Here is a 72089-nt window from a genome sequence, read left to right on the forward strand (position 1 = left end):
TTGCAGTGAGCCAAGATCGTGCCATCGCACTAAAAAGAAGAAGAAGAAGAAGAAACAGTTATTATGAAAAGATGCTTTAGTCTGCAGCACTCTGCTGCCATTCAGGCACTGAGACATAGGAGTCGCACTCTACAATGGACCCTTGGACAGTGCAGGGATTAGAAGCCCTGACCTTCCTCCCCCAAAATACAAAATTGGCATATAAGTTGTGACTTCCAAAAACTTAACTACTGATTGCCTCCTGCTGACCAGAAACTTTATCAATAACATAACAGGTGATTAACACAAATTTTGTATGTTATATGTATTATATGCTGTATTCTTACAATCAAGTAAGCTAGAGAAAAGGAAATGTTATTAAGAAAATTGTAAATAAAAGAAAATATATTTACTATTTATTAAGTGCAAGTAGACTGTCACAAAGTTCTTCATCCTCATCATCTTCTTGTTGGGTAGGTAGAGGAGGAGAAGGAAGAAAAGGAGTTGGTCTTGCTGTCTTGGGGTAGCAGAGGCAGAAGAAAATCCAAGATTAAGTGGATCCACAAAGTTCAAACCCATGCTGTTGAAGGGTCAAATGTATAACCATTTCACAGTTCTTAGTAATGTCACTGATTAAGGGTTGGCCAACACTTTTATAGTAATAGGAATTTATTTGTTTGCATTTATGGCCTGTGAGGAAAACAACAACAACATTATACTTGGCCATCTATCTCTCCTCTTCCCTCTCTGCATCCCTTCCTCCCTTCATCCAGCCCTCTTTTCTTCCTGCCCTCTCTTCCTCCCTTCCTTTCACCTTTCCTTCCTTCCTTTGCTTTCTTTCAAACAATTGTGAAGCCTTTCATTATTTTCCAGTAAGAATCTTAAAATATTTTCACTTAATGATAACCAATCATATTTATTTAAGCAATCAAATGATTATTTTTCCCCATACCATTGCAAAGAAGAGCATAATAAATTCTTATTTGTTCAAGGCTGCCGTCGTATATGTAACCTCACTCACCAGGAGCTATGTTCAAAGATAAGGCCCCTTGCTTCACTTTCTATATATCCTCTAATTTTTCACAGAAAGTTCCCTCAACCCTCCTGCCTTGAGTAATAGGTCACTCTACCCCCTAAATACAGCTTGTGATGGGTTCCAAATACCACTTTTATACTGTCACTTTTTTTCTTAAGAGATGGAGTCTTTCTGTTTTGCCTAGACTGAAGTGCAGTGGCACAATCATAGCTCATTGCAGACTCAATCTCCTGGGCTCAAAGGATCCTCCTGCCTTAGCCTCCCAAGTAGCTGGAACTAGAGGTGCGTGCTACCACACCTGGCTAATCCATCAATAGTCCTGAAAAAAAAATCCTCCTTCTTTGAAATATATGACACCTGCTATCTCTCCTTGTCATTGGAAACCACACATTTCTGCTCACTCCTACTGAGAGGCTTTAAAATCCTTAGTTCCCTTGTTCTCCACCAAGATCATCCTTAAAAAGCCTAACATTGAATCAATACAACTATCCACCTCCACTCCTACACCAACATTGCTAGGCTACTGGAGAAAATCTCATAAATGTAGAGATTATTTCTATCATATTGTCTCCACCTCATTTGGGCTTTCAATACTACTTGTCAATCCTTTATATGTTCTTAGTGAATGTTCTCTCCAATTCTACGCACAATCTACTGAAAATGCTCTTCCTTATACCATCTATACCGACACTAATTTCTTTTCTCTTAGTAATTAACTTTCCCCCACCCCTGAAAAATATTGCTTTTGGGTATTGACTTTTTCCATTTCTTGCCCCTATATTTACAAACAAGTCTATAAATACATCCACTGAGTTACACTGATTGCATTCATCGCCCCAGTTAATGACCTCCCTTTTCCACACCCTTTGCCCTACAATATTGTAGTCCCTTCTCATTCTGATCCTGCGCTTGCCCATGTAACTTCCTTTTGTGGAGGCTTGAAGAAGTGCTTGCGTATTTCTGCGTTCTGTTTGGAGCTCAGTTAGGACCTTGAACAGAAGCCCAAGCTAACCTGCTGGAGGATGAGAGCAAATGGAGCACAGCTGAATTGTCCTAGCCAAGACCTTCCTAGCCCAGCCAGTCTCAGCCAATCTATCAGCTGACACAGAGCATGAACAAGCCTGAAGACAAGATTTGCCAAATCTGGTCCAGTAGAACTGCCTACTTAATCTGCAGACTCATGAGAAATAATAAGCAGTGGTTGTTTTCAACCACTACATTTTGGGATGGATAGTTATGTAACAATGGCTGACTAATACAAACTCTCACCTCCAACTCTCCACTCTCAGAGGAAGAATCCTTTCTCCTTTTTAAGACAAATTTATTTATCTACTTGCCCTTTATCCCATTCCTACGTTTCAGATCTCATCCTTTTGATTATCTCTCTACATATTGCATTTTCAACCTCTTGCTCCCTTTTGACCTCTTTCCCTTATATATTAATATAAGCATGTTCAAATTTTTCCCATTAAAATAAAACACACAAAAATAAACCTGTGTCTTCCACAAGTTATTGACCTGTTCTGTCATTCTTTTCATTTATATTCCTTGAAAGGATAATAATTTATACTAGTGCATTATTTAGGGTTCTCCAGAGAAACAGCACCAACAGGATGTATATATTTATAGAGAGAGATTTATTTTAAGCAATCGGTTTATGCAATTGTGGAGGCTCAGTGAATTTAAAATCTGATGATGAAGGCTAGCAGGCTAGAGACTTAGGGTTGTGCTTCCCAGACTATCTGGGCCTTCTCATGTAACAGTAGCTCCAGCTACCAAATCTTTATCTTCCACTTAGCTCGCTCTTCTGAACTTCATTTCATTCATTCTTTCACTGAGGGTGTTAATAGGGTATCTGTCTTAATGAATGCAAAGCACTATGGGACCTTGTGGCAACTTTTAAAATGTCCCCCCAAAACCCTGCCTCCTGTTATTCACACCCTTGTTTTACTCCTCCCTTTGAGTGTGGGCTTCCAACGAATAGAATACAGCAAAAGTGATGAGATGTTACTTATGAGATTAGGTTACAAAAACACTCTGGCTTCTTTTCTTATTAATTCCATCTTACCCTCTCTTAGAACTGTCTCCTTGTGTCTTTCTCAAAAGTCTTTGCTCTGGGAGCAGCAAGCAGACATGTTGTGTGGGAAGCCTTACGAAGAGGCTTACATGGCAAGGAACTCAAGTTTCAGGCCAATAGCCAGAAATAACGTGAGGCCTGCCACCAGCTATGCTAGTGAGTTTGGAAGCAGGTCCTCTCCAGTTGAGTCTTGCGATGACTGCCTACCTGGTCAATACCTTGATTGCAGCCTTCTAAGAGACCCTGAGGCAGGGGCACCCAGCTAAGTTGTGTAACTAATGAGCTGGTCAAAGGGATGTGGACAAAAGTGGTGTGTGCAACGTCTGGCATGTGCCCTTAAAAGGAAGGTAACATCATTGTTTCCCTTTGACTCCTTTTCTGCTGGCTGGTATGCAGTGTAATTGTTGTGGTGAGTTGACTTGAACCGTGAGGATTCTTGATCCACAAAAACCATGAGAAAATAAATATTTATGGTTACAAGCTGCTATGTGTTTATGTAGTTTGTTTTATAGCAATAAATAACTTATACAGGGCTGGCTACTCAGGATCCATCCTCAAATAATGAATGCTCCCTGACATAAATGATCCCTCATCCATTAGGGGTGATAGAACAGTGTCTGTAACCACAGCACAACATGGTAGGTGTTACAATATACACAACAACTGGTGGGAGCACAAAGAGAAGAGAATTTCAATCGTAATTGAAGGTGAAGTGATTCACACAGTGGATTTTATTTTGTCATTGAATGAGGAGGCTAAATCATTTGATGAATATGAAGAGAAAAAGATGGTGGGATACTTGAGGAGAAAATGACTTTTTAGCACCTATGCTGGGAAGAATAGTTGAAGGAATTGGAAACGAAACAACTAATGGTATTTAGGCAGTGTAGAAGTAGGGACTGGAAATAATGGACTTATATGATCTTCAATCTGAGGTTGGGATTTATTATGCTAAATACTTTAGCAATCTGGATATAAGATTAGAGAAATTGATGGCTGAATTTGGGATTTCAGAGAAGGTGAAACAGAAAAGCAAGGAACCAAGGAAGATGAGCTGAGAAAAACAGCAAGACAATTATTGCAGTTCTGGCTCATAGAGTTTAGACTGACTAGAGAAAAAAAGATAATCAAAGCTTCTGAGAGTTTAGGGAAAAGGCACCTGATTCTGATCCCCCACAAATAACTGAGACTAAAGAGCCAATGCTGTGTTTAAGCCTAGGTGATGTATTCCCTCCCTGAGGTGGAGAAAACTCACAGCTGAGAAGAAAGTTCAGGTATGCTACCATGAAAACCATGAATGCACTAGCAGAGATCACTAATTCCCTACTTTCTTCTAGGGTAAGTGAACCCCTAATTTTTGGGGGGAGAAATAACAACTGCACTTCCTAATGTTTCCTGTAGCTAGAGATGGCCATGTAGCTAACGAGCTGGTCAAAGGAATGTGGACAAAAGTGGTGTGTGCAACTTCTGAACTGTGCCCTTAAAAGGAAGGTGACATTATTGTTTTCCTTTCACTCTTTTTCTGCTGGCTGGAATGTGGTGTAACTGTGGTGGTGAGCTGACTTGAACCATGAGGAAGAGACTACATCCTAGGGAGGGCAGAACAACGGAAGGGGCCCATATCCCTGAATGCTCTCATAGAACCTTCACACCAGCCCTAGTCCTACATGAGGGACAATTAAACTTGTTCATTTTTCAAACCACTTTTAATGTGGGTCTCTGTAACAAGCATCAGGACCTATATTTCACCTATTTCAGATGTCCACTAAAAAAGATAAGCTGGGAATATATATGACCATAGCATAAGACAGAAAGCAGTAAGCAATAAATAGAGGCACACGTAAAACTTAAGGATGTGTATAATAATCACCTCAAGTCAGGCTGGGAGCTTTCATAAGAGGTTGAGGTTTCTGACCCATGACAGACTCCAGACTTTCCATAAGGTGGTGGAGTGCAGGACAGGGAATGTAACTATGTGCTCTTAAGAATCATCCATTGATTTTCCTATCATTTTTCTAGACCTTTTGACTTATTGTGAAAAAAATTATGTGGCTCATGATAAAATTGGAGTGAATAGCAGACGATAAATTATTCAGGGCCCTTTCATTATCTAGAGCTGCAATCACTAAATAGGTAACCACTGGCCACATGTGGCTAATTATATTTAAATTAATTAAAATTAAATAAAATTTTAAAACTCAGTTCCACACACCGGCCACATTTCAAGTGTTCAGGGGTCACAGGTGGCCAGTAGCTACTGTATTGGACAGCACAGATAGGGAACATTTCCATCATGTCAGAAAGTTCTATTGGACAGTTCTAGAGAGATCTGAGAGACAGTATGTGTCTCTCGCCCACCAATACTCCATCTCGCCCTCAGCCTGTGTGCAATCCAAGCCTAGAGACTGGTCCCCAAGCTCTACCACTTTCTACAGAAGATTTAAAAACTGGTAGTGCCAACAGAAGTCATTTAGCCTAGTCCCGCCAAGAAAGTGCTGTGGTAATAAAGTCCAAGATTCTGTCACATAAGTCGGGTCAGCAAGTCGGCGGCGAAAAGAGGGTTACGTCCCAGACTTGCTGGGAGGAGGCGGGACAAAGGGGCGGGGCGAGAGCCTGGCTCTCCGGGTGGGCGCTGTCAAGAGGCCGGGGGCGGGGCAGAGCGCGGCTGGGCGGGGCCTTGAGGGGCCGGCCGGGGGCGGGGCAGCTGGCGGGTCGGCGCGGGCCCAGCCGTGCGTGCTCACGTGACGGGTCCGCGAGGCCCAGCTCGCGCAGTAGTCCGGGCGAGCGAAGATGGCGGCCGAGAGGGAACCTCCTCCGCTGGGGGACGGGAAGCCCACCGACTTTGAGGATCTGGAGGACGGAGAGGACCTGTTCACCAGCACTGTCTCCACCCTAGAGGTGAGAGCGCGTCGCTGTGGGTGCTGCGCTGCGTCGCTGTCGCTCGTCTCACCTTTCCCCTGCCCTGACTTTTCCCTCCCCACCCCCCGGGTTTGCAAGGACCGTCTAGGGGTGACACCTGTGACGCGAGCCCCACCTCCGGTGCCCGTCAGAGGTCTGTGTCGGGCTGAGCGCAAGGCCTCCTCAGGAGAGCAGCCTGCGACCCGGGGGTGCCGACCTAATCCTCTGAGGGGCCGGGACCGAACTGAGAATGGCAGCGGCCCTTTCCCAGCTCAGCTGGCCTTCCTCGGTGTCACTTGCACCTCCTCCTCTTCAAGCCAGGAAAGGGCTTGCTCTGCATCCCAGTAAACCTCCACCGAGCTCTCCGGGGGCTTCAGTAGCCCTTTTGGAGAGGTGCTCGCTTTTCCTTTCCCGAGGAAGGGTGTGCCGCTGCCAGGGGAGTGCAGTGAAGTGAGCGCTGAGGGGCTGAGGGTCTGTGGGAAATGAATGGGTGCCCTTTCCCAGGAATGGCTCTTCACGGACTGAGGTTCCTCTTGAGGGAGCTGCTTTCGATTTGGACTAATTAGGTAAATGCGTTTGCCTGTTTTTGTTTGTCTTTAGTTCCTAGACTTTTAAAAGGTCATAGTGTTTATAAAATGTAAAACTGAAGGCAGGATTAGTCCAGGAAACTGCTGTTTTGTGTGTGTGTGTGTGTGGTTTTTTTTTTCTAAGTTACCTAGGGAGAAATAGAAACAGATGTCCACTCCTTTTTCCTCTTTTCTCGCTTGATCAGCGATCTCTGAAGCTGTGTGTTCCTGTTTTTGTCAAAGGAAACACCCTCTGTAAACTTAACTGTATTGGGCCCTACTATATCCAGTTCACATTTGAATTGCTTTGCGTTTGATGAGAGCACCCACACTTCACAGCCTAATTTTAAGTGTGTGTATGTGAATTAAAATGTACGAAATTTCCCAGAGGATTGTTTACCGTGGGCTGTACTTGCTTATGAAGTACTTTTAATAAGCTTTCTTGGCTTGTTCAACTCTGCACCCAATCAATTGGAAATTACTGTAAAATATCCATTATCTGAAATTCAGTTACCTGAAATTGGAAACCCGGAAACCGTTTTCAGCACTGATCACATTCTGCTAATTGCATGTGCAATGTCCCAGCCAAACCCCACGTCCCCTCAGGTTATAGGCTTCCTGTAGCTAGTGTTAGTTTCCTGATCATCTTTGTGTCTCTCACAAAATTTTGAACATGTGTATTAGGTTGGAACAAAGTAATTGCGTTTTTTGCCATCCCTTTTAATAGCCAAAAGCCGCAATTACTTTTGCACAAGCCTAATAGTAAATGTTTACCTGAGTTAAAACCAGCACCTCCTAAAATTAATAAAAATTACTTTGCAGAATATATTTTTGGGGATTAGTATCCTTTTAGCCCTTTATACTTACTATACAGCTACTTTAACATGTACATGTGTTTTGAAAGTGTCTGCAGGATCCTAAGACCTGTATTCCTTTTGGAGGATACAGTTTTTCTACCAGCGAGAATCAGAACAAACTTGATTGACCCTAGTGTGAACTAGAATACTGTGAAGGCTAAGCATTCTGTTGGGGGTCTTTTAGAGTTGAGTAAAAAGAACTATAATCTGTATTTCCCATGTGAATGGAACTTTTTTTTTTTTTTTTTTTGAGACTGAGTCTGGCTCTGTCGCCCAGGCTGGAGTGCGGTGGCCGGATCTCAGCTCACTGCAAGCTCCGCCTCCCGGGTTCACGCCATTCTCCTGCCTCAGCCTCCCGAGTAGCTGGGACCACAGGCGCCTGCCACTTCGCCCGGCTAGTTTTTTGTATTTTTTAGTAGAGACGGGGTTTCACCGTGTTAGCCAGGATGGTCTCGATCTCCTGACCTCGTGATCCGCCCGTCTCGGCCTCCCAAAGTGCTGGGATTACAGGCTTGAGCCACCGCGCCCGGCCAGTGAATGGAACTTTTTAAAAACCAGAGCGTTATATCCTTTCTTCCGTAAGTCTGCAAAGTTTGTTTATGAATAATTTATCTTGGTTAACGCACGTGAAAGTTGTAAACACATTTGTTTTTGATTGTTCATCTCAGCCCCTTATTTAATATACTCATTTAGGTTACTGATTTTCAGAAGGTGGTGTGGCTATGAGATTTGTAAAGTCAGATTTTTTTTTTCTTTTCAAATTTGGAAAGAATATATAGCAGTATTTCCTAGTATACCAAAACTGCTTTAAAGGAACGTTCTTTCAGTGCTTCACTTTTCTTTTAAACAGTGCTTCTCAAACTGTGGTGTGGCTGAGTATCCACAGTATTCATCTTTAAAATGCAGATGGCTGTGCCTCACTGGAAACAGCATGTTTAATAAAGTGTTCTAGATCCGTGTTTTGCAATCTTTATAAATAGGGATCTTGTTGAAGTGCAAATTCTGATTCTGTAGGACTGAGTAGAGCCCGATATTCGGCATTTTTAATAAGCTTTCCTGATATCAGTGCCTCTGGTGCATAGACAACATTGAATTGCAAGGCCCTGGGTAATTCTGATATAGATCATCAGTTCTAGAACACTATAATTTATTCCTCCTATTTGGCTGTAATTTTGTATGTTAACCCATTTTTGACTATTGGCCCCTTCCCAGACTCTACTAATCACTTACTTTCTACTTCTATAAGATCAACTTTTTAAACTTTTAAATAAGTTTAATCATTTGAAGAGTTGCCAGACTGGTTTCCCAAAATGGGATGAGTTGGAGGCACTTTTTTAAAAAAATTATTTTATTTTTTCAAGTTCTGGGGTACTTGTGTAGGATTTGCAGGTTTCTTAATAGGTAAATGTGTGCCATGGTGGTTTGCTGCTCCTATCAACCCATCACCTAGGTATTAAGCCCAGCATGCATTAGGTCTTTTCCCTAATGCTCTCCCACCCTCCCCTGACAGGCCCCAGTTTGTGTTGTTCTGAGTTGGAGGCACTTTAAACAGTCTGAGGTTAAAGGCCTAAAGAACGAAAGTGCAAATAATAAAGGAGAAAAGAGAACTGATGTAATAACAGATTAAAAGATAATATTCAGAATACTTATAATGCCTCCCTTCAGATGATTCTTAGGGGAGGGAATAATAAGTTTATTTCACTTAAGGATATGTTATATCAGTGAAGATAGCATTAGGCAGCTAGGGATGCTGGATGGGCTAGAGATGTAGCTTTGGGAGTCTATCTTAAATTTATTGAAAACACTAAACCGGGATCTTTGTGGAAATCTAGCCCTCCTCTAGTGGAGTGTATGAACCAACAGAAGTCAGTATAATAAATACAACCATGTGAATAAATACCTGCCATACCAGGTGATATATGTGTAATTAAATATCTGCACAAGGTACAGAAACAGGTGATATATGTGTAATTAAAATATGCATAAGGTACAGAAACAGTATAGAAGACTGGAGTGACTTGATTGCGTGGAGATGATCTTTGAGGCCCTAAAAGTGGTTGAGAATTATCAAGAGAAAGTAGATTAAGACAAGAGACACTTTTGATAAAGAGGAACTGAGAACAAGTTTAATATCTGCTGTTCTAACACAACAGGTAGTAAAAGTGTATATAACTTGTTTTCTTTTCTTTTCTTTTTTTTTTTTTTTTGAGACGGAGTCTTGCTGTGTCCCAGGCTGGAGTGCAGTGGCGCAATCTTGGCTCACTGCATCCTCTGCTTCAGCCTTCCAAGTAGCTGGGATTACAGGTGCACACCACCACACCTGGCTAAATTTTGTATTTTTAGTAGAGACGAGGTTTCACCATGTTGACCAAGCAGGTCTTGAACTCCTGACCTTGTGATGTGTCCAGCTCGGCCTCCCAAAGTGCTGGGATTACAGGCCTGAGCCACCGTCCCCGGCCTTGTTTTCTTAATTCTGTTTTCTAATCCTTGGGCCTCCAACTTTAAATGTATGAATTTTTTGAAAATTTCAGTATGAATTATCTATGTTTCAGAGGGAAAAATTTGTGAACAGGTATTTAAATGCATTAAGCATGGAAAATTACTAGAAAGAGATTTGTGAAGAAGCATGATTCTAGTTGACCACTTTGTCTTGAAACCTTTAAATATAAGAAGTTTTGAATGAATTATTTTTAGATCCTATAAAAATATGTTATTCTATGAAGTTGCTTGAGAGAGGGATGCTCAACTTTTCTTGAAGAGATTTTCTTAGCCTCTTTCCAGCCTCTGGCAACCACTGATCTGTTTTCTGCCTTAAGTTTTGTCTTTTCTAGAATGTCATATAGGTGGAATCATACATTATGAAACTTTTAGAGTTTGACTTTCTTTAACTTAACATAAAGCATTTGAGAGTCATTAAGTTTGTTCTGTGTATCAGTTGTTAATGACAGTTTGTCTGTTGATTAGCCGAAGGACATTTCAGTTGTTTCCAGTTTGGGGTATTTATGAATAAAGCAATATAAACGTGTACTTACAGGCTTTTGTGTGAGCATGAGTTTTCAGTTTTGCAGCGTACATACAAAGTAAGGTGGCTGGGTTGTGTGGTAAATATAAGCTTAACTTTAAATAAACTGCCAAACTATTTTCCAAAGTGGCTGTACCATTTTTCATTGCATCAATAATGACTAAGAATGACAGCTTTTCCACATCCTTGTCAGCACTTGTTATTAGCAGTTTTAGTTTTAGGCAGTGGTGAGCTTAAGGCTGGTCTTGCTAACAAGAACTGCATGTTACATTTTTAGGAATTTTATGAACTAGTTAATACACCGCCATTATTACGAGTTAAATACAATGAATTTAAAATTAAATATATACATATGTAAAGTTTATAAATGTATAAAATTTTTATTAATGTTATAAATATGTAAAAATAATAAATATACAAAACTCCTCACTAATTCCTTTACTATATTTCCCTATTACCTATGCTCTTGAGATTAATTATGTCTGTATGGTGGAAAGTACGTCTTCCCAACTCTACCACAGAAATCAGCAAAAGCTAAAAATCTGGATCTTCTCCTCTGCAGATCTGATTGCTAAACATTTGCCAACACACCACTGACTTTTAGCCATTCTAAGAGGTGTTTAGTGTTACCTCATGCCTTTAATATATATTCCCTAATGACTAATGTTGCTGAGTATCTTTTTATGTACATAACATCTGAATATTATCTTTTTTGGTTATGTGTTCTTTTACAACTTTTGCTTATTATTTTATTTTAATTTTATTTGAGACAGAGTCTTGCTCTGTCGCCCAGGCTTGGAGTGCCGTGGTGTGATCTTGGTTCACTGCAACCTCTACCTCCTGGGTTCAAGAGATTCTACTGCCTCAGCCCCCTGAATAGCTGGGATTACAGGCCCCACGCCCAGCTAATTTTTGTATTTTTAGTAGAAACAGGGTTACACCATGTTATCCAGGTGGGTCTCGAACTCCTAACCTCAGGCAGTCTGCCCGCCTCAGCCTCCAAAAGTGCTGGGATTACAGGTGTGAGCCACCGCGCCCGGCCTATTCCATACCTGGCCTATTTTATTTTATTTTATTTTATTTTATTTTATTTGAGATGAAATCTCACTCTGTTGCCCAGGCTAGAGTGCAGTTGGTACAATCTGTGCTCACTGCAACCTCTGCCTCCTGGGTTCAAGAGATTTGCCTTCCTCAGCCTCCCTAGTAGCTGGGATTACAGGCGCCCACCACCACGCCCAGCTAATTTTTGTATTTTTAGTAGAGGTGGAATTTTGCCATGTTGGCTAGGCTGGTCTTGAACTCCTGACCTCAAGTGATCTACCTGCCTCGGCCTCCCAAAGTGTTGGGATTACGGGCATGAGCCACTGCACCTGACCTGTTTTGCTCGTTTAAAATACTGAATTTTGAGAATTATTTATGTTCTGAATTTTTTTTTTCCCGCAGTCGGTGACTTGTGTTTTTTGTTTTTTTGTTTTTGTTTTTTGTTTTTGTTGAGATGGAGTCTCGCTCTGTTGCCAGGTTGGAGTGCAGTGGTGTGATCTCAGCTCACTGCAACCTCCGCCTCCCCTGTTCAAGCGATTCTCCTGCCTCAACCTCCCGAGTAGCTGAGACTACAAGCACGCGCTACCGTGTCCAGCTAATTTTTTGTGTGTTTTTAGGAGAGACAAGGTTTCACCGTGTTAGCCAGGATTGTCTCGATCTCTTGACCTCGTGATCCACCCATCTTGGCCTCCCAAACTGCTGGGATTACAGACGTGAGCCACCATGCCTGCCTGGTGACATGTGTTTTTGTTCGATTAACAGTATCTTTGTCAGAGCAGATGTTTAACATTTTGGTAAAGGAAAGCTGTCTTTTCTTTTTTTATTGATAGTATTTTAGATGTCACATATATGAAATCCTTTGCTAACTTTAACCCACGGTCACAAAGGTTTTGCTTTTAGTTACTTCCAAACGTTTTATAATTTTACATTGTACATTTAGGATTCATGTTGAGTTAATTTTTGTATAAGATATGGGTTGACATTCTTTTTTTAAAATACAAATATTTAATTATTCCAGCACCATTTGTTGAAAGTCTAGCCTTTCTTTATTGGGCTGTCTTTTTCAGAAATGAACAGACCATGTATGTGTGGGTTGACCTATTTCTGTATTGTTTCATTCATCTATTGAGAATCCTTTCCCAGTCTACACTGTCATGATTACTTAATCTGAATCTTGAAATCAAGTCGAATGACTCCTCTGACTTTGTTATTTTAAAACTTGCCTTGGCTATTTTAGTTCTTTTGCTTTTTCTTATAATTTTAGAATCAACTTGTCGATTTCTACTGAAAAATCCTGCTGAGATTTTATTTTATTTTATTTTTTTTTTTTTTGAGACGGAGTCTCGCTGTGTCGCCCAGGCTGGAGTGCAGTGGCGCGATCTCGGCTCACTGCAAGCTCCGCCTCCCGGGTTCACGCCATTCTCCCGCCTCAGCCTCCGAGTAGCTGGGACTACAGGCGCCCGCCACCACGCCCGGCTAGTTTTTTTGTATTTTTAGTAGAGACGGGGTTTCACCGTGTTAGCCAGGATGGTCTCGATCTCCTGACCTCGTGATCCACCCGCCTCGGCCTCCCAAAGTGCTGGGATTACAGGCTTGAGCCACCGCGCCCGGCCTCCTGCTGAGATTTTAATTGGGATTGTGTTGAATTAATAAATTAGTTTCAGGAGAATTAACCCATTAACAATATTGAGCCTTCAAGCTAAAAGCATAATCTCTCTATTTATTTAGTTAGATCTTACTTGATTTTCTTTCACTGATGTTTGTAGCTTTTAGCACACGGATCTAGCATATATTGTGTTATGTGCTAGATCTGTACGCTGAGTATTTCATAGTTTTTGGTGCTTTTGTTTCTTTACTTTCTGTATTTCCCTTTGGTTGCATGTTGACCCTGTATGATAGCAACTGTTCTAAACACTTACTAGGTTTAGTATGTTTTTGTAGAGTCCGATGATTTTCTATGTAGATAATCATATTGTTTGTGATTGGAGTTTTATTTCCTTCTCTCAGTCTTTATACCATTTTTTTTTTCTCTTGTCCTAATGGCTGGGTAGGACCACCAGTGTAATATTGAATAAAAGTGGTGATAGTGAATATTCTTTCCTTTTTCATGATCTCGGGATATAAGATGTTATCTGTAAGGTTTTTTTTTTTTTAATGAGCTTAATCAAATGAAAGGTTCTCTTCTGTTTCTAGTTTTCTGAGAGTTTTTATCCATGAATGGATGTTAATTTTGACAAATGCTTTTTCTGCATTATGATAATCATATAGTTTTCTTCTTTAATTTATTCATAAGGTAGATTATATTGATTTTTTCTTTTTTTTTTTTTAAGCCCTACCCTTAGAATGATTTTCAAACTGATTCAAAAAGTTTGAATCAGCATTGCATTCCTGGGATAAACCCCACACAATCATAATGTATTTATCCTTTTTATATATTGCTGGATGCAATTTGCTAGATTTTGTTTAGGCTTTTATGTCTATGTTCATGACAGATATTTGTGTTTTCTTTTTCATATGTCTTTGGTTTTCATATCAGAAATGCTATCTTCATTAAGTGATTGGGCGAGTGTTTCTTCTTATTCCATATTCTTGAAGAGGTTGTATGGAATTAGTCTTACATCTTCCCTCAATGTTGATAGAATTTACTAATGAAGTCATCTGAATTGTAGTTTTGTGTGTTGGAAGCCTTTTTTTTTTGTTTTTTGAGACAGAGTCTTGCTCTGTCTCCCAGGCTGGAGTGCAGTGGCGCCATCTCGGCTCACTGCAAGCTCCGCCTACCGGGTTCACACCATTCTCCTGCCTCAGCCTCCTGAGTAGCTGGGACCACAGGTGCCCGCCACCACGCCCGGCTAATTTTTTGTATTTTTAGTAGAGACAGGGTATCACCATGTTAGCCAGGATGGTCTCGATCTCCTGACCTCGTGATCCACCTGCCTTGGCCTGTGCTGGGATTACAGGCGTGAACCACTGTGCCTGTGGGAAGGGATTACAGGTGTGAGCTACTGCGCCCGGCCTGTGGGAAGGCTTTTAATGACAAATTCAATTTTTAAAATACAGGACTACTTCATGGTAAACTTTGGAAGTATGTATCTTTTAGGGAATTTATCCATTCAGTCTCAGTTGTGAAATTTATGGGCATACTGTTTGTCATAGTACTTATCCTATTACCATGTTTGTGGAGTTTGTGGAGGGTAAACTTTTCTTTTTATTGATGATACTGGTAATTTACATCTTCTGTCTGTTTATTTATGTATTTTGATTTGGTAGAGGTTTGATATCCTCTTAGGATCTTTTCAAACAATTAACTGTTGCTTTCATTGATTTTTTTCCCCCTATTGTTTCTGTTGTGAATTTCATTGATTTCTGTTCTTTGTTTTCTTTCTTCTGCTTGCTTTGTGTTTTAATTTGCTGTTCTAATTTTTTTTATTAATTTTTTTTTTTTATTTGTAGAGACGGAGCGTCATGCTATGTTGCCTAGGCTGCTCTCAAACTTCTGGCCCCAAGTGAGCCACTTATCTTGGCCTCCTAAAATGCTGGAATTATAAGTGTGAGCCACTGCACCGAGCCTGGTTTTTTAGTTTCTTATTAAAGTAGAAGTTTGGATCATTGTCTTGAGACTTTTTTCCCTACTCTTGCTGTTTAGCTATGTATTTCCCTCTAAGCACAACTTTGGCTACATTCCACAAATTTTGATACTGTGTTTTTGCTTTCATTCAGTTTAAAAATAATTTCTAGTTTCCCTTGTGACCTCTTATTTGACCTGTGAGTTATTTAGAAGTATATTGTTTAATTTCCAAAATTTGAGGATTTTCCATATAGCTATTACTGATTTCTGGTTTCATTTGGTGATGGTAAGAGAATGTTTTATGCTTTTCATTTTTTTAAGTTGTTAAAGTTTGCTTTATGGCCCCAGAACATGTTCTATTATGATAAATGTTCTGTCTGTACTTTTGAAAATAGTATGTAGTCTGTTTTGTTGGGTGGAGTGTCCTATAAATGTTAGGTCAAGTTGGTTGATACTTTTCTGTCTTTCCCTGTTACCTATTTACTTGTTTTATCGATTACTGAGAGAAGAGTGTCGAAGTCTCCAAGTATAATTGTATATTTTTAATTTTTATTTCTTGTTTTAGTTCACTTAGTTTTTCCTTTATGTATTTTGAAGCTCTTTTGCTACATAGATGCTTAGGATTGTTTTGTCTTCTTGGTAAATTGACCCTTTTATCATATAATGTCCCTTTTTATTGATGATAATATTTCTTATTCTGAAGTTTACACACTCTGATGTTTAGCACAACAGCTTTCTTGTAGATCGTCTGCATGATATATCTTTTTTATTGTTTTACTTTTAACTTATTTAATATGTCTTTAAAGCAGGTTTTTTTTAGGCAACATATGTGTAGTTATTTTTATATCCAGTCTAGCCATCTGTGTTTCCTAATGGGTATGTTTAGGCTATTTATTTAATTATTGATGTGGCTAGATTAGATCTACTGTTTTATTTGCTTACTGTTTTTCTCCTCAGTTTTTTCCTTTTCTCCTTTCTTGTGTATTACTTTATGTTTATTAGTATTTCATTTTATCTACTGGATATTTGTTTAATATCATTATATTTAAATATATATTTTGGTGGTCGCCCTGCAGCTTAAAATATACACACCTGAGTTAGTAGTATACTTCACGTAAAATGCTAAGCTTTACAACCACATAGATTCATTTACCTTCCCTCCTTTATGCTTGTAAGTCATTGCTGCCCACACCAATAGCATAGTTTTGCAGTTGGCGCCATCCTCAGGAAAAGTCAAGACAGAATACAGGAAAATATGGCAAAACGGATCCTTGTAAGGATGGGCTATTTTTTACATTTTGGCTCCCTCCTTAGTCTGCCTGCTATTTTTTTACTTTTATATTGTTGCTTTTTGTATTCTATCCAGAATTTTTAGTGTCAGTCTGTGGGGGAGGGAGGCTTTAGTGGTCCTTGTTGATCTTGTTTGGAATCCAAAGTGCCACTTTTTAATTGAAGAGATACTAGCAAAAAAATCTTAAATTTTTTTATCCTGCTACTACCAGGTGATGGTGTGGGAGAATAAAGGAATATTCATTTATTAAGAATACAGATGTCTACTCAGTTGTATATCTTGGACAACTGTAGTTCTGATCATGCAGAACCTGTGCCACAGGCAGAGAAGCCATCAGTATTCTTTCCCACCATCACTTTCTCATTTGGCAGTCACTCTCCATATTCCTTTCCATCCACTAGAAAGCAGCTCTTTTCCTATTCAGTAGGAACCTGGAAGAGGCATGGAGAGGCAGAACAAAGATAAGTAGGTTTTTACAACCTTTAAAGAGTGACAGCTCTCTTGGCTGGGTGTGGTGGCTCACGCTTGTAATCCTAGCACTTTGGGAGGTCAAAGCAGGTGGATCACTTGAGGTCAGGAGTTTGAGATCATTCTAGCCAACATGGTGAAACCCCGTCTCTACAAAAAATACAAAAATTAACTAGGCATGGTGGTGCGTGCCTGTAGTTCCAGCTATTTGGGAGGCTGAGGTAGGAGAATTGCTTGAACCTGAGAGGCAGAGGTTGCAGTGAGCCAAGATTGCATGACTGCACACCAGCCTGGGGGACGGAGCAAGACTGTCTCAAAAAAAAAAAGAAAGAAAAAGAGTGACAGCTTCCTGGCAGTTGAGCAGGGCACTCCAAGCTACTGATTGTTGGACACTCGAAGGAAGTAGATTCCTCATAGTCTCTCCATAGTGATAGGACTGCTCCCCAGTAGCCTCTACTTGAGTTGCCCACTGCCCACATCATTCCCATTGTGCAGTCTGCTCTTGGGCTCTGGACTATGAGGTGAAAAGGTTGTTCTTGTTATATAAACATGTTTGTTTTTCTTTCTTTGTTTCTGGTGTCAGAACTATGAGTCCCCAAGGTATTAGCAATATGAGCATTCAGTTATGATAAGAATACATCATACATTGCGAATAGTTTACGTGTATTGTAGCTGTATTATATAATACATGTATTATAATCTTTACTTCAACGGTCATGTCTATTTTAAAGAACTTAAGAGGAAAAATAATCTGCTTTATTTATTCAGATATTTGCCATTTTTGTTGCTTTTCCTTTACCCAAGGTTTGCTCTTGTAATTTTTCTTTTTAGCATAAAGAATTTCCTTCAGCATTTGTTTTTGAGCAGATCTGTTGGTGATGAATATTCTTAATTTGTACTTCATCTGAAAACTTTATTTCACCTTCAGTCCTGAAGGATGTTTTCACTGCTTATAGGTTTCTGGGTCAATAAGTCTTTCAACACTTTGGAAGTATTCTTCCACTGCGTTGCAGCCTTTGTGATTTCTGATGAGAAATCCACAGTTGTTTGAATTGGTATTCCCCTGTGAAAATATGTTGTTTTTCTCCAGCTGCTTATATTTTTCCCCTATAGCTTCTGTTTTCAGCAGTTTGAATCTAACGTGTGTAGGCATAGTATTCTTTGATTTTAGCCTCATTGAGGCTTGCTGAGCTTCTTGAATCTGTACATTTATATCTTTCACCAAATTCGGGAAATTTCAGCTGCTGTTTCTTTAAGTACTTCTGCAACAATCTTTCATCCTTCCTTCTGGAACATTTTGATATTGTCCCATAGGTCTTTGAGGCTTTGTTCATTTTTTCAACTTCTTTTCTCAGGAGAAGTTATCTTTGTTATTCAGATTGGATATTTTCTATAGATTTATTTTCAATTGCACTAACTTTGCTCTGTCAATAACAATAACAACCCATTATTCTCTTCAGTAACAGCTCATTCTGTTATTGCACTTATGTGAACTTTTTGTTTTAGGTAATTTTTTTTTTTTCCAGTTCTAACATTTTCTTTTCTTTTTTCTTTTTTTTTGTAGCAGCTTTCTTTTTTTGCAGCAGCTTCTGTTTCTTTGCTGATAGCTGTCATTTCATTCACTTCAGATATGTTTACCTTTACTTCATACAACATAGTTAGAAATGCTTTTAAAAGTTTTAAAAATAATACATTCAACATCTGGGTTATTTCGAGGTTGACGTCTGTTGATTGTCTTTTCTCTTAAGATTTGGTCACATTTTTTGGACTCTTTATGACAAATAATTTTGGACTATATGTGAAACATCCAAAATGTTATATTGTGTAGACTCTGCATCCTGTTATAATCCTTTGGAGACTATTGGGATTTTTTGTTTATTTTTTTGTTTTATCAGGCAATCAACTTGCTTAGGTTCAGATTACAAATTCTGTTTTGCCTTCTGTGGGCAGTGGTTCTAATCTCAGTTCAGTTTTCAAAGCTTTTGCTTCTTCGGGTCTGTCTCATGCAGGCACCACTCAGGTCTTAATCTGGGACTTTGACAGAGACCCAAGTATCAATTGAGTTTTCCAGTCTGTGAGAATTGCTGTGCTGTTTGGCTACACGTGTGCTACTCAGGGTTGACCCTGAGATTTGCACACATTCAGTCTCAGAATTAGGGGATCCCCTTCTCTAGGTTTTTCTCTGGGATTTTCCCCACATTCTTCAGTTTACAAGACTGCCCCCCACCCTTGCCCCCTCCCCCCCACACACATACAAAAATTAGCTGGATGTGGTGGCGCATGCCTGTAATCCCAGCTACTCAGGAGGCTGAGGCAGGAGAATCGCTTGAACCTGAGAGGTGGAGTTGGAGGTGGAGGTGGAGGTTGCAGTGAGCCAAGATTGCATCATTGCACTCTAGCCTGGGCAATAGAGTGAGACTCTGTCTCAAAAAAAAAAAAAAAAAAGCACAAGAATAGTCATTAGCTTATATGAAATATAAATGTCTTGAGAAGTCACATTTTCAGTTTGATGCGATAGAAATTTTAGAATAATTGGTCTTAATTCAACTAGTAGTAAATTTTCCTCTTATAGTAAAGCAGTGCTTTGAACTTCTTGGACATGCAGCATGTTTTCAGGATCTGTTGAGTCACGTGGAATTTTGGTGTTTGGGTATATCTGCCTCCACCAGGATAAAAAACAAACATATCAATAACAAAAACAAAATTAGGGATTTTTGAAAATCAAGGGACATGATATGGTTTTGGTTCTGCTGTATATGACTGTGTAAAATATTAAATTTGGTTTTTGTTAATTATAACTTAGTATGACAAACTAGTACCTCTAAAAAGGATGACTAGAAAAGGTTTTCTGGCCAGGGGCGTTGGCACACACCTGCAATCCCAGGACTTTGAGAGGCTGAGGTGGGAGGATCACTTGAGCTCAGGAGTTCAAGCTGGGCAACATGGTGAAACCCCATCTCTACAAACAAACAAAAAACAAAAATGAACCAGGTTTGGTGACGTACACTTTTAGTCCCAGCTCCCCTGGAGGCTGAGGTGGAAGGATCGTTTGAGCCTGGGAGGTCAAGGCTGCAGTGAACCAAGCTCACATCACTACACTCCAGCCTGGGCCATAGGTGAGACCCTTTCTCAAAAATAGAAAGAAAAAAAGGTTTTCTTTTTTACATCTTAAGTGACTTTTTGTTAAGAAAGATGATGAGTTAAAAGTGTGTTATTAGTTCATTCTTACTCTCAGAGGAGGAAATATAAATAGCTGTTCTTGTTCTTTCCTCCATTCTTACCAAGAGAATGTTCTATTTCTGTAGTACATGGTGACAGAGTTATAACAGGTAAACATGCCAATCCTTTACCTATTATTGTTCTTTTGTAACAGTCAAGTCCATCATCTCCAGAACCAGCTAGTCTTCCTGCAGAAGAAATTAGTGCAAACTCCAATGGCCCAAAACCCACAGAAGTTGGATTAGATGATGACAGAGAAGATCTTTTTGCAGGTAATTGTCATGTCTTTATTTTTTAATAATGGTCAATTGCGGTATATTTTTCTATTAGATAGAAAATATCTAAAACAAAACTGAAATTCTGTGTAAAGTGTTAGTGGCAGCTCTTGTAACAACTTAGAAGGATGGGGAATTTCCAGTCACATCACTGTATGAAAAATGTGCACTGTCCAGAGAAGCAAAAATGTGGTTCTTTCTGGCTGTAAGCATTTGAGAATAAATTATATATTATAATTTGATTGGGGGCAGTACTTAGATGCAAAAGACTAATGATTGTGATACTCATACTTTGGGAAATAGCAATGATTGTACTTTTTTGTTGCTTACAAGTTGTCACAAAGTAAAATCAAACTATGGATTTAAAAATTATTCTATATTTATGTTTGAAAGCTGTTTTAATAAATTGCTGTACCATTTACCATCTGTTCTATTTGACCCACTTTTAGGTGAATATATTGATGCTTAAGGAATTTGTTTTTGATACAGGGGCAGGATTTGGTGTAGTTCATCCTAACTTAAGAAAAAAAGGACTCTTTTTAACAATTATCTGCTTTAAAATTAAAATTAATGTTTTAATATTAAAAAGCAACATCTTCCTTAAAATTAATGACACAAAAATGAAAATGGTAAATTTTATTTTGTGTGTTTAATAGCCTAATTTACCTGAACTGGCTTTCATTGAGTCAAAACTTAATATGAATGGTTTCTTTTGTGGCTCATAAGCTTGGGATTTTCACACTAAACATTTTAACTCAAGATTGGGACTTCACACTAATCTGTGAGATGTGCCTCCCTCAAACCTTGCTAGTATTGGCACATTACCCATCTCACATGAAAAAGGAAAAAGAAAAAAAGATAAAAAATGAATAATTATGTTCTCAACTTTCATGGTGGTTCAATATTCAAACCATTCTGTGTTTTTGTACAAACATGCTTGAAGATATAATCCTCCATCACAAAAATCCATATAATTTACACCTTGATTCAGTCCATGAGAAGTGTCACTGCAGATGAATTCACATATTTTATTGTGTCACAAAATTAAAAGTATGATACCACATACCATCATGTTCTCTCTTTAAAATTTTAAGCCACCTAACAACTTAGAGTTAAAATCACAGTTAACCAAAGTTGTAATATTACAGTATTTGTTATTATGTCCTTTCATGGACTTTTTTCCAGGCAATCTTTCAAAGTTGTTTCATGGTATTTGTATCTTATGCTAAAATATGACACAAGTTCTTTCTCTACTTATCAAGTACTAATCTAAAATTCTGTGTATTCCTTTAATAGTATAGGGTCATACAAAGAGGTTTTAAATTATCCATTTTCTTAAAGACTCCTTCACCCTATAATCTCAGATTTCTATGTAGATGAGTATGTTTAAACCTTACTGTAACAACAGAACTGTGTCTGTGTGTGTTTGTGTACATGCGAGGTTTTTTTTTTTTTTTGACAGTATGCACAGCTGATCAAAGAGTTAGCCAAGTGAGGACTATACAATGATATTTGCCCACTTAGCTTGGTTAGAATAAAAATTAAAAACAATTTTTAGGTAGGTTCTCACTCTGTCACCTAAGCTGGAGTGTGTAGTGGTGCCATCATAGCTCACAGCAGCTTCGAACTCCTGGGCACAAACAATTCTCCCACCCTTGCTTCTCAAGTAGCTAAGTCTACAGACATGTGCCACCATACCTGGATAATTTATTCATGTTTTGTAGAGATAGGATCTTGCTGTGTTGCCCAGGCTGGTCTTGAACTCCTGGCCTCAAACAGTCCTCCCACCTGGGCCTCCCAAATTATTGTGATTACAGGGGTGAGCCACTGAGCCCAGCCAGAAAAATCTTTATAGTGTTTTATTCTACCTAGCAGTCTATACTAAATTCTGTGAATCAAATATGGTGAATATCAGTGTTTGTTTTAAAAAAAAGAGAGAGATGGTAACTAAAGAACAATAAACATAGTCATCTGTCTCCTTTGTTAACCTAAAAATAGAAACCTTTTCTATGCTTTAGCTTTCATCTTAAACTCAGCTGTATTTCATAATGACATCATTAAGTGACTGAAGACCTAATCTGATGATTTTTGTATGAACGAATGAATAGTACACTTGGTTCTTATTTATAGTACATTTTAACAGGTGTAGCATTCCTCCTTCTATGGAGGAGTATGGTTCTAGGAAACTGTAATAGGAAGCAGCATATGTTACTGGGATGGTGAAAACTATTGTTCAGTAATGAGAAAACTATACTTGATTTGTTCCTCCTATACCAGAGGAAAGAATATAGATATTGCTGTAGTGACATTGACATAATCAGTTTATACATGTCTCGAAGCATGTCTCCAAGGAACATTTAATCTTTATAGTTAGCACCTATGAAGCATCTTCCTGAATCTTTAGGTCTGCTTTAAATTAAACCTTGTGAATTTGTAATATATTGGTTTAATTAAGCTAAAAGGTGTCATGAAGAAAATTTAAGACAGATTATATTAGTATGTTGAATCTAAATCCTACAGTTTTTGAATGAAGCAGCCTGTTAGTGTAAATAACACAAAACTCAGTATCAGTAAAGTAAAATGTTATTAAAAAGTTTAAATGACTTCATCTATACTGATTTCTCAATAAAGTTACTATCTCTCACAGTATTTTGTCTGTGAGTCTGTTGCCAAATAGCAGTGTCTCTTTCAGATTCTGGGGTTTTTGTTTTCTTTGGTGCTTGCTGTTTTGCTTATTGTTGTAAAGATCTCACACTTGTAGCTTTGATATACTGCTTTTTTACTTTATCGTATTACTCATTGGTTTCATTTCTTTACAAAAAGAGTAATAAATACCATTAATCATCACAGCCTAAAGTTGCATATAAACTTTTATTTTGTTTTGGTAGGCTTATCTATATCCTGTTTCAACATCTATAGTCCATTTTCCTTCTTCTGGTTACGGTAGTTTGAAAGATTTTCAGTTATTGATCATTTTCGCTTTTAATATGAAAAAGTAAAGAGATCATTTTTACTAAGTAAGGATCTCATCAATATGAGATAACCAGTAAGCATAGCTTGATAAAATGTTGACATGTATAACCTTATTTCAGGTAAATATGCTATTACTGCTATACCTTGAGGTATTAAGATTAAAATGGTTCACTGACTATCATTACCACCATCTTGAACCTCTAAGAATCTAAGAACCCCAGGTTAGAAACCACTGGCCTGGTCCTGTGTTTTCCTTGAGGTCCTGCCTTCCTTTCCTAGTATCAATTCTACAAACCAGCAAAGTTGTGGTTTACATTATGGCCATCAATTGTAATTTTCCCTTTCCTGGCTCTGCTTTTTGCATATGCTATTATTCCATTTTCATTGAATTCTTCCTTCATTTTTTCTCTACCCATTTCAGTCTTCTCAGATCCATTTTGTAAACTTTTCCTGATTTTTGTCTCCTGTCTCAACTCAAATTGTAGTGTTTGTTCTGTAGCTTATGTAGCAATTACATGTCTTATAACATTCTTTTCATTGTTTGCCTGGCTATTATTTAAGTCTTTTATTATTATTTAACATCCCACATGCTTATGTCTTGTTTTCCCCAACTAGATTATAAACTCTCTGAGGGCAGGTATGATATTTTACATTTTTGTGTGTTTTTCCGTTGCACTTAGCACAACGTTATGTAGCCTGTAGACATTCAGTATTGATTTGGTTTGATTTTTTAAAATTATTAGTATTAGATTTTTCAAGTGAGTGGGCATTTTAATTTAAAACGTAAACACCTATTTGTTTTGTGTCATATTTGTGTATCCAATTAATATCCAGTAATCTTTAGCAATTAATTGCTTGAGATTACTAACTTTGTAGCTTTTCCTAACCAGTTTTTAATCCAAGTTAAAATAGTTGTGGGCAGACTTCCACCATAAAATTTGTGTTTATATGTATAAAATAATCATAATATTAGTGTAAATAAATATTTGAAAGGTAAGTTACCACAAGATGTTACAAATCCAAACACAAATGTGGAATCATCTACATCATTGCTTTTCTTTCAGCCTTATCCCTACCACTAGTATAATTAAGCTAACTTAATAGGATTCTTTCTAAAACCAACAAAGTTACAGTTGATTTTAAAGTTGTGGTAAATAACTAATGAAGGATGCATAAAATTCCTTTGTCACAATTATTTTTAAATGATATTATTTTTTATTTGTGGGTAATATAAAAATATTTTTTATAATCCATTAACTGCTATGTAGAATATTGGGGCTTTGCTTGCCAGTGTTCTTAACTAACTTGTTTAATCTATGTCTAGAAGCCACAGAAGAAGTTTCTTTGGACAGCCCTGAAAGGGAACCTATCCTATCCTCGGAACCTTCTCCTGCAGTCACACCTGTCACTCCTACGACACTAATTGCTCCTAGAATTGAATCAAAGAGTATGTCTGCTCCCGTGATCTTTGATAGATCCAGGGAAGAGGTACAGGAAAATGTATTCTAAATTAATATGTAAATATATACCTTTTTTCCCCCACCCAACATCACTCTGCTGTTAGTCATTTCTAATCAAAGCCTTTCAGACATTTTGGGAAAAGAATTTTGGACTAAATAAGTTATGGGATCTGGCTTCCATCTCCCCCACTCTACCCAGTGACCTGGGTATATCATTTACCTTGTTAAGTGAAGGAGTTTGTCATTTCTGATTTTATGATAATAGCGTGTGTTTCCCTGGGTTTCTCTGTTGGTCAGATGATATATAAAAGTGCTTTGAAAACTGTTAATCACAATAAAGTGATATTTTGTGTAAATTTATTTGATAAAATTTGTAATAAATACTATTAATACTTAAAGGTTGCTATTGAAAAAGAAGGGAGGATGTATATCAGTTAAAGGTACATTCTCATGATTTGGCAGTAATTTCTGACAAGGTGAATTTGGAAAAGAAAAATGAGGTTATTTTAATGGCAAAATTATATATTTAAAAGTCATTCATGGAAATAATGTCATTAAAATGACCATGATCAAATAACCACATACAAAAATATGAATAATCTCGCAAACATAATATTAAGGGAAATACGACATAAAAGAACACTGATGTAATTCTAATATATGAACTTTAAAAACAGGTAAAACTAAGGTACAGTGTTAGATGTCAGGGTAGTGGTTATTTTGGCAGGTAAAGAATGGGTTGTAACTGGAAGGGAAGCATTAGAGGGCCTCCTGAGCTGTAGTGATGATGCTTATTTATGATCTAGGTTCTAGTTACAAAGATGTGTTCACTTTGTGAAGACTTATTGAACTGTACACTTAAAATTTATATACTCTTATGTAATGATTTTTTAAAGTTTTACTTTAAAAATATCTGTACAAGAAGACAACCTTGAAATAAAACAATTATGGTTCAAAACACTTTTCATTTAGATACTGTTAGACTATTAATAATTGCCTCGAAAAATTTGCAAAGTTGAATAATCTCTGAACTTTGTGCTTGAGAATAACAAAGCTTTCCTGCAGAGCTAATGTTTGAATTGCTTATTTTTAATGGCATTTACAAGGGCTTCTCTGAAGTCTCGACATAGGGTTATCATTTTTCCCACTTACTGCTTTTTCATTGAGGTTTATAATGCTTTCCTTGGCCTCCAGAAGAACATGTGTTTATTAGATAATTTGAGAAATCTTGATACTAAAGTTGCTTTTCAGTATAATCACTTCTGCTGGTTTGTAAGGTTCTACTGATAAAAGTAATGAGTACCTACCTCCTTGGTATTAAGGGGTAGAGACAGAACTTTGAAAAATGCTAGTATTAAAATTAATTAAACAGGTAATTTTTTAATAATCTGAATCTCAAGATTCAGTATATAGAACAAAAAATCCCACAATATTTGTACAAAAAGACTAAAACATTTTTTTCTGCATCTGAGGAATTAACACGAGATTTTGGGCTGGGCGCAGTGGTTCACACCTGTAATCCCAGCACTTTGGGAGGCCGAGGTGGGCAGATCACCTGAGGTCAGCAGTTTGAAACCAGCCTGGCCAACATGGTGAAACCCTGTCTCTACTAAAAATACAAAAATCACCTGGGTGTGGTGGCAGACACCTGTAATCCCAGCTACTTGAGAGGCCGAGGCATGAGAATTGCTTGAACCCAGCAGGCAGAGGTTGCAGTGAGCTGAGATTGAGCCACTGCACTCCCACCTGGGCAACAGAGTGAGACTATGTCTTTAAAAAAAAAAAGAAAAACTTGTTACTTCTCCAGATGGTCTTTTTCGTGTGTGTGTGTGTGTGTGTATTTTGTTTGTGAAGTCAGGAAATGTGAAAGTTTTTATTGTTTTTCAAAAGTGAAGTGCTGGGTGGCTAAATTATTTGTTTTGACAGTGACTCTTACAGAAAATAGATGATAAAAATTAGTGTCATGACAATAATTTAAATTATAATTTTTAATGCCAAAAAATAAATTATACTTTCTAGATTGAAGAAGAAGCAAATGGGGATATTTTTGACATAGAAATTGGTGTATCAGATCCAGAGAAAGTTGGTGAGTCAATATTTATGATATTTTGTATTTGCTTTTTATTAGTTTGTTGGTTTAGTATTGTTTTTCTTCATACATCAGTATAGTATTAAATGAGTTTTATTTTTATGCATGTGATTTTAATAGTAGTGTTTGACTTTTTTTGTAGGTGATGGCATGAATGCCTATATGGCATATAGAGTAACAACAAAGGTGAGCTTTTTGTGCTTTTAAAAAAACTGTTGAGCCCTCATTATGTGTAGTATGAGGATATGGCTATGATTGAGGTAGAAGTGATCCCTGTCTTTATAAAGGGTACCACCTAATAAAGATTGCCAAGAAATAGGTACAATGAGTTGTGAGTGGTTTGATATGTAGTGTTCAGTGAGAGTATGCAGGATGGGACCTAATTCAGACCTCAAGATGCCTAAGCCAAGACATAGATGTGGGAAATGATGGGGAGGAGTAGGGGAAGAAGAAGAATGCTTGTTCCAGGTGAGGAATTTGCTTGTGCAAAAGCCAAAAGTCAGGAAAGCATTGTGCTTTCTAGACTCTCTTAGAAGTGATGCATGATTGAATTGTTTAGCAGTAAGACTTCGTGTATTATGAGCAGCCACATTTTAATGAGTTTAGCTTCATCCTAAGTATAATGGAGAGCCATTAAAGAAGTTCAGAGAAGAGTGGCACAATTAAGTTTTTGTTTTAGAAATATTTCTTTGGCCTCAGTATGAATTGGGAGGGTCAAAGTAGAGGTCAGGATTTCCAGTTAAAGGGACACTGCAATGATTAAAGGGTTGTATCCCTTCAAATCTTAAAAGAGAATGTCTGTCACAGCACTTCTAGCTGTGAGCAGTAATACTTTATACTAAGAAAATGGTTCTGGAGATGAGTGAAGTAAGTGTCTTTTTGAGTTACCTAGGAGGTAGAATTGACAGGACTTGGATGTAAGTGATGAGGAAGGAGAGGGATGCCTAGGTTATTGACTAGAGGGACTTTGCAGCTGTGAGAGTGATCCATGGAGAAAGGCAACAAGGGCAGGAACACGGTGAGGATGGGGATGACAGTTGTTAATTAATTGGGTAAATATTCATTAAACACCTACCATGGTGTCAAACTTTGTTGCAAGCACTGGGGTAGAGTAGTAAACAGTACAGACAAGGGCAGCCTCTTATAGAACTTATGTTCCAGCAGGGGGAAATAGGGTAAGTTTGAAGTGCCAGTGAGATTTAAGTGGAGGGGTATTTGGATATATTGGACTGAAGCTTTGAAAGATACCTGGTCCAGATGTAAAGATTTAAGAATTGTTAGCATACATAGAGTGAATAAGATCAGTTAAGATAGAATAATGCAAATACTTTTTTGTCCTATTAAGGTTCTGTAAAATCTATGGTTTAGGTTTTTTTTAGTTAGAAACCTATATACCACATTAGTTAGATACTCTGCATTGTTTTTCAAAGTAGATATATGTGTGTGTTCACAATTATGTATAACATTAACTTGTGGAATAATTGCTTACTATTCAAAATTTGAAATGCCTCTTCTTCACTTGTAGACATCTCTTTCCATGTTCAGTAAGAGTGAATTTTCAGTGAAAAGAAGATTCAGTGACTTTCTTGGTTTGCACAGCAAATTAGCAAGCAAGTATTTACATGTTGGTTATATTGTGCCACCAGCTCCAGAAAAGAGTATAGTAGGTAAGCACAAATTTTTCAAAAATTAATTTTTGTTACTGTTACTAGTTCAGTTTTAACTGTATAGATTTGTGGATTTCTTAATCATTCACTGTCAACATTTTATAATGCATAGAGATAACTGAATTTAAATATTTCATTTATACTAATCATGCATGGATTGAAGAATATATTGGTAATAGTTTTATTTTCTAACACTTGAGGATTTTTGTTTATGTAATACAATAATGTTAAATATTGGGTTGAGGCCAGGTGTGGTGGCTCACACCTGTAATCCCAGCACTTAGGGAGGCCAAGGTGGGAAGATCACTTGAGGTTAGGAGTTCGAGACCAGCCTGGCCAACATGGTGAAACCCCTGTCTCTAGTAAAATACAAAAATTAGCCAGGCATGGTGGCACGTGCCTGTAATTCCAGCTAATTGGTGGGCAGAGGCAGGAGAATCACTTGAACTCAGAAGGCGGAGGTTGCAGTGAGCTGAGATCATGCCTGGGCAACAGAGTGAGACTCAGTCTCAAAAAAAAATTGGGGTTGAAATTCACCAAGTTAAAAGCAGTTGGAAACCCTAACCTTTTAGGGTCATTAGATTACCATTTTACTGAGTCACAATCAGAGAATACTTATTCTTAATATGTTAACATTTTTCTAAGGGATGGAGGTGTTAGACCCTCAGCTATATACTAGCCTTGGCTCATATAAGAGCTGTTTAAACTCATCTTAGTTCATTTCGTACCTCAATTTAGAGTTTAAAAACACTTCTACTTTTTTTGGGGGGGGTGGGGGATGGAGTCTCACTCTGTCATCCAGGCTGAGTGCAGTGGTGCGATCTTGGCTCACTGCAACCTTGGCTTCCTGGGTTCAAGTGATTCCCCTGCCCCAGCCTCCCGAGTAGCTGGGACTACAGGCACACACCACCACACCTGGCTAATGTTTTTTGTATCTTTAGTGTAGACGGGGTTTCACCATATTGGCCTGGCTGATCTTGAATTCCTGACCTTGTGATCCATTTGCCTTGACCTCCCAAAGTGCTGGGATTACAGGCATGAGCCACTGTACCTGGCCACATTTGTGTTTCTATAAGCAATAAAGGCTTAGTTAAGAAACTGCAGAAAATTACAAAAGAGGAGGAAACCTCCATAGGCCCACCATTAACAGACATCTGTCATCTCAAAATTTTGTAGTATTTTATTCAATGCTTTTTCAGTCATACGTTTTTATTTACCTTTTTCTTTTTTTCCCCTTTAAAGTAATTATCTTCTCTGTATTGTTCACAGTTTTAGTACATGTGCTACCGAAGTGAGCACTACCATTACTTTTCTTTATACTTAGATTAATCTGAAAGTGTTTTCTTTTTTTTTTTTTTTTTTTTTTTGAGACAGAGTCTCGCTTTGCTGCCCAGGCTGGAGTGCAGTGGTGTGATCTTGGCTTGGTCATGGTGGCTCACGCCTGTAATCCCAGCACTTTGGGAGGCCAAGACAGGTGGATCATCTGAGGTCAGGAGTTCGAGACCAGCCTGGCCAACACAGTGAAATCCTGTCTCTACAAAAATACAAAAATTAGCTGGGCATGGTGGCTCCTGCCTGTAAATCCCAGCCACTCTGGAGGCTGAGGTGGGAGAATCGCTTGAACCAGGGAGGCGGAGGTTGCGGTGAGCCAAGATTGCTCCATTGCACTCTAGGCTGGGCAACCGAGCGAGACTCCGTCTCAAAAAAAAAAAAAAAGAATTTTGCTGATTTTTTTTTCCCCCCAAGCTGGTCTCAAACTCCTGGCCCCAAGCAGTCCTCCTGTCTGGCCTCCCAAAGTGGTGGGATTACAGACCGGAGCCACCATGCTCAGCCAAAATTTACTGATTTTTAAATTATTGTTTTTACTTTTTTAAACATTAGGTTTATAAAGCAATGTTATTAGTACCTGTTATGGTTTCAAAACCTAACGTATTTAGATGAATTTGTGATATTCTTTTTTTTTTTTTTTTTAATTCAAAAATTGAGTTTAGTGGTTCTTTAACTTTTTGATCTTTCAAGACCCCTTTGTATTCTTAAAATTTGTTCAGGACCCTAAGGAACTTTTGTTTATGTGGGCTATATTTATGGACATTTCCTTTGAAAACATTTAAAAATTTTTATTTATTGTTTTAAAAAGAACAATAAACTCATCATATGTGAAACATTTGTGAAATAAATTCTGCAAGACAAATTTAATAAGGGTGGCTTACTTTTTTTTCTTCTACATTTTTGCAAATCTCTAATTTCTGGCTTAATAGAGGATAATTGTATTCTTATATCTGCTTCTGCACTCAATTTGTTTTGAAATAACACATCATATTACCTTTGTAAAACTACACTGAACACTCATGAAATAATGAGAGTAAAAAAATCCAAATAATAGTTTAGTATTATGAAAATAGACTTTGTACCCACCCACCTGTCCCCCTTAAGGGTCTCTGAAACCCTCCAGGTATTCTGAACCGTATTTTAGAACCGCTAATCTTTAATAATCTTATTTCTTCTACTTTAGAACTGCTAATAATTTAATAATCATATTTCTTCTACTCTAAACTATTGTAGTGGTATTTTTGGCATCCTGTTATCTCTGTAGAGAACTTAAGTTTTATTTATCATAGTTTTTTTTATTAATGTCTTTTTTTGACTTCATTATGCAACATTTTTACATACCAAAAGAGGTAAAACAACATATTATTTTATCTCATTTTGGTAGCTGTATATGCTTAGTTAATCCTTATATGTTGACAAAAAAATTTTAAAAACTAAATTTTCATGCCTAAGGTCATTATGTTTCCAACTGCTTTTCTGCCTTAATAATCTTCAGTGTTCCATGAATTATTACAGTATGATAAATACCACATGTAAATTCAAAGTAGAAGTTAGAAACTAAATCCTAAGAGCATTCTTTTCTGTTACTGATTCTGACTGGCTCCCGATGTTAATAGGGGACAGTGACACAGATATATTTATGTTATCCATGTATCTGACCAGCCTAGCCTATTATAGCAGTGGTCCTGGCCAGGTGCAGTGGCTCATGCCTGTAATTCCAGCACTTTGGGTGGCTGAGGCGGGTGAATCACAAGGTCAGGAGATTGAGACCATCCTGCCTAACACGGTGAAACCCCCGTCTCTACTAAAAATGCAAAAAAAAAAAAAATAAAAGTAGCCAGACGTGGTGGCATGCACCGGTAGTCCCAGCTACTCGGGAGGCTGAGGCAGGAGAATGACTCGAACCTGGGAGGCAGAGGTTGCAGTGAACCAAGATTGCGCCTCTGCTCTCTAGCCTGGGCGACAGAGTGAGACTCCATCTCAAAAAAAAAAAAAAAAAGAGAAAAAAAGGCAGTGGTTCCCAACCTTTTTGGCACCAGGAACAGGTTTCATGGAAGACAATTTTCCACGGATGGGGTTGGGGTGGGGCATGGTTTCAGGATGAAACTGTTCCACCTCAGATCATCGGCACTAGATTCTCATGAGGAGCACACAACCTAGATCCCTTGCATGCTCAATTCATAGGGTTCACACTCCTTTGAGAATCCAGTGCCACTGCGGATGTGACAGGAAGCAGAGCTCATCCCCTGCTGTGTGGCCCACTTCCTAACAGGCCATGGACCAGTACTGGTGCATGACCTAAGGTTGGGGACCCCTGGATTAAAGCGTAGGAATAACTAACATTCACTGAATGCTTACTGTGCTGATGTACTGTGGTAAGTACTTCATGTACATTCTATCAGTTGATCCTCTCAGCAACTTTATGAGGTTAACTTATTGTCTTTATTTTACAGGCAAGGAAACAAAGGTTAGTCAAGGTTAGGTAACATGGTCCAAGTCCGTGACAGAGCTGAGCTTTGAATGTAGGCTTTCTAACTCCAGACCCTCTATTCTTAATCATGATTCTATTCTGCATCCTAATTTCAATATGGTTATTTCACCACAATTATAGTTTGCTTGAATTTTTTACCTAAAATAGAAAACTTTCCAATTTTTAAAAATAACATAATGCTTGTGTTATTGTAGAATCATCTAAAATACATTTAAGCCTGGTCAACATAGTAAGACCCCTATTTCTACAAAAAAAATAAATTGAAAAATTAGCTGGTCATGGTGATGTGCACCTGTGGTCCTAGCTACTCAGGAGGCAGGCAAGAGAATCATTTGAGCCCAGGAGTTTGAGGCTGCAGTAAACGACAAGCCACTGCACTCCAGCCTAGGTATCAGAGCAAGAATACAATTTATTTTATTCTTGTAGTAGCTGGGACTACAAGTTTGCCACCATGCCCAGCTGATTTTTTCTTTTCTTTTTTTTGGTAGATAGGATCTCACTATGTTGCCCAGGCTACTCTCAAATTCCTGGGCTTAAACCATCCCCCCTCTACAGGGATGGTTCAATCCCAAAGTGTTGAAATTACAGACATGAGTCACCACACCCAACTGAAATACATTTAACGTGGATTAAGTTGTTTAAAACTTCTTTTTTTTTCTTTTTCTTTGAGACGGAGTCTCGCTCTTGTTGCCCAGGCTGGAGTGCAGTGGCACTCTCTTGGCTCACTGCAAGCTCTGTCTCCCGGGTTCACGCTATTCTCCTGCCTCAGCCTCCTGAGTAGCTGGGACTACTTCTTTTCTAATAGTTTAAATGGAATAGTGTTCTTAAGCCAATGAAGGTCCTACCAAAGTAGTAAGTTATGTGCTAATGAAGACTCTTCTCCCTTCAGTGGCAGTTATAAAGCTTCCCAGCAAAGAGAAGTTGCCTGCCAGCGCGCCCAGCTAATTTTTTGTATTTTTAGTAGAGACGGGGTTTTGCCGTGTTAGCCAGGATGGTCTCGATCTCCTGACCTCATGATCCGCCAGCCTTGGCTTCCCAAAGTGCTGGGATTACAGGCATGAGCCACAGCGCCTGGCCTGTTTAAAATTTTACACACACACACACACACACACACACACACACACACACACCCCCCACCATTCCAAAAAGGATTTCAGGCAACTACATGTAATACAGTTTATATATAGAGAAATTGTTAGGAAAAAAATAAATGTAGTCAAATAGTAATATGAAGCCAAGCAAAACAATTTCTTCAAAGTATGGTAAAGTCTTGAACAATTATTAAAGGTGGGTGACAAATTGATCTTTGAACTTCTAATTACATAGCTGGTGGTTTTCAAGTAACTTACACTTAGAGCAGGGGGCGTGGAAAAAGAGTCATAACTTCTCTTTGCTGGGAAGCTTTATAACTGCCACTGAAGGGAGAAGAGTCTTCATTAGCACATAACTTACTACTTTGGTAGGACCTTCATTGGCTTAAGAACGCTATTCCATTTAAACTATTAGAAAAGAACAACAAAGTTGAAAAGTATTAAAAGTTAACTGGTTAAGGTAGGTTGTTTGGGGTTGTATTTATTTATTTATTTATTGGTCACAATGTCCCTTAACGATTACTTCTAAAAAGTAGAATGGATAGGTCTTTAACTTCAGTGAAGAACAACCTAGTGGTGAGATTTTTTTTCAGGGAAATACAGTTTGTGAAACAATTCACATCCCATATCCGGTAGTTCAGTCAGAGGTAGCTTTAGGTATCTTAAGTTTTCCTTTTCAAGCCATTGCATTCCATTGGAATTTTAAACAAAACATTAATAGGTGATTAATAATGACTGTGCCAAACTGAAGATGTACCAAACTGAAGAATTGTATGGTTTTACATAATCCATTTTTAAAAGACTTTATTGGAATACAATTTACATACCATATAATTCATCCATTTAAAGTGTCTAGATCGAGTGTGGTAGCACATGCCTGTAATCCTAGCACTTTGGGAAGCTGAGGCAGTTGGATTGCTTGAGCCCAGGAGTTTGAGACCAGCCTGGGTAACATAGCAAAACCTTGTCTCTACAGAAAATTAGCTGGGTATGGTGGTGCGTGCTGGTGGTCCCAGCTACTCAGGATTGCTTGAGCCTGGAATATAGAGAGGCTGCAGTGAACCGTGATCATGCCACTGCACTCCAGCCTAGGTGACAGAATGAGACCGTTTTTCGAAAAAGAAAAAAAAAGGGTATCCAATTCACTGGCTTTTAATATATTAAGAGTTGTGCATACATTACCACAGTCAATTTTAGAATATTTTTATTACCCCAAAATGGAATCTGGGATCCCTTAGCCATCATCCCCTAATGTCCTTATTCTCCCCAGCCCTAGGCAGGCACTAATTTACTTTCTTTTTCTAAATATTTACCTACTCTGGACATTTCTTGTAGAGGGGGTCATGCAGTAGATGATTTTTTTTTGTATGACAAATTCCTTCCACTTAGAGTCATATTTTCAAGGTTCTTTCATGGTGTAGCATATATTCAATACTTTGTTTCCACAGAATACATTTTTGAAAGGAAAAAGAACAGGAAAATAAAAGAGAAAAATCTGCAGTCTAAAATTAAATTTCCCATACAGAAATAATTAACATGACTTATTTTTTAAATCTGAAGTTATAAATGACTCTGTGAAAGAGCTTTTTCTTTCAACCATTATAAAACTACCTATGATAAGTAAACAAGAACATGCTCTTATAATCTGCAGGAGAGAAAACATAACAAATTCATGGATTACATTTATTTTTGTCATCCCAAAGTAAAGAATTTTAATTATTGCTCATGATAAATGAAAATGTTAATTGAGCTTAAATTTATTCATTTGAAATTCCATTATGCATATTGGGTTAGAAACACCTTTTAATTTACCAGGAGTATAAAATACAACAGATAAAGGTTCTTTTTGATATAAGCTTTTCTGTAAACAAAAGCAGAACGGATCAGAAAACTATAAACATTTTATCTGTTCTCTCGTTTTAAGTATTTACCAAGTAAATATGTTAACATATGAGATTTAATTCCTCAAAACGTTTTTGCTGTTTAAGTAAGATACCAGTTACAAGTTTAGGGCTGTTAAGTTCAAATTTTGAGTGTATTTTAAATTATGAAGAAATGATTGTAAAAGACTTTCACAGCAATATAAAGTAATCATGAATCTCATTCAACTTCTTCAAAGGGATGACCAAGGTCAAAGTGGGTAAAGAAGACTCATCATCCACTGAGTTTGTAGAAAAACGGAGAGCAGCTCTTGAAAGGTAATTCTAGACAGCTATATTTTATTACTCTCATGTTTGTACTTTAAATGTAATTCCATTATATGGCACAATTGTGTTTTAATGATTAAATTTTTTCCAAGGTACCACTTGATGGCCCTTAAGACTGCTTTAAACTGTTTTAAGAAAATTATTTCTTTCAACAAAATACTGTATAATTATTCTGTATAATTTTTAATCCTCATCAGTAGTCTAACAGAATAACACCCATTTTTCTATTACATGCTACAAGCAGGAGCATATAATAGAAAACATATAAAGACATGAGTTAGCTGGGGATAGAATTATATCATAGGTAGTCACCAAGAGTACTAAGAAACTACCAAACTTGGAAAACATGGAAGTTGTGAATGGGGGGAAAAATAAAAATTTTTGGATAAAAATAATCCCACTTTGGTCTTATTTAGGTTTCTAGGAAGTTATGCCACATTCATGTACTGTGTTGGATAGTATAGCTAATTATAGTTCATCTAAATTAATTTTTCTGATGAGTTTTTACTTAGAACATTATTAAATACAGTGAGAAGTACAGTTTGTGCCCCTTTGTTTTTGTATAATTGATTTTTACTTGAATGTACAAAAGTATTAGTCTTTGCTTGAGTTGACTGTATACAATTGGCCCTCCATATCTGTGGGTGCCTCATTTGTGGATTCAACTAACCGTGAATGGAAAATATTTGAAAAAAAAATTACATCTATACTAAACATGTACAGACGTTTTTGATCATTATTGTCTAAAAAATACAGCTTAACAACTGTTTTCATAGTCTTTCCATTATATTAGGTATTATAAGTCTAGAGGTGACTTAAAGTATATGAGAGGATGTCCACAGATTATTATGCAAACACTATGCCATTTTCTATCAGGGAGTTCAACATTTGCAGATTTTGGTATCCGTAGGATGTCCTGGAACCAGTTCCCCACTGATACTGAGGGACAGCTATACTTAAAGGCTAATATATATGTTGTGTTTTCCTTTAGAGTACTTGACTCTACACATTTCCTATAGCTTTGAAGACTTGTCTTCATTGAAGCAGACTAAAACGGGGAGGGATGGGAAGATGGGAAGAACCCCACCTCCATAGTCTTAAAATTATTCCTTCCTTGCTGTGCTGACAAAGTGAGAAAACAAATATAAATTATCTTAAAGCCCAGCATTTAAGACACAAGTTGGTAATTACCTAGGCTTGAAACTTTCTAATTTCATTTTATTTTTTGTTTGTTTGCTCTTTATTTTTCTCTGGCTTAAAATCAGTGGTTAAGGTGAATAGGACAGGTCTTGGGGGTGGTATCTATTTCTCTAGGTCGCAAATTATTTTTTAAAACTATTTCAAGGCAACTTATTTCTTGTTTTCAGTAGTAAATTGTTTAAATTTTAAGAAAAATGGCACAGTGAAGTTAGATTTGAACAATTTACATTAAGAAAAGCTAAAGAATATGTAGTTTAAAATCTTGTATTAGAGAAGACTTAAAGATGGGATTATGTCTGTGAGAATCAGCAGTTACCCAGAATAAGGATTTAAATTGCATCAAGAGAAGTTTAGGTTGGGCATTTGAATTGATTCTATTGTAGGAGAGGTCATAGACTGAATATTTTTAAGAATCAAGGTAGATAATGGTCTACTTTGATTTCACTTAGTCTTTCCTGAAAATGTAACCATGACCCTTTGAGAGACCTTTCAAGTCTTATTTTTCTATGAGTAAATTTGAAGTATTTCAGATGGCATGCTTGATAAGGAACTTAATGAAGATTTATTGTACCAAGGACATATAATTTGATTCTACGTTTACCTTTCTTCTAACTTGACTGCATTGCATAGTACTTACCATACCTTCATGTAGTATGAAATGTTGAGGAGAGTTTTAAGGGATATTGAAACTTGACCCAGTGTGTGTATAAAGACACTTTCTTTACTGATAAATTCTACTTGTTAAATGCTACCATAGTGGAATTTACAATAGTGAAAAAAAGAAACAGTATAGTATGAGGGAAAAGTTCATTTTCAATTAGAAAAAAAAATCACTGAAGAAAATATAGGCATAAAGGTATAGAAGCAAAGGAACTGGAATGGTTCTTTTAATCTAATCTTAGTTCTTCTATCCAAGCTAATTTTCCTGTACACATTTATTTTTTAATCTGTACAGGATTTTAAAACTGCATTTTTCTTGCCCTTTCATATAATCAGCTCTTCTAAAGTGATTTTTCTGTGGTATTTCTTAAACTTTAAACATCAAACAGGTACATCTGTGGGATACTCAGCCTAGTTGGATCTGGTGGGTTAGGAAAGTATTTTTCTTTGTATTATTTTATTTAATAGTGTGATATTTATGTATTTGTTCAAACTTAGATGATCCAGATTACTATCTTGAATGAAAGGATAAATATCTGGTATTAAAGGTTAGGAAGAGAAAAGGAGTGGTTAAATACCCAAGTATTCCCCTGTGCCACACTCACTAGAGTAAACAGAGACTACTACTTAAGAGTAGCCCTAACATCACTTGCTTGGTTTTCTTGAGAGTGCTTCAAATCTTTAGATCATATTGAGTATATTTTATAGGTAAGGATACACATCTGCAAATACAGAAGGAGAAATTTAGAGCCTGATAATAAGTGTATAAGATTTATAATTCCTTTTCAGATGAAACCTGTACTAACACTACATACTTTCTGTGTGACCTTAGGTAAATTACTTAGATGCATTCCTCTTTAAAGTGTAAATGTGAGGCTGGGCGTGGTGGCTCATGCCTGTAATCCCAGCACTTTGTGGGGCTGAGGTGGGTGGATCACGAGGTCAAGAGTTCAAGACCATCCTGGCCAACATGGTGAAACACTGTCCCTACTAAAAATACAAAAAAATTGGCTGGGTGTGGTGGCGCGTGCCTCTAGTCACAGCTACTTGGGAGGCTGAGGCAGAAGAATTGCTTGAACCCAGGAGGCAGAGGTTGCAGTGAGCCGAGATTGTGCCACTGCATTCCAGCCTGTCCACAGAGTGAGACTCCGTCTCTAAATAAATAAATAAATAAATAAATAAATAAATAAATAAATAAAATGTAAGTGTGTCAGGATTGTGTTCATTTCAAGCATCTAAAAATCTGACTGGCCTAAACGGTTAATGTAGATTAATTAATCCACTCTTTCAAATCAGAGAGTTTGGGGTAGGCAGCTGTTCAGGATTATCTGATTCACCAGGAAATTCTATTGCTTCTTTCTGATAACTGATAATACAACCTTTTCTCACCAGTCTACTGGCTTTGAGTCCAAAGGTGTTAATTAACTGCAGTAGCCTCCTAATTGGTGTCCCTGATTCCATTCTTGGCACTTCTACTTTAATATAGAACTTACAGTAGTTTTATATATATTTATATTCTAAAATATAAATCAGATCATTTTTAACCCCTCCCCACCCTGGCCCCATGTCCCCATTTTACTCAGTAAAAGCCAGAGTCCTTTTAATGGACTACAAGACTCTATATTACCTGCACGCCTCACTGTGTTACCTGTTTGATCTCATATCCTCCGTGATCACTCACTCTGCTTTAGGCCAGACTAACCTTTTTGCTGCTTCTCAAACACCCTCGGCATTTTCCTATCTTAGAGTCTTTTCAACTGCCTGCTCCCTCTGCCTAGAATTCTTTGTTCCTAGGTATCTGAATAGGATTCCTTTGTTCAAGTTCATATGTTCAAATAACACCTTTCAAGTGAAGCCTGTTTCAGTCATTGGCTTTCTTCTGACCTATTATATTTATTGCCACCAACCACGTCTTAAATACTTGGTGATATTTACCCCATTGTTCTGTCTTTTTTTCCCATAGCTTTTGCCATCTTGTCACATACTTTATCATTTGTATGTTTATTATGTTTATAGTTTATTGTCTATCTTGTACTAACATGTAAGCTTCACCAGGGAAGGAATCTTAGTCTCTTGCTCACTGATGTCTTCCAGGTACTCAAAACTGTACTTAATAGGTAGTAAGAGCTCAGTAAGTATTTGTTGAATGAACAAGTGAATGTCATCCAAGTCCCAGGCTCTTTCTACCTTTTTATTCTCCCATTGTGTGCACTTGTGTTTTAGTTTCAAGCAAGATAAATATTTGTAACTCTGTTGCTCTCAAGCATTTTATATAACCTACTTTGTTTTATTTTGTTTCTGGTAAGTAAATAAGAATTTGAAAGCCTTGAGTGATTTTTCATCAGTAACTTGAAGTAAACTTGAAGAACAATTACTGAGCACCTCTTATTGGATGGTATTGATCAATTCCATTTCTGTTTCTTTTCAGTGTTTCAATTTCTCCCTATACCTCTTTTCCTGTCTTCTTCCTACACTCATTTACCCATTTTGTCCTGTGTCTTTCCTTTATATTACAACCATCTCTGGTCTTAATTCCGAGTTGGCGTATGTTTATAAATATTTATTGTTTTAAAATCCATTTTATAGTTCTGTTCTTAATTTCAACATTATATAAGCTTATATATATATAAAAGCATATTTATGTATGCATTTCTTAGTTTTTAGTTTATATTTTTAGTTTATGTTTAGTTTATGTTTTTAGTTAACATTTTTAGTTATATATGTTATATATATAAACTAAAAAATACATATATAAACTAAATATAAACAATATATAAACTAAAAAACTAAAAAATACTAAACTAAAAAAATATATAAACTAAAAAAATACATACATGTATATTTTAGTATATGTATTTAGTATATGTATTAAGCTTTATTTCATGTTGCCTTTGAGAAGGAAGGTTTTACCCCCTTTTTCTGGAATATCGTTTTTCAAAATTGATTCTTCAGAATGCTAATACGTGGTAGAATGAAAAAGATCTATAGTCAATTGAGTTTTGTTAACATAGGGTTTAACAGAGTTCAACTAGGGTTATTTTCTGTAGGAGTTCTCACAACACTTAATAAAATGCTGTTTGATACTAATTTTAAAAGACAGGAATATGTATATATTTCAAACTTTCTTGATATGGAATCAGTCTTTTTCATGGAATAGTACGTGAGACTAGTATTCTACAGTCTTTTTCATGGAATAGTACGTGAGACTAGTATTCTACAGAACTCACTTTGGAAAGCTGTTTTAGAATATAAATGATACAAGGTATTTCCACTTAGGTTTGAAATATTAGAATATTTTTTTCTTTTCTTCCTTTTTTTCTGAGATGGAGTCTCTCTCTGTCACCCGGGCTGGAGTGCAATGGCGCAATCTCGGCTCACTGCAACCTCCGTCTCCTGGGTTCAAGCGATTCTCCTACCTCAGCCTCCTGAGTAGCTCGGACTATAGGTGCATGCCACCACCCCTGGCTAATTTTTATATTTTTACTAGAGATGGGGTTTCAGGCTGGTCTCGAACTCCTTACCTGTGATCCACCTGCCAAAGTGCAGGGATTACAGGCATGAGCCACCTCACCCAGCCGGAATATTTCTTAGAGGTTAAGTACTAGATGTTTTGTCTTTCTTGGGTTTTTGTTTGTTTTTTACAAGTATCTGAGTTCCTGCTATTACCTAGCTGTGGTATGCACTGAGATGAGCAACTTATGCAAACTGCCTTCAAGTAGTACTCAGTCTAAAAAACTAAATAACTTATCTGATATATTGTGACAGAACTTCAGTGTTAAAATTGTAAGTCAAATTCAAGTGGGGAAATACCAACATTTCTCAAACCTACAGGGTTAATGTTCTTGCTGCATCCGTTTTTTTGGCTTCATAATATAGGCAGCAAAAACTTTTAAACCATAGGATAGGTTATATTGCAGATATCTGTTAAATGATCTGGATCTAGTATAATGACTTCTTATGTGGACTACTGACTTAAAATGAAGTTTAGTATGCTGTATATTTTATTTAAATATATAAAAACAGAAGTTAACATTTTGATACTGATAAAATAGTCATTTTGATCAATGTATAGAATTTGACTTTAGAGAAGATTATCCTTTTTTGGAAACATTAATTTTAGACATATTTTATAATTTTATAAAAAGGTAGAAGAAGTTACTGACTACATTTATTCTAAAGAAATAAATGTGTTATTAATTGTGAGTAAAAATATTATAACTGAAATATTACTGCATATAGTTATTAACTTGGGGAAAGATAGCAGTTGTTTTTAATGGGATTAGATGAATAATTGAGAATCATCAAATAGTTGACCTTATTTCCTTTTATGAAGTCATCATTGGTAATTTATTATGGGTGACAGGCACATGTGAGCTTTTCTAATAAAGGGGAAATTGATTTCATAGTGATGTTTCTCACTTTTTCATTTTTATTCATTTTACGTGGTATTTGTTTATTTGATTTTATATGGTGTCATATTTAGATAAGATATTTACCAAAAACAGCAAAGCCTTTAAAATAGAAATATTGAATAAATACCTTTGAAGAGGTATGGGGAAATTTTTTTTTCTTTTTTTATTATACTTTAAGTTCTAGGGTACATGTGCACAATGTGCAGGTTTGTTACATATGTATACATGTGCCATGTTGGTGTGCTGCACCCATTAACTCGTCATTTACATTAGGTATATCTCCTAATGCTATCCCTCCCTCCACCCACCCCCCAGCAGGCCCCAGTGTGTGATGTTCCCCTTCCTGTGTCCAAGTGTCCTCATTGTTCCTACCTATGAGTGAGAACATGTGGTGTTTGGTTTTCTGTTCTTGCGATAGTTTGCTGAGAATGATGGTTTCCAGCTGCATCCATGTCCCTACAAAGTACATGAACTCATCTTTTTTATGGCTGCATAGTATTCTGTGGTGTATATGTGCCACATTTTCTTAATCCAGTCTGTCATTGATGGGCATTTGGGTTGGTTCCAAGTCTTTGCTATTGTGAATAGTGCCGCAAAAAACATACGTGTGCATGTGTCTTTATAGCAGCACAATTTATAATCCTTTGGGTATATACCCAGTAGTGGGATGGCTGGGTCAAATGATATTTCTAGTTCTAGATCCTTGAGAAATCACCACACTGTCTTCCACAGTGGTTGAACTAGTTGACAGTCCCACCAACAGTGCAAAAGTGTTCCTATTTCTCCACATCCTCTCCAGCACCTGTTGTTTCCTGACTTTTTAATGATCGCCATTCTAACTGGTGTGAGCTGGTATCTCATTGTGGTCTTGATTTGCATTTCTCTGATGGCTAGTGATGATGAGCATTTTTTCACGTGTCTATTGACTGCATAAATGTCTTCTTTTGAAAAGTGTCTGTTCATATACTTTGCCCACTTTTTGATGGGGTTGTTTGTTTTTTTCTGGTAAATTTGTTTGAGTTCTTTGTAGGTTCTGGATATTGGCCCTTTGTCAGATGAGTAGATTGCATAAATTTTCTCCCATTCTGTAGTTGCCTGTTCATTCTGATGGTAGTTTCTTTTGCTGTACAGAAGCTCTTTAATTAGATCCCTTTTGTCAATTTTGGCTTTTGTTGCCATTGCTTTTGGTGTTTTAGACATGAAGTCCTTGCCCATGCCTGTGTCCTGAATGGTATTCCCTAGGTTTTCTTCTAGGGTTTTTATGGTTTTAGGTCTAACATTTAAGTCTCTAATCCATCTTGAATTAGTTTTTGTATAAGGTGTAAGGAAGGGATCCAGTTTCAGCTTTTTACTTATGGCTAGCCAGTTTTCCCAGCACCATTTATTAAATAGGGAATCCTTTCCCCATTTCTTGTTTGAGGTATGGGGAAAATATTGAAGAAAATTTAGTTCTTGTCAAGTGAGGACTCAAGCTAATTGTGATCATTTAAATATGCTGACATGCAAAAAAATTGGTATACTCTTCCCCATTTTGGTGATAATAGCAATTTAAAACTTGGTTGAGTGGAATATATATAGTAATAATAATATGTTTCTTAGAACTCTAAAATTATAGTTGAGAATGTAATGACTCCATCTAAAGATAAAATTATTCAACAAACTCACATGCCCCTTTACAACATTAATGCTTTGCAATGAGAAGTTTGGTAAGTTATTTATCCTCTCCCACTCCCACCCGTTGCCATTTTTCTTTTTACATAATTATGAAAACTGGATAGTGTATCAATTTTCAAAAGATGAACAAAAACCTTTTTAATTATTAAATTGCTGTAGGATTCTAAGTAATTACAGTGAGATCAGACTAATAGGAAGTAGTGAGGACACCTTTTTTCCTAGTATTTCTATTTTTTATCATTTTGTTGAAATATAATTCAAGATGCTACTGATAAAGGAGCAATTTTACTCTTAAATCTAGGTATCTTCAAAGAACAGTAAAACATCCAACTTTACTACAGGATCCTGATTTAAGGCAGTTCTTGGAAAGTTCAGAGGTATTATTTCTGTATTAAATATTTGTATATGAATGTTCTCATTATTTGTCATTGTAATTTATATGACTATATATATAGTAAATAATTGGGTCAATAGATGGAATAAAGCAATTATTATTATTTTTTTCCTTAGTGCTTTAATTACCCTGCTAAATTAGTAGCAAAATATCTTTGCTTTGATACTTGTAGGATGATTAGTCCCTTTCTTGAACACTTAAAATAAGATTTAAGAGAGTGGTTTGTAAGTAGTCTAACTCTGAATGCCCTAAGTTGTTCCTCAGGCATCATGTTGAAATAAGTTTATTCAGACTTCATTTTAGAGAAAGAGAAAGTTGAATGTGTGTTTGCTTGTCTACATTTTGGTATCCTTATTAAGGTTTTGAAATGCAAATTTGTGACTTGAAAGAGCCTAAATTATAACCATGATGCTCTTTATGTTTGAAATGTTTGGTATAATTTTGGCTCCTAAGAACAATTTGAGTTCTAGTTTGAGTTTTTTTCTTTAATTTACTTGAGTTGCAGAATTTTTTAAAAACTCAAAATCACACAATGCTAACTGAGCATAAGGAGATTTTTCTCAAGACTTTCTTCTTTCCTTATAAACAGTTTATTTCTGTTAGCAAACAGGTGGCCAGTGTTAGGGTACTTGGCAATTTCTTAATATATTTTGACAAACAGGGTGTTTGTTCCATCTAAATGTAAACGTGCAGAAGAAAAGCAAATGGAAAGCCTATTTTTTAAGTTTTCCTTTGAGAATGTACAAGTAGTATATTTGAGAAATTAGATCTCACTACTGAAATGTATGAGAGTGAAGAAAATACAACCTCCTTTTTTAAATTTGTTGGGGGCGGGTGGGAAGGAGGGGGGATCACTTTTGTGCCCAGTTAAACCTCCAGGCTTTTAACCGGTTTGTTTGCCCTTATTTGTCATTCAATTCCAGCTGCCTAGAGCAGTTAATACACAGGCTCTGAGTGGAGCAGGAATATTGAGGATGGTGAACAAGGCTGCCGACGCTGTCAACAAAATGACAATCAAGATGAATGAATCGGATGCAGTAAGAGCTGATTTTTCGACTTGAATAATGAGATGAATTAATGAGCCCAACAATTGCATTTTAAAGCTGTACAAGTGGAAAATAGGATATTAATTTGCTTATTGAGTTTAGTTCTCAGCCACATCAGTTGGCCACCATGGTTATACATGGTTAATTTGTTGCTTTAAAACAAGGAATGTAGCTTGGTATTGGTAACCTAATTTACAATGGTTTGTTCTTCCTAAATTAGCTCCATTTTTCATTTTTTTCTTAGTGGTTTGAAGAAAAGCAGCAGCAATTTGAGAATCTGGATCAGCAACTTAGGAAACTTCATGCCAGTGTTGAAGCCTTGGTCTGTCATAGAAAAGGTTTGTTTGCCTTATTACTTATGTGGTTAGCACCATAAAACTAACGAAAATATTTTATTTAAATTTTATGAAAATAAATATGCTGAAGTCATTGCAGAAGAGAGAAAACAATCGTTTTAAGACAATATTTTCTAGTTCTACTTTATTATTTAAAAATTTTTGTTCTATTTTGATTTAATATCTAGTTTGGAAGTAGAAAAATAACGAGCTTAGAAAACTGTTAACTGGTACAAATGTGAGCTAAAAAAAGAACAAAGAAAAGTATATTTTAATTTTGGATTAAAACTTGGTCACTTGATTAACTTTTTGTTAAGTATAGTTACAGTTAAATGGATGAAGATGTCTTATCAATTAGTAACTTTGATTATAATAAGAAATTTGAGGTTTGAAAATTGCTTTTTGAAAATTTTTTGGGAAATATTTGTTTTGTGCCTCTATTTCCTGTTATGCCCTTTGAAGTATTTTCTTCATTTTTGAACTACAATATTGACAGATCTGGGGGTTTTGCTGAAAATTCTTAGAAAATTTGAGTTGTAATATTTTAATTCACAATGAAATTATAGTTTTTTTGGTTTATTTTTAAAGAATCCAACAATGTAAATATCAATTGTCCAAGATATTTAATAAGCAAATAATATGTAACATTACCAGCAATACATTTTATTAAAATAATTATAGAAACTTACTAATAAATTTATTATTGAAAGTAGTTTGTAATAGCTTTTGCCATTTGAATTATATATCTCTTAGGGAATGGGCTCTTTTGGAGAACTTTACATAATGTAGAGCAACAGAGCAATTTCCAGGCAATGTAATTGTTAGTCATTGACAGTGTTCAGTCTGTAAACATCTACTTTTCTTTATTTGAAATATCTGAAATGATCACATTCTAGATCTTTTTAGAAATTCTAATATTTTACTGAGATTGTTGCACAACAAAGGAAAAAAAAATAAAATTTATGTTAATTGTGTATATAATTTTACCTTCGCTCCTGTTAGCTAAATAATATTCTCATTAAAAATTATAAACGTTATTTTCAATGACAAATGTTTAAAGGCCAGAAATGTGGTATAAATCAATTGTGAGTATTGCCAGTTCCTCTCATATTAAAAATATATTTCATTTTTAGGAATGGACAGAGAAACAGTGAACATTGTGGGAGAAAAAACAGGAGGCAGATTTTTTTTTTTTTTTTGAGACGGGGTCTCGCTCTGTTGCCCAGGCTGGAGTGCAGTGGCCGGATCTCAGCTCACTGCAAGCTCTGCCTCCGGGGTTCACGCCATTCTCCTGCCTCAGCCTCCCGAGTAGCTGGGACTACAGGCGCCCGCCACCTCGCCCGGCTAGTTTTTTTTTTTTTTTGTATTTTTAGTAGAGACGGGGTTTCACTGTGTTAGCCAGGATGGTCTCTATCTCCTGACTTCGTGATCCGCCCGTCTCGGACTCCCAAAGTGCTGGGATTAGAGGCTTGAGCCACCGCGCCCGGCCCAGATTTTTATATTAAATAATTTAAACATAGTTCATCCCTTTGGAATATAAGCAGTGATTTGTCCGTGTTTTCAGTAGATCTCCGAGCACTTGGCATTTATGCCTGAGGCATTTTAATGACTAATTGTTTCATGTTAATTAATTTAAAATATTATTTGAGCAACTTGTGAATAAGTAAAATTTACAGAAAAGTGGAAAAATCAATACAATATTTTAAAATTTTGCTAGCAAACACTAAAAGTGCATACTGTTTTTTAAATTTCAGAACTTTCAGCCAACACAGCTGCCTTTGCTAAAAGTGCTGCCATGTTAGGTAATTCTGAGGATCATACTGCTTTATCTAGAGCTTTGTCTCAGCTTGCAGAGGTTGAGGAGAAGATAGACCAGTTACATCAAGAACAAGCTTTTGCTGATTTTTATATGTTTTCAGAACTACTTAGTGACTACATTCGACTTATTGCTGCAGTGAAAGTAAGCCCTTTCTTGCATTCTTCTCACTTGTGTGCTTTAAAAAGTATTTTGTCTCCTATTAGTTATGTGTTTAAATGTCTAAATTCCTCCTATACTAGCAATAATAAAGTGGTTTCAAGGTAATTATACATAACTTAATACTTTCTTCCCTATAACTTGCACAGTACAATAGATAGAATTAATGTTTTTAACAGGTCTAAGGAATGACAGATAAGATAGAAAACATACATTTACTTACGTATTTGCTTATACAAGTTTGGAACTAACTAATAGCATTTATTTGCTCATTCTAGCACTAACTGAAACTACTCACTGGACTCTATTGTCATTAGTAAAGCTGACTGTGTAATAAATAGGATAAAACTAGAAATGATTATCGCAGTGAATATGTTTAATGGGGGCTTTTTCATGTATTTGGATATAATCAGATTTTGTATCTTCAAATGTATAGTCACCATGTGTTTATAGATGAGATGGGACTAGATTAGATCATAAATTGTGTTACTGAATGGTAATACTTAAATATAATAGTGCAATTTCTGAATAGTTGAGAAAGTGATCCAGTTAGCAAAAATTAGTATTCTACAGATATCTGCAGTATTCAGACAGTTAAACTGAACTGAACGTTACTCAGTGTATCATGTTTCAGAAGATACTTAAAGAATCTTTGAATTTTTGTTATGGATATTAACAATATGGGGTTTGGTGGGTACTGGGTGTTTACCTTTTACCTTGAATTTAAACATCTAGAAAGTTGGCCGGGCGCGGTGGTTCAGGTCTGTAATCCCAGCACTTTGGGAGGCCGAGGCAGGTGGATCATGAGGTCGGGAGATCGAGACCATCCTGGCTAACACGGTGAAACCCCGTCTCTACTAAAAATACAAAAAGCTAGCCGGGCGTGGTGGTGGGCACCTGTAGTCCCAGCTACTCGGGAGGCTGAGCCAGGAGAATGGCGTGAACCCCGGAGGCGGAGCTTGCAGTGAGCTGAGATCGTGTCACTGCACTCCAGCCTGGGCGACAAAGCGAGACTCCGTCTCAAAAAAAAAAAAAAAAAAAAACTAGAAAGTTAATGAGATCTTGTTCCTTTCTTATGCAAAATTTTTTCAGCTAAAGTCTGTGATCAAGTTAGTACTCATCTAGAGTGAGCATATTGATAGTTCTGTTCTCAAGCTACTGGTGACATTTATTACTAGAGCATTCTTAGCACTTCAGAATGGTGCTTTCTTTTATTTGGTAAAATTACCAATTTTACTGTTTTAAATGTTGTTCCTTATGCTGTTGGTGATTAATTTTTCAGTATTTAGAAATGTTAATATAGATAGCAGTTGTCAGAGTATATATGCTTCATTATATACAGGCAGCTTGTGATATACAGAGATCCAGTTTACAGATTTGTGCCGCCTACTCTCACTTCTTACCAGAGCGCCCAATAGCATGAGAGCTGTTGTAAAAAAGTGTGACACTTCCAACAAACCTGTGGGTCAAAAAAGGGGAATTGGGCAGTGTCTGTAAGAATACATATCTGGGCCGGGCGCTGTGGCTCACACCTGTAATACCAGCACTTTGGGAGGCTGAGGCAGGCGGATCATGAGGTCAGGAGATCGAGACCAACCTGGCCAACGTGGTGAAACCCCGGCTCTACTAAAAATACAAAAATTAGCTGGACATGGTGGCGTATGCCTGTAATCCTAGCTACTCAGGAGGCTGAGGCAGGAGAATCACTTGAACCGGGGAGTCAGAGGTTGCAGTGAGCCAGGAACGTGCCATTGCACTCTAGCCTGGCGACAGAGAGAGACTCTATCTCAAAAAAAAAAAAAAAAAAAAAGAAGAATGCATATCTGCTAATAAGAGCTAGCCTGGAAAAAGACCCCCTGGCAGTGATGGCCTGCCTGTATAATGGATATTGATCCCTCAAAAACAGCTTTCCTCATACCCTAAGTCTTTTTGCTGTGTTATTATATTTCCTGAAATTATAGTTATATTCATGTTTTCCAAAATACTTTCTATAGAACACTGGCACCAAAAGATGGATTACAGTTAGCTAAGTTTTGTATATGGTATCCCTGTTTGCAAGATTCAGAATGCATTTTAAAAGCTCAGAACTGGTTAGGAGTGAAAAAGAAAACAAATTTTAATCCAGAGCCTTCTAAATTCATTTGAACAAGAATTATTTTCCAACAAATGTCTATTTACATATATGGAACACATTTGTGGAAATACTGAATTAATGACTTCATTGACTGAAAGAGTTAAAGAGTTGTGGTCAATTTGCCTTCAGGTAAATTAAGCTCTTTAAGATTGGTTTCTACTGAAACCTAGCCCAGATCAACTGCACAAAGGAATTGAGATATTATGGAATGAGGTGACAGGTAATTTTTACACTTTTTGTTTTTGTCATATTCTTTGTTTTGAACTAATTCACTTGTATTTGAAAAAATAATGCACATACATGATAGTTTTAATAGCCCAGCAAGGTAAGTTTCCTTGCAGAACTACAACCTGTAGTCTCTGACCTCAGTCATAAACTGTTAGGTTCTTGTGTGTCTTTACAGAATTAGCTATGCATGTACATGAAGCTAATTCTCTCCCCTCTGTCCATTTATTCCTTCCATCCCCTTCTCTCCCTCCCTTCCTCTCTCAAAAAGGAATATACTGTGTTTAGTGTTCTTTGTCTGCTTTTTACACCCACTCCACTTAATAGAGCAGTCTCCCTATCAATGTAGGTAGATGTCTTTTTAACGGTTGTATAGCATTCCATCATATAACATTTAGATACACCTTGAATTATAGTCTAGTCTTTTAAAAAATCAAGTATTTTGATAAGTCTTTAGACATAAAGATTCTATAAGTAGGATTGCTGACCAAAGGGTATATGCATTTTAAATTTCAATAAATATTGCCAAATTACTGTTCAAAAAGATTTTGCTTTGTACCCTAACCTACCTAAACCTACACGTTTCTTCTTACTACCACCCAAGAATGAAGGTTTTTTTTTTTTTTTTTATAAGTTGTCATTTACTTAGTGTGAATCAAGACATCTTTACAAATGATAAGCCATTTTACATTTCTTTTTCTTTCTTTTCTCTTTTTTTGAGATGGAGTTTTGCTTTGTCGCCGAGCTAGAGTGCAGTGGCGCGATCTTGGCTCACTACAACCTCCGCCTCCTAGGTTCAAGCAGTTCTGCCTCAGCCTTCTGAGTAGCTGGGACTGTAGGTGTGTGCCACCACAGCCAGCTAATTTTTGTAGTTTTTGTAGAGACGGGGTTTCACCTTGCCAGGATGGTCTCCATCTCTTGACCTCGTGATCCACTCACCTCGGCCTCCCAAAGCGCTGGAATTATAGGCATGAGCCACCGCACGCGGCCCTACATTTCTTTTTCTATGAATGAACTGTTAATGTCCTTTGCCCAGTTTTTGTTTGCTTATTATCTATTTCGAATAGCTGCTTAATATTAATTAACCTTTGGTTTTATCCATATCGAGTGTACTTTTCTGATGACAATTCTTCAAATTAGGAGTACTTTGGGGATTAATATAGAGCCATTGTTGGGATCAAAGAACATCAGAAATTGGAACACCAAAGAAAAAGCTAAATTTTACACATTTCGAAATATTGCCTAAGCCTGGCGTTGTGTCAGGAAACTCCTGTTTTCCTCTTTTGTATAGTACGTGGTCTCTGAAATTTAGAACTAAAAGTTTTGGCTGTATCCTTACAAGCATTGTCATGTATTGGGCTTCTTTGAACCTCTAGAGTAGGGTCAGAGATTGAGGGCAATAGTTCTTAATGTTTTTAGCACTAGAACTTTTCATAAATAATTTTTGTAGGGGATCCCAATTTATAAAACATATTAAAAAAAATTTTTAACTAAAAGATGGGTTCCCCAAGGGGTTTAAATGCTTTGTTGTTTGTCTATAGATACTCAGCACCTCTTCAGAACTCCATGAAGCTGGGCAGCATATTTTTAGATTAACTGAATTATAATATGATAATTAAAATTGTAGCTTCAAATTTCCTGATGGGCCAAAAAACTGTTAGACATCTGGAATCTTGTCTAATTGAGAGCAGCTTGCATACAAATGTATGCCATAAATTAGCAGAGGAATGGAGGTCCTAAATGGATGATCCCTGTAAACTTATCCCTCTTATAATGGTTCTACTAGAGTGGATTAGTATCTTGACATGCAAAGGGAAACATTGTTATGATTTAATTGGTTTAATATAGCATTGTTAGAAATTTGACTGGTGCTGGTTCTTTTTTTCTTCTATTTTCTGTTATTTTGTTACAAAGGTAAGAAAACAAATGAAGAAAAAGTTAATTTGTATATTTAAGATCAATTTTTTTTTCCTGAAATAACCTGACTTTAGTAGTCTTACTTTTATCATAGCTCCTACATCTGTACCACAATAAACATGTCCTGTTCTGGAATACTATAAGATAATAAATTGGACAGGGACGAAATTAGTTTAGATTTAGCATATCAATGCAAAGCCAGTTGATATACATTGAGAACTTAAGCCAATATTGAATTAAAGGGCATGTACATTAACTTTTTCCTTGTATTGGTACATATTTTAAGGAATCAAATTGTTACTGAACAGAGGAATTTATAAATGAAGAAAAGATAAGACCCTGTTCCCCTAAAGCAAGACTAGGCCTAAAATCTTACATTACTTTTTGGTTAGTCGTGTGTATGTGTGTTTGTGTGTGTGTGTGTGTGAGGTGAGAGAGATTGTCTTAAATCAAGCCTTTCCAACATGCGGCCGAGGACAGCTTTGAATGCGGCCCAACACAAATTCACAAACTGTCATACATGGCTGAGCGCAGAGGCTCACGCCTGTAATCCCAGCACTTTGGGAGGCTGAGGCAGGCGGATCACAAGGTCAAGAGATCGAGACCATCCTGATTAACACGTTGAAACCCCATCTCTACTAAAAATAAAATAAAAATAAATTAGCTGGGCATAGTGGTGGGCGCCTGTAGTCCCAGCTACTCTGGAGGCTGAGGCAGGAGAATGGCGTGAACTTGCAGTGGGCTGAGGCGGAGTTCCCAGTGAGCTGAGATCGCGCCTGTGCACTCCAGCCTGGGCGACAGAGCGAGACTCTGTCTCAAAAAAAAAATTAAAAAAAAAAAAAAAAAATCTCATGACTTTTTTTTTTTTAGCTCATCGCTTAGTGATAGTATATTTTATGTGTGGCCAAAGATAATTATTCTTCTGGTGTGGCCCAGGAAAGCCAAAGAATTGAACACTGTTGTTTTAAATGGTAGTAACTTTTTCTGAATCTATTCATGTTAGATGTGTTACTTTTGGATTTTAGCCTAACTTAATTTGACTAAAGCAAAGTTAATTTATAATAAGGGATGTTTTAGGGAAAATGTGGTACTTTAAATATAAGAAAAGCAGACAAAGGGGACAGTAAGATTCACTTAATGTAAGCAAAAGTATCCGAGAAGACACATACAGCAAAGTGGATTTAAATACCCATAGATAAGGTACTTTGATTGCTAGTTTGCCGTGGATATCTGTTGTCCTAGTTAATTTAAAATGTTCACGATCTTTAAGAATTCTTTTGGAAAAATACTTTGGTTTCTGGTTGACTGGATTTTTAAATGCTATTATCACATTTTAAAAAATTGCCATATGATATAAATGCTGTCTAATTATACATTTTTTCCATAATACTAAGCTATTCTTTGCACTTTTAATAGAAAGCTTAACAGTTAACTACATTTCCGTGTGTATGTTATTTAGAAGTAATCCATAATGGCTGTGCCTACTGATTATTAAGCATCCACTAGGTTAAGACACTATGCAATAATATACTCCTCATGTTATTTCTAATCCATAAATGTAAACATCACTTCCCACCTTTTATATTTGGGAGCATTACAGCTTGGAGAAGTTCAGTGAATTTACCCGTGGTCATAGAGTGACAAAACTAAAATTAGAACCAAATTTGATTTTCTCCAAAGCCTGCTTTTTAAAAATACACTAACTACATATTTTTCTCTTCAGCAGATCCCTAAAGGAACATGTATTTTTACTACTACATGGTTCAAAAAGTTTTTTATTTGTAATAAATTAAAATAACTTGGGTTTAGTGCTTCCTGGTTCACCCAATTTATTAATGTTTACTTCATGAATGTTTGATTAGTAATTACTAAAATAATTTTAATATTTCTCTAACATGAAGCCAGAAAGGGGATTCTTAGTGGGTTCTCCCATCCTATCCATCATTTTTCTCATGAGACTTCTAATTAATTTGCCCATATTTCATTTATTTTCTCTATTCACTTGCTCTTGCCTCTGCCAGACTCCTTGAGAGAAGTCATGGATTTGGTTGACTTACTATATTAGGATCTTTTTGTCTATTTCTTTAGTTCTGCAGTGTATATATAAAAATATATATATAGTCCTCTTCTTTTGCCCTTTTCATCTTGTATAAGACTGTCTTTTTATTCATTTTGTTATATTTTACTTTTTGATTGCTTTGCCTTTTTTAATTTGCTATGGTAATTTCTTCTACCACATATGTTATGAGTTTTTCTCATTTTGTCTTTTCAATTTCAGACATGTTTCTAATACTTAATATGCTTTTGATATTATTTAACGGGAAAATTTCCAGCGTAGGTATGACACTAGCATTTTCCTATTAAAGACATCTTTCTTCAAAGAGTAAAACGCTGTTATAAATCTTATAAACCACACTAGCCTAAAGGCTAGTGATGAAATGGGTTTTGAATGTAGTTTTTATTCTGAACATGTTTCATGCAGTGACAGGGTTTTTTTTTTTTGTTTTAGGCAAATGAATATGGAGATTATTTTCTTTGATATTGGCATACTTACTTTCAGTATCTTAGTATATTAGAATAGTACTTAAATACTTGGTTTTATTGCTTTCAGTATAACACTTCTAGTGTTATGAAAGTATTTTAAATGTTACTCTTACTTAATAGCATTATGTTATTCACTTATAGGGTGTGTTTGACCATCGAATGAAGTGCTGGCAGAAATGGGAAGATGCTCAAATTACTTTGCTCAAAAAACGTGAAGCTGAAGCAAAAATGATGGTTGCTAACAAACCAGATAAAATACAGCAAGCTAAAAATGAAATCAGAGAGGTGATTACTAAATGCTTTATCTCTTAAGTTTTTCATGAGTCATTCATATATACATAATTTTTCATAATTTTTTTCTAAACCATTCAACACGTAGCTATTTTTGCATATTTTTATGAACTGTGAGAATTACTTCAACATTTTGATCATTATTAAAATCTCCAGAGCCCTTTGTTACTTATGGAATGGATAAAGAAGCATACAAGGGAAACAGCTAAAATTAACCTTTACATTAATAATTACACATTTATTATTAGATGGTTAATTTTATTTCAGATTATTATTTTCTGTCTAAAAATGGTTTTGGAGCTAGATCTCTCCCACATTTAACTGTCCAGGCAACATTATCCCCCATATATATGTATTATATATGGTATTTTAGTGAATTTGTATAAGTTTATTATAATTTATACACTTTTCTTACCATGCTTCAATAAGGAAATTGAAGAGGTAGGACAACCTTTATATTACTAAAAATAAATGTACCTGCCCTTTGAAGAGTATGTACCAGTGTTTTGGTTACACAGTGGGAAAAATATCATTTCATTGCTTAAATCTTCAGTTATTTTAGTTGTTTCATTGTTCACTAATCACAACATTTTGTTGTTTCTGTACTGAATTTAATATTTATTGATGGTCTTCAGTAGAACATAATTCCACATTTTTTTCCAATCTGATCATTTTACCATTACAAAAATGTTTTTAAAATGTTTATCATGTAATTTTCCTAATTTAAAGTATTTCCATCAGCATATAAATTTTGATGAACACATATCCTTGGATTTAACAGTATTGATATATTCTGAAATAATTACTGATATAAAAAAGTAATTAAGAAAATTACACTGTAACACTGATAATTTATTTTGTGGTGAATTTTATGCCCAAAATCTTTCCTCTTAGTTATATTTAATTAAGCTTTGGATATTGTAGTTTGTTAAGTACAGTATTGAAATATCTTAATATTGAGCAAATCTGTGGAATATTAATGGAAATTAAGCTAACATGCATTTCTGTTGGTTGAAAGTTATACAATTTCTGTTGATGCTAAATTGTGCTTTGCCAATATTGAGCTTTCTCAGAATTTTCAGGTATTGTGATTAAGTGAGCAGTCATGACAGTACTATACTTTTTTTTGAGATAAGCGTAAAATATTTCTTTGTTTGTTTTTATTAGTGGGAGGCGAAAGTGCAACAAGGGGAAAGAGATTTTGAACAGATATCTAAAACGATTCGAAAAGAAGTGGGAAGATTTGAGGCATGTATAATAATTTTGCATTTATCTTAACAACATGGTCACATTTGCTGCAATTTTGTGGTAAAGTTGAATTTAGCTTTCTACTAACAGACTTTTAAAAATGTACTTCAACAGAAAGAACGAGTGAAGGATTTTAAAACCGTTATCATCAAGTACTTAGAATCACTAGTTCAAACACAACAACAGGTAAGCCATTTTTGTTTATAACTTAAACTTATAGAAGTTGTTTTTGGTATACTTCCTTATTTTAAAAGGGTGATTAATGAACTGGGCTTTTAAACTCAAGAATAAGAAATGGAAGACAGAAAGCCAGTGATGGTAAAGGATAAAAGGGTAAACTCATTGGAAACTATCTCGGTTTTTTGTTTTTTTTTTTGCGCCTCTGCTTAACACTAAGGCAGAGATCGACTTTTCCCAATTTTAGGCCATCAGAAACCTCATGGGCAAGTTTCCCCTTTCACTGTCTTTCTAGTTTGTTTTCTTTGTTGGTTAGACCTGTTTGAGTAAATTCTCATAATAAGTTCTTCTCTTCTATAACAAATAGAACTTAAACTAAACAGTTTTTCAGAATTAAAAAAAAAACTGTACTGTTTTCTTTTTGCTTTATTTTGTTTGGGGTTGGTGGTGGTTGAATGCTGCAAGTGGCATTTGTCTACTTTACCATGGATTTTAATGGTATATTAAATAAAAAGATAATCGCAGAAAATTTTCCTGTATATTTTAATGTAAATTAGAGTAACAGGTCAAGTAATTCAATATCTTGAATAGAATTTTTCTTCCAGTTTTAAAACATGTGGATCTAGAATGTCATTTGTGTAAAATATAATAGGTTGTTTTTGAATTAAGTGGTATGATATCTTCAAATTGTCTTTAACTTTTATTTAAATAGTTCATAAAGTTAAATTTTTAAAAATGTGAAAATAAGTCATATAACCTTGTTTTTAAAGGAATTGTTTTAAACATGACTTCAGTTTATATTTCAGTCTGTTCTCTGGACTATTAAAGGAAGACTGACAGCTAGTTCTATCCAGTCGGTTTTTTTTTCTTGTTCAATATTTTCTTTTCTTCCTCCTTATATTCCATTTTTCTTGTCTAGCAATAACGTAAACTATCAATATGCTCTGAATTGGGAAATCTTATCACTTTATGCTGGAAAAGGTCATTGAAGTTGTATTATTTAATATATGGTAACACTGTTCTGGTAAAATTTTGCATAAAATAAAAAATTGTACATTAAAAGAACTCTATTATTTTACATCAAAAATAAAAGTAGCCAGGAGTAATTAATGTTTTAAATAATTTATATATGAACTATATTGACGGACTTTAGATAAGGAAATTAAAATGATTCTTTTAGGAACTGGGCATTGGCTGGGTGTGGCTCATGCCTGTAATCTCAGCACTTTGGGAGGCTGAGGCGGGTGGATCACCTGAGGTCAGGAGTTTGAGACCAGCCTGGCCAACATGGAGAAACCCCGTCTTTACTAAAAATACAAAAAAATTAGCTGGGCGTGGTGGCGCGTCTGTAATCCCAGCTACTCAGGAGGCTGAGGCAGGGAATTGCTTGAACTGGGAGGTGGAGGTTGCAGTGAGGCGAGGTCATGCCATTGCACTCCAGTCTGGGCAACAAGAGCGAAACTCCGCCTCAAGAAAACAATTTAAAAAACCCAGACATTAGTAAATATTAGTCATTGTTAGTTAGCTATTTGTATAGTTTTTTTATGTTGTTTTTGCTTTTTTTCCTTTTTTGTTTTTTTTTTTTGAGACAGAGTCTCACTCTGTTGTCCAGGTTGGAGTGCAGTGGTGTGATCTTGGCTCACTGCAACCTCTGCCTCCTGGGTTCAAGCGATTCTCCTACCTCAGCCTCCCGAGTAGCTGGGATTACAGGTACGCGCCACATTGCCAGGCTAATTTTTGTATTTTTAGTAGAGATGGGGTTTCACCATGTTGGCCAGGCTGGTCTCAAACTCCTGAACTCAGGTGATCCACCCACCTCAGCCTCCCAAAGTGCTGGGATTACAGGTGTGAGCCACCCCACCCGACCTATGTAGATTTTTGTTAATGCTGTACAGGATATATGCATATAAATGACAAAAAGGTAATGAGAATAACTTTATTTTAATTTTCATTCACAGCTGATAAAATACTGGGAAGCATTCCTACCTGAAGCCAAAGCCATTGCCTAGCAATAAGATTATTGCTGTTAAGAAGACTGTCGATGTTGTTCCAGTTATGTTGAATTCCACAGTGAAATCATTTAAAACCATCTAAATAAACCACTATATATTTTATGAATTACATGTGGTTTTATATATATATATATACACACACATGCACACACACACTCCGACATTTTATTACAAGCTGCATGTCCTGACCCTCTTTGAATTAAGTGGACTGTGGCATGACATTCTGCAATACTTTGCTGAATTGAACACTATTGTGTCTTAAATACTTGCACTAAATAGTGCACTGCAAGACCAGAAAATTTTACAATATTTTTTTCTTTACAATATGTTCTGTAGTATGTTTACCCTCTTTATGAAGTGAATTATCAATGCTTTGAATAATGTTCAGTTATACATTCCTGTACAGAAATTATGATTTTGTGATTACAGTAATAAAATGATATTCCTTGTGATATATTAGTAACAAATTATTTGGGTATTTAAACATATTAGTAACCTTTTCAAAGCATTTTTAATAGGAAGAAACTTTTTATTCTAGATGTATATAGGTAATGCTATGATTCCTTAATTATTTTAATTGACAAAGCTGAACTCATTAAATGACTAAATGAAGCTTAAGTTTTCTTATGAAACCATCATAAATCAAAGAACATTTGTCTCTTGATTGTCTTGGGTAAAGAACAGAATAATTGTCTTTGCTTGTTTTTACCTATTTCTATTACAAGTGCCCAATTTAAGAATTAGGAAAAAAATGTATTTATATACTTTTACAAGTCCCATGAATTTTGTTCATCTTCTCGTTATCTTCAGAATCTAGTACTTTGCATATATTTAATTTATTCTTGTCTTTTATTTCTTTTAAACTAAAAGTCTATCATCTGTGCTCACAGTTGACAAGGAATGGTACCATGTTAAAATATACCATGACTTGATGAATAAGCAAGCACAACACAAAGCAAATTTGAAGTAAAGTGAAATTTAGTTTGCCTTGGGCAATGTTTTTATCCATTCTGTATGCTACTTAGACAGCTGTTATCTAATCCTTAATGCTGATGAAAATTTAAGTTATGGCTGGGTGTGGTGGCTCATGCCTGTAATCCCAGCACTTTGGGAGGCTGAGGTGGGTGGATCACCTGAGGTCAGGAGTTCAAGACCAGCCTGGCCAACATGGTGAAACCCCGTCTCTACTAAAAATATAAAAATTCACCAGGCGTTGTGGGGCGTGCTTGTAGTCCCAGCTACTCGGGAGGCTGAGGCAGGAGAATCATTTGAACCAGGAAGGCAGAGGTTGCAGTGAGCCAAGATCATACCATTGCACTCCAGACTGGGCAACAAGAGTGAAACTCCATCTCAAAAAAAAAATTATGACTGGTGTCAGAGCTATTTTTGTTTTTTAAAAAATATTCTTACAAACACCCCTCTTCTTGAGCTTAACCACCACATCTCCCTTCCATAGGAACAAGATACGGTATGTGTAACTAAATCCTCTCTAGGGAGTCACTGGATACAATTTATATATCAAAGTATTCTTAGCATGTGTTTGCTTATACTTTAGTTGAAGTGTTAAGCCTTCTATAGGTGTTATTCATATTTATACTCCCAGACCCCAGAAGAGTGGCTGATACATTATAGGTTTAAATAATAAAGGCTTGATGGGCCAGCCACAGTGGCTCACATGCCTGTAGTCCCAGCTTCTTGGGAGGCTGAGGCAGGAGGATCTCTTGAGCCCAGGAGTTTGAGGCTGTAGTACACTATGATCATGTCTGTGAATACCCACTGCCCTACAGCCAGCCTGGACAACATAGTAAGACATGTCTCTAAAAAAAAATTTAAGACTTGATAAGTTGAACAGAGAAAACAAAAGTTTGCTGTTCTAAGAAGAAACTGAAGCAGAAATAGTACAATCGTCTTTTGTTGCTTCTGGGAATACTTTTGAGAAATGAATAATTCATAGTAATATATATCAGATGCTATCTTGTTGCTCCATTAATATTGAGCAAAAGATAGGCTTACCAGGAGTAGTTTCACTAGAATGATGTCCTAGTGTTTTGTCCACAGTTATATTACTTACAAAGGTATAATTTACACATGGGATAGTTATTCAAGTTACTAAAATCTTCCATTCAGATGTGGTACATTAGAATATTCAGTACCGCCAAGTAAAATAATAAATATTTTCAGCCTTGATTAAACTCTATATTCAATTCCAGACTTCTATTTCCCTTGCCCACATTTACTAAAAGATGAGTGTGCTGGAAATTTCAAGTATTATATGAGCCTCTGATACTTACCAGTATTTAAACAGGATTTAATTATTTCAACACTCTACCCATCAATCTTCATTTCTCCTTTTCCGATATCTAAAATGCTTTCATCCCAAATAAATAAAACAAGAACATTAATAGTGCTAATAATATAATCTTTTCATTGGATCTGAATTTATTTATTTATTTATTTTTAATGAGATCAAAAGTTGAAGGATGAAGGCAGCATAATGTGAAACAGGCTGAACGTGGGATCAACATACATTTGTGCAGTCTTATTTCATTTAGTAGCTGTATGACTTTGGGCATATCACTAAAATAAAACAAGTACATAAAACTCTTGATTCCTGAAGTGCCTTTCTACTTTAAAATACTTTGTTTAAAATATCAAACCAGTATAAATACTATGTTGGAAAACAATTCTAATCAAAGAACTTCTATTAAGTAAAGACAAAATGTATGTAAAAATATGACTTCTAACACATAGATTTCCTTGATTGTATTTTCTATTGAACTATTTTCAAGTATTCAGCTTGTTTTATACAGATATAGTAATCTCAAAATACCTTTGTTTCATTGTTGCTACTTTTTTTCTTTAGATCTAGTAAAGTTTTCCACGTTCATTGTATTAATGTTGGTGCAAAAGTAATTGCGTCCTTTGTCATTGTATAAATTGTTTTATAAATGGCTTTATTAAATAAGCCTTTTAACATAATCAGCTTTCTTTAAAGGAGGAAGTCAGATGAACAGAGAAGGAAAGTTATATTCCTTTACAAATGCTCTTAATGTCTAAGGGAATTATAGAGACTTCCATTATTCTGCCTTAAATAAGGGATGTTACTTCAGTTTTCTTGTCATGGCTCCCTGCATGGGCAGTCATGTTAACAAGAGTCGGGGGGGATAGCAGATATTCCATAATAGTGACTGCAGATAGGCCAAAGTCATTTTGTTTTAAAGAAAGGGAGGTCGCTGGTAGTTAGGTGGGAAAATAACACCTGTAAGAACGAAGTCCAAGTCACTGGCTCAGGGACTTTGGAGGCATTTTCATATCATATTCACTAGTAAAGAAGCATGTAGATTATATGCGTGAGTGACATAGTCTGTTTCAAACTATTAGACAATAGAATCACCCACCCTCCCCCTGACACACACTTCCTTACGTAAAATCAGAATCAAATAATTATCATTCCTAACCCTCACAGTGAAGGATTTGGTTTCATGTAACAATGAAAGTAGATCATGGGTCAGACATGGAAATAGCAATAAAAGGGAATTACAAGATAAATGTGAGTAATAGTTCATTTTCCTGCATTTGTGATCAGGGCCATGAAGAGAGGTCATGGTAATCTGTGGAGAAGGTCCTTAAGAGCATAGAACAATATAAATATAATGTGAGCCATATATATAATTTTAAAATTTTCTACAGCCAAAATTTAAAAAGTAAAAAGAATTTTAATAATCCAGTAGCTCCAAAATGTTATTTTAATATATAATCTAATATATTGAAGTTACAAGATATTTTACATTCTTTTTTTGATTATCTGATGTATATTTTACACTTACATCACATCTCCATTCAGACCAGCTACAAATTGATCAATTGTCACATGTGGCTGACTAGTGGCTATGATAGTGGACAGCATAGGTTTAGACAATGCATATTCAACTATTCAACTTGTTTTATATTGATAAATCTCAAAATGCCTTTCTTTCATTGTTGGTACTCTTTTTTATTATCTAGATATAATAAAGTGTTTTCCAAGTTTCATTGTACAAATGAGATGAGTTTACTGTGGAAATGAAAATGGAGAGTAAGTCCAACAGCTAGTTTATCTATCATCCTGAACCCAGTGACGAAATCAAAGCTGAATAAAAGGGACTCCTAGTTGTTGCTCTCAAGGACAGGTATAATTTAGATGCAAGACTTTGTAACATAATGTTTTGCAAGTAGTGGATGTTCAATATCTACAGTAAATGAATTGTAGTACTGTATTGCTTGAAGGAAGTTTATAACCTGTCTAGAACAACTTTCTCAATTTTACAACTAAACTAGGAGATCCAGGACTTAAATCATGATTGAACTGATTATTATTGTTAAATCTCTGTGTGAACCATATGTGAACATTCTTTGAAAATGTATGATAAGCATTTCAAGATTTCTGTTTTAATTATTAACATTTAGAATTCTAGGAAATCTTTTGGGATACAGAGAACTTATTTCTTCCAACTGTTGCCTCAGACGCTGAGAAGATTGTAGAAGATAGGGAAGTTGTAGTTTACTGTCTAGTTTTTTAATGCGTATGAAGTAATTTAAAATGCTCTTCTTCCTTTCTTGTCACATACTTTTAAAAAATTCTCTGAAGATTGAATAATTTTAAGTATTTCTTAACTGGGCAAAATGGAAACTTTGTAATTGAAGCCAATCGAGGTGAAGCTGCCCACCTGTTAATACACAGAAAATTATTTTCTTATTAAGGTCAGTTAATGGGATAAACCGTTTTAAGACAGTACTTTGAGAAAAAATAAATTTCTATTTTAAATTTATATATGTAACTGTTTAATAAAAACTAAGTCAGACAAAATTTAACAAAACTAAATTGCCTTCTTACTGCTTCCATAGTCAGTCTCGAGTTATCTTGATTTTAACCTATAATTTTCTAGATCTTCATTTCAAACATTCTCACTATATATGTGTATACAGTGTGTTTGTATATTTGTGTGTAGAAGTGTGTGTATGAATGCAACAGGCTTTTAAACCAAACTTAATTTCTAAATTGTAGTTTTAAATATGTCCCAGCCTTCTGTAACTGAGACATAAAGCCAAATGCTGTTTTTAGAGTTATATTGCTTAGGTGTCATAATTTTACTAAGACCAACTTGAACTGATTCCACTTCTGAAATATCTGCCCTTCTTATTTTATTTCCATTGTCTCTCTCCTGAGGGTCAAGATCTTGTGGCTAGGACTATCTTGAGTCTCCTACAAAAAACTATTCTTGTCGGGCATGGTGGCTCACGCCTGTAATCCCAGCACTTTGGGAGGCCAAGGCAGGCAGATCACGAGGTCAGGAGATTGAGACCATCTTGGCCAACATGGTGAAACCCCGTCTCTACTAAAAACACAAAAATTAGCTGGATGTGGTGTTGCGTGCCTGTAATCCCAGCTACTCAGGAGGCTGAGGCAGGAGAATCGCTTGAACCTGGGAGGTGGAAGTTGCAGTGAGCCAAGCTTGTGCCACTGCACTCCAGCCTGGCAAGACAGCTAGACTGTCTCAAAAAACGAAAAACAAAAAACTCTCTACTCTGCCAGGCCTACAACCTGCTCCCAAATTGATTTTCCTAAGTAACTCTTGTCATGGTACTATGCCCAGAAATCTGCACAGACTCCTTACAGTCTGCAGATGAAGTTCAGATGCTTGCTCCATAATTTGGTCTCAAACTATTTTTTCCTGTCTTCTTATCCCTTAACTTCACCCACCTTTTGCTTTAATGAAATTAGGCTCCTGTCTCATGAGCATGCTCTGTTCCTTCCTGGTTCATGTTTTTGTTAGTGACACCCCTTGTCTGATTGACTTTTCCCTTTTAACAGCAATTGTTTAAATCTTGTCCATCCCTCTAAAGCCAAATTTAAAGTCCACATCCTTTTAAGTACCTAGCTAGAAGGAATGTCTCTTGATCTCTCAGTAGGACTCCAATAACACTTTGTTCTTTTTAGATTGCAGTTACAGAGATCTGTCTTGCATTATAGTTGTGTGGCATTACTGCTTTGACTAGTTTGTATGTCTCTTGAGGAATGACTATGCCCATGTTATTTCTTGTAGAAACTAGTGTTTTACAGCCAAGACAGTGTAATCGAGTGATTAAGAATGCAGTTACACATTCAGCCCACCAGTATGAATCCTGGCTCAAGAGCCTACAATATTGACTTTAAGCAAGTTATTTATCTCTAAAAGTTACTTTCCTTATCTGTATAATGGAAAGTATCCCTTCAGATGCTCCTTAAGGACACTAAGATAATGTGAATTTCTTAGCAATAGCAAGTGCTTTATAAAATATTGGCTATCATATATCCAATAAATGTTTACTGAACACTTAACATCTCAGCCTGAACAAAGCACTCACATTTTGATTATTTCACCAGTCTTTAGGGCTTCTTCAAAACAATGAGTTTATGCTTGACTATGGTCTAAATAGGCTTGCCAAAAAGAGTCCTTCCCAGAATAGTATGCCCTAGGAGATCCACACTGGGAGCCTTGGGACTGAGCGTCAGAGGTGGAGGGGAAAAAAAGTAAGCAGTCAAAATCAGTTTGTATTCAACCAACAAAAGTTTAGAACTTCACCCACTACAGAGATACTCTACTATAGATAAATGAATGTTATAAGTAAATGTGAGAAACCTTTAAAGAAGCCTGGAGAGAAAGGATGAAATAGAAATATAGTTATTAGGGAAAGAAAAGTTCATTTCCACCCAAACACATGTAAGAACCTTGAATATGTTGTAAGCCAGAGGAAATAGTAAATCATGGAAGGAAGATGGTGAATGAAAAAGAACATTCGATGGGGTGGCAGTTAACCAGCCAAGTGATGGTAAGGGCCTGAACCATTGTAGTGGAAGTAGGAAAGGAGGTAATTTAGGGATACGGTAATTAAGATGGCAAGTTTCATTTATTCTTTCATTTATCCATCTATTTTGAAATCAGCACGCTAATTTCAAAATCCTGGGTAAAACTAATGTCTAAGGGAAGAAAGAAGTCAGGTAGATGGAAAGAGCCTCAGAAAGAAGTGGGGATATTTCTTACTCTGAACAAAAGGAAAGTTCTTACTCTGCACAAAAGGAAACGGAAGAATGAGTATACTTGGAGATGAAGAAAAGGCAGGACATTTTTTGTTTTGGCAAAGTAAGAAAGCCATCAGGGAGTAATGTCAACAGAAAGGCCAAAGAAGATTGAATACCAAAAAAGAATGGCACATGTTTAGGAAAAAAAAGGAGGGGGATGAGTAAAAGGACTATTGATTAGTGCTAATTTTCAAATGAGTGAAAATCGTGAGTTTACAGTGAGGCCAACTGAAGAAAATATCCATTTCTTAAGCCATCAGAAAGTAGGACCTAAAACTGATGGATTTTTTTCAGTGTTGGGGATTGTTGGTGGGTTTGAGAGAACATTTAGGGAGAAAGTTGCATTGAGAGAAATGAAGGCAAGAGAAAGGTGACAAGCATAAATTAGAGGATTTCAACGCGGTGATAAAGTGAAAGCAGATTTTCTACCAGAGAATAGGAGAGAAGAATTGAGAAAGTAGTCAAAGGAAGGAACTCAAGTTTCAGAAATGAAGACGTTAATTTTTAGTATATTGGCACGTTTTGAAAAAGACAATAACTTTGATATGGCAACCAATCTGTATTTAGTAATGTCATCAGTGTTATTTCTGTGACAGTCGTAGAATTTGCTTTTTATTTATCTATTTTATTTTTTATTTTGAGACGGAGCCTCGCTCTGTCGCCCAGGCTAGAGTGCAGTGGCATGATCTCGGCTTACTACAACCTGTGCCTCCCGGGTTCAAGAAATTCTCCTGCCTCAGCCTCCGGAGTAGCTGGGACTATAGGCACATGCCACCACGGCCGGCTAATTTATGTATTTTTAGTAGAGATGGGGTTTCACCATATTGGCCAGGCTGGTCTCAAACTCCTGACCTCAGGTGATCTGCCCGCGTTGACCTCCAAAAGTGCTGGGATTACAGGTGTGAGCCACCGTGCCCAGCCTAGAATTTGCTTTTTGATTTGTCAGTATTTTGGCAGTTTTCTTGTCAATTCATTCCAATCTACTTTATTATTCTGATTTTTTAAATTGATGTTTATCAAATTAATATGTGCACATAATCTGAAAACAAGCATTGAAAATGCTAAATAGCCAGGCGCGGTGGTTCATGCCTGTAATCCCAGCACTTTGGAAGGCCAAATTGGGTGGATGGCTTGAGCTCAAGAGTTCGAGACTAGCCTGAGCCATATGGTAAAACCCTGTCTCTACAAAAAAATACAAAAAATTAGCTGGGCATGGTGGCTCACATCTGTAATCCCAACTACTAGGGAGGTTGAAGTTGGGAGGATTGCTTGAGCCCAGGAAGTTGAGGCTGCAGTGAGCTGTGTTCATGCTACTGCACTCCAGCCTGGATGACAAAGTGAGACCCTGTCTGGAAAGAAAAAAAAAAAGGCTAAATAAAAAACAGTGGTTCTCTGTCCCACGTGTTCTGTTTTCCTAATTCTTTTCCTCAGAGACAACCTCTTTCTAGTCTTAGCTATTTCTCCTGCCATGATATACCTTCATATTTCTAAATAATAGGCATATACTGCTATCAATCATCAATTTTAGGCATTATCTACTTATCTTTTTTATGGTAAATAAGAGTTTGGTTCTCTCACTCTGCCATCTCTCTGCTTTACACATTTCTTCCCCACCCTTCCAATGTAGTTACATTGCAATCTTTTTGTTAAATCAGTGTTTGCATTATTATGCCTATGCAAATATTATTCAAAGCTAAAAGTTGAAGTGTATTGCTATTTTTTTCCTTTTTTAAAAAATAAACTAATTTTTAGGAGTTTTAGATTTACAGAAAAAATGTGAAGGTAATACATATAGAGTTCTCATATACCCTGAACTATTTCTTCTATAACGTTAGTATAGTACATCGGTTACTACTAATAAATAAATACTGAGACATTATTATTAGCTAAAGTCTGTCGTTTACTCAGATTTCATTTGTTTTTGCTTAATGTGTTGTTTCTGTTCCAGGATACCACATCCAGGATACACTGAGTTGTCATGACTCCTTCTGCTCCTCTTGGTTGTGACAGTTTCTCAGGCTCTCCTTGTTTTCTATTACCTTGCTCTTTTTTCCCTCAGGTAAACATGCCTTGATTTTTTTCATGTGGTTGCTGCTTTTTTAAATTATTATTATTGCTGATTTTTCCCATGTCTTCCCATAGTGTCTCAGTACATTTTCCCATAGACCACCCACACTGGGTAATCTAGCCATTCTGTTTTCCTTTGAGCCTTCTCTCCTGGGGACTTCTCTATGGGGCTGGTGCTCTCTGGACTTGCTGTAGTTTTATCCTTGGACTACTCTTGCTCTCAAATTTGGAATTGCCTTTACCATTCTCTTGGCATGTATTCCCTATATCCTGAGACTCAGGCCTTCCTCTTTCTTGGTTTATTTTCTTGTGTTGGTGAAGCATATTTTCTGGTAGTTCCTTTAGGTTAAAAGGAAGACAGAGCAGAAACCATTGTGAAGACAGACCTCAAAATGCCTGCTTCTTGAGTCATGTTGCTTTAGTCTGTACTAGTTACCTTTTTAAACTCACTGCACAGTGGTAATCCTAAAGATTTCCGTTGCTTCTCCCTTTTGTTTTCTATACCCCACAGTTTCCTCTTTCTTGATTTATTCCTTCATTTTGGTGAATATACAGAGTAGGTTCTTAAAAACAAATACATCAAAAGTCAATTTTTTTTTTTTTTTTTGAGAAGGAGTTTTGATCTGTCACCTAGGCTGGAGTGCAGTGGCATGATCTCGGCTCACTGCAGCCTCTACCTCCTGGGTTCAAGCGATTCTCCTACCTCAGCCTCCTGAGTAGCTGGGATTACAGGCGCAAGCCACCGTGGCCAGCTAAATTTGTATTTTTAGTAGAGATTTCGGGGTTTCAACCTGTTGGCCAGGCTGATCTTAAATTCCTGACCTCAGGTGATCCACCTGCGTCAGCCGCCTAAAGTGCTATTACAGGTGTGGGCCACTGTACCTAAACTATTTTCAAGACTTTCTTTTACCCTAATTTTTATGGATAATTTGAGTATAGATTAGAAAAATCTTCTCTTGGAATTTTGAAGACATTGCTTCATTATCTTCTAGTTTCCGGTGTTGCTGTGGAGAATTCCAAAGCCATGCTGATTTGTCTAATCTTTTGTATATGAATGAGCTGTTTTCCTCCTCTCCTTGGAGACTATAGGATCTTCTCTTATCTCTAGTGTTCTGAAATCTCATAAAGATTTGTAATAGTGGCCAGGTGCCATGGCTCATGCCTGTAATACCAACACTTTGGGAGGCCAAGGTGGGCGGATCATTTGAGATCAGGAGTTCAAGACTAGCCTGGCCAACATGGTGAAACCCCGTCTTGACTAAAAAGACAAAAAAATGAGCCAGGCATGGTGGTGTGTGCCTGCAATTCCAGCTACTCAAGAGGCTGAAGCACAAGAATCGCTTGAACCCAGGAGGTGGAGGTTGCGGGTGAGCCTGTCTCAAAACAAAAACAAAAAGATTTGTAATAGCGTGTGTTTGTTTTCATCCTGTGTGGGGACTTTCAATCTGGAAACATGACATTCTTGTGTGGAAATTTTCTTATTTCACCCATGATTTCTTTTCTTCTGTATTCTCTGTCTTCTCTTTCTGGAATTTTCATTGTTTGAATATTGGATGACCTGGATTTCATTTTGGCTCTTGTTTTTCATCTCTGTCATTTTGCTCTACTTTCTAGGAGTTCTTTTTCTGTTTTCTGATTGTTTCTGTTTTTAACAGCTTCCTGTTCTTGTTTCATAGATGCAATGTCTTCCCATATGTCTCTGAAAATATTAGTGACGGTTTACTTTTTAAGTTTTTTCCCCCTCCTGGTTTTTGTTTCTTCCAAATTGTTTTTTCTATTTTGGTATCTCTTCCATGTTAGATGCTTTCTTCAGATATTTTACTCCATAGATGTCTCTTCATGATTAGCAGTGGGATTTGAAAGCTGACTGGAAGCATTGAATGTAGTTATGGGGCCTGTTAATTTAGAGCATTACTGAAGAGTGATCACATTGGACTATTTGTAGGGGACTTTCAATGTTGGTATCTCTGAAGTTTTTCCTCTTGGGCTATTAGATTCCCCCAGAGAATACATTTCTGTTGCCTGCCTAGCAGGTAAAGGTGTGGCTGCCAGCCTTTATAGAGTGTCAGCATTCATTATTCAGTATGTGTATGGTCACTTACAACTCAGACTCCAATTATTTTTGATAAAAGTATCCCTGCCCTCAGCCGGGCCAGTCAACTTCTTTGGAGTTTCACTCATGTTGCCCAGGTTAGAGTACAATGGCACGATTTTGGCTCACTGCAACCTCCGCCTCCCGGGTTCAAGTAACTCTCCTGACTCAGTCTCCCGAGTAGCTGGGATTACAGGCATGCACCACCACACCCAGCTAATTTTGCATTTTTAGTAGAGGTGGGGTTTCTCCATGTTGGTCAGGCTGGTCTCGAACTCCCGACCTCAGGTGATCCAACCACCTCGGCCTCCCAAAGTGCTGGGATTACACGTGTGAGTCACTGCACCCGGCGGGCCAGTCAACTTCTAGTGCAAAGAGTGTTTCTTTTTCCCTCTCTAGAGGAAACATTCTCCAGATGTAGAGGAACAATGGATCTTCCCAATTCTCAGTTTTTACCAAGACTCCTTATTTTAGCCAATTACCTTCCATTCTAGAGGTACCTATTGTTCCTTTTGTGGTACCTTTTGAATATTGTGCTGTGTAACTCAGGTTGGTTCTGTTTTTCCTGCTGTTGGTTTAAGATTGAGATTTCTCCTTTGCTAAAAATGTTTCTTCTCTTCTATCTGCTTTTCAGCCAACAAATGTCTTGCTCTCTCCTCTCCTGTTTTTCTATCTCTGTGGGTTTAAAAAAATAAAAGGGAAAAATTACTTGCATTTTTACTGGGTCTAGAAGGTTGAAATTAGTTATGTATTTTCAATTTGCTATCTTAACTCAGAAACCTGTACAACAGGCCCCGTGCAGGTACAGTGGCTCACGGCTGTAATCCCAGCACTTTGGGAGGCCGAGCGGGGGGTGAATCATTTGAGGTCAGGAGTTCAAGACCAGCCTGGCCAACATAGTCAAATCCTATCTCTAAAATACAAAAATTAGCCAGATGTGGTGGCATGTGCCTGTAGTCCCAGCTACTCAGGAGGCTGAGGCAGAAGAATCGCTTGAACCCAGGAGGCGGAGGTTGCAGTGAACTAAGATCATGCCATTGCATTCCAGCCTGGGCATCTCAGCGAGACCCCGTCTCAAAAAAAAAAAAAAAAAATTCTATACAACAGTCTTTTTAAATGCAACTTGTATTCATAGTGTAGGTATACAATATGTTTTTATTCAATCCTCATTGATAGCGTTTCTTTCCAAATTTCTGCTCATATTGAAGTAATTCTTTTTTAAAAACTGCCAATACACTAAAAATTAATGTCATCATTTCTGAAACTTAACTTTCTTCCTTTCACTACTTTATCATTTCTTCTCTCCTTCATTACCAGAAAATAGAAAATCTTTTACCTCATCACATCTAAATCCTGCAATTTATGCCTGTCCCCTCTCTCTTGCCTTCATTTCTCTCAATGTAACCTTCCCCCTTGATGTTCTCTCAAAGCAGGTTGTTAAAGAAGTGAGTCCAGCCCCTTATTCTTTCCCTCATATGCTTTTTTGCCCTTCTGCTATGAGATGACCTTCACAGATGCCAGGGCCATGTTCTTCGACTTCCCAGGTTCTGAGCCAAATAAGCTTCTATTCTTTATAAATTATCCAGTCTGTGATATCCTGTTCTATCAGCAGAAAAGGGACTAAGACATTAATCTATCAAATTAAAGATATTTCTTGCTACTTCTGGTCTAAGAATTTGTATGAATAGTTGTACTGTTTCATTAATTTTTGTCAGAATCTATTGAGATATTTTTTAATCTGACAATATTGTAAAATACATCAAAAGATGTCCTAATGTTTAGCCATCTTTACATTTCTGGGATAAATCTTACTTTGTCATGATGTATTAATCTTATAATTGAATGCTGAATGTATAATAAATTTGATTTACATTATAGTCAAAACTTCCAATATGTTAGTATTTAAAGCAGTTTATCTCAATTTGCTGAAGTATATTTCTACCCAATACTAAGTAAATGTACTTTTAGTGTAAGAATTTTATACCCAGATTCCAGCAGAATTTTATTATTTTGCTCATGAAAATTGTTTGCTTCTAGTAATAGATACTAACTGTTCAATGTTTTATATTTGTATTTAGCATGCATTTTTTTTTAATGTTTTGAGGAAAAGATATTTAGCTGGCCTGTTACAGATTGTAGAGTTGGATTAAAAGATAATGTAGGAACAACAGGAAAATATATTTGCCATGTTCTTTTACTTTGGTGCTCTATTCTCCCCTTCCTTGGTGGCTGGAAGACTCACAGAATTTGGTTAGAAATTTAGTTCTTCTTATTAATAGCTAGTAATTTCATAGTTAGTCATTCTCTGTGAGCCTGAATTATGCCATCTATAATAACTGAAATCGTAACAATTACCATTTAGGGCTGGGCTAACAGACCCTCAAGAACACACCCACACATTGATAGTCTGTATACATTTTCAGCAAGGGAAAAGTAAATTATACACAGCTACTAGTGGAATACAGCAAATGGATATCATTTGGACCGTTTATCAGACCTGCACGGACATTTCTGCCTCTTAAGTCTAACAGGTAAATGGGTGAGCCATGCCATTACCAAAATATATATTCTAGGCTACTAACAGGTTGTAGGATAGTATGGAAAGCATATTAAAAACTGGATTCTTGGGAGGCTGAGGTGGGAGGCCCTTTGAAACTCATGTTGCCTCTTATTTCACATAACACTTCCTCATGTGATTGGTTTTTTGTTCTGGTTTTTTGTTGTTGTTTGTTTGTTTTTGAGACAGGGTCTTGCTCTGTCACCCAGGCTGGAGTGCAGTGGCATGATCTCGGCTCACTGCAGCCTACGCCTCACGGGTTCAAGCAATTTTCCCACCTCAGCCTCTCGAGTAGCTGGGATTACAGGGGTGAGTAACCACCCTGTAATCCTGTTAATTTTTGCATTTTTAGTAAAGGCAGGGTTTCATCATGTTGGCCAGGCTGATCTCGAACTCTTGACTTCAGGTGATCCACCCGTCTCCGCCTCC

At 36.6% G+C, this 72089-nt stretch overlaps 1 protein-coding gene and 1 pseudogene across 1 annotated transcript; both read left to right on the top strand.

Annotated features, from left to right (window-relative positions):
* The first annotated feature begins 5824 nt into the window (after positions 1-5824).
* Positions 5825-58297, top strand: SNX2 (sorting nexin 2). The gene is given in 17 exon segments (XM_025387396.1): positions 5825-5990; positions 20174-20291; positions 24592-24617; positions 24619-24687; positions 24690-24755; positions 26747-26813; positions 26959-27002; positions 28342-28483; positions 35514-35592; positions 43849-43924; positions 44865-44978; positions 45232-45325; positions 47077-47282; positions 54259-54402; positions 55576-55656; positions 55771-55842; positions 57792-58297. Coding segments are annotated over 17 exon segments (1557 nt in total). The 5' UTR covers positions 5825-5882; the 3' UTR covers positions 57843-58297.
* On the top strand, positions 21001-21129 carry LOC112627301 (annotated as a pseudogene).
* Positions 58298-72089: the final 13792 nt, after the last annotated feature.

Source organism: Theropithecus gelada, chromosome 6 (genome assembly GCF_003255815.1).
Source record: "Theropithecus gelada isolate Dixy chromosome 6, Tgel_1.0, whole genome shotgun sequence".
NCBI classification, from domain to species: Eukaryota; Metazoa; Chordata; class Mammalia; order Primates; family Cercopithecidae; genus Theropithecus; species Theropithecus gelada.